This window comes from Henckelia pumila, chromosome 1, assembly GCF_033568475.1.
Source record: "Henckelia pumila isolate YLH828 chromosome 1, ASM3356847v2, whole genome shotgun sequence".
NCBI classification, from domain to species: Eukaryota; Viridiplantae; Streptophyta; class Magnoliopsida; order Lamiales; family Gesneriaceae; genus Henckelia; species Henckelia pumila.
This window is the reverse complement of record NC_133120.1, coordinates 136,569,523-136,641,611: the sequence shown is the minus strand read 5'-3', so window position 1 is coordinate 136,641,611 and position 72,089 is coordinate 136,569,523. Positions and strand designations below refer to the sequence as shown.

Here is a 72,089-nt window from a genome sequence, read left to right as displayed (position 1 = left end):
TACAATGACATGAAATCCACATTGGAAGGAGATAAAGGATCAAATACTACCTGGACAACAACCTCAAGATCATCCAGATGTAATAACAAGGGTATTCAGAGCAAAATTTGAAGAATTTAAAAAATATATCGTGGAGAGAGGGTGTGGGGACCTCGGGTGCTAATCTCATCTTAAAGGGTGATTAATAACAAGAAATATTCAATTAGAATATTAATCTGCTTAAAAATCAAATAAATAATACAGGACAATTGGCGACGCAAAAACTTACATTTGGCGACGTAAAAACGCGTCGTGAAAAGATCGACAAATTTTTTTTTTTTTTTTTTTAGAGAACCCTTGACGCACGGGCGCGCCTAGGGCTCGGACCAAGGCACCCAAAGTGCCTTGGTTAGGCGCGGCCGCGCCTCTGGGCTGGGCGGGCACGCCTGGCCCTCTGATTTGCCTTCCAAACAGCTGAAAAAAAATGTCTTTGTCCCTGTTTTGATCCTCAAACATTGACAAACATATATAGCATGAATTTAACATCAAAATCTAGATGAAAACATGCAAATCCATGAACTAATCAAGTAACTAAACATGGAACTTGACATACAACCCACAAGATCTTACATACTCTTGTTCTTGACAAACATACATATCTATATGTTCAAATGTTCTTATTCTTGCCATACATACAAGTCTTTATGTGCAAATGTTTATAACAAAACATACACAAGATCTAGATACAAAGGTTGACAACAACTCTACTTCTTATACCCGAAAGCACCACATGCTAATCTTGATCTCGTTCTTCTTACAACCTTCTTTGTCCTGTGCTCGCCCCATCTATTCCCATGCACACATACAAACATAGAAATAACCGGATATTTTCGGTGAGAATTGAATCCCAGTATAAAACAACTAGATCATGCATAACATATAGTTCAAAGAAATACTCATATAAACATCTCAACAAGCATTAAACCAATCTATTGCAATGCATGATTTTAAAAATCTGCTATCAAGTTTTATATCGGTTCTTGGGATCCCGGGGAATAAGAACACAACAAATCTCCCACCTACTCTCCCTTTCGGGGTGGCGTTGAGCTTTTTTCCCGGACTTTAGCATACGATATCCAGTTTCTAACAATAGGAGTTGATCTATCTCCTAAAGTCCTTGATATATATCCAAACGTCCATATTCTTTTGGCGAATCTTCCATTTCAAATCTCAAAGGGTTGTTGGCTCAAGATGAATGCATCAAAATCTAGAAGCATAAGAGTAAAATCCAACTAATAACAAGCTAAGTCAAACAAGCAAGTAAATGTGCAAATACAAGATATATAAACACATAGTATGTGGTTTTGGAAGGACATTCAAGCAAAGTCTCTTGAATGTACAAGCCCTTATTCTAAGGTTGTCTTATACCTTTCAAACTTGGTTTCAAAGCTCTTCAAATCTGATCTAGCTGCACAACAAAACCTCAATCAAAATCTGCTCAACAAACTAAGTCTTGGAAGCTAATCTTCAAAGCAAACCTTGAACTATGCTATTCCGGTTTCGCCGTTGAATTCCCGAGTTCGATGACCTTCAAAACCAATCTGAAAATAGAGCATAGCAAGCTAATTATATCAGCAAGAACTTACATAATACTCAACTCAAACAATCTAGACTCAACTTGATCATTTTTCAAACCGACGGCGTAACGGTATGGAATCGGTAACCAAAACTAAAATCTAACCAATCTATCAATCAAACCAACTTCATATACATGATATACCAGCAAACATACATCAATATACCAGCATATCAACAGCTATAGTTTCGAAATACATGCTGTAAAATTCACAAGAAATACAAACGGCATCCAATCTTCGACCCGATTGCGATAATACAACACATAGAAGCTCAAGAACACATATCTAACATCAAATTCTGAGTTCTGTATCATCTCAATTTCGAAATATGCTGGATCATAAAGATACTTACACCAAATCGAAGCTCATCTTTCAAGGATCATGGAACTATGCCCGGAATTTAATTCGATCGGACGGATCTTGAGATATTGAAGATTTAAGATGAAATTTCAAAGAATAAAATGGAAGCTCTCGGTTCTTGGCTGAAGAAAATTGTTGAAATCTGATATGTGTAAGTATATACACGTACAAGCTCAATTAAAAGCCAAGTGTCCCACTCAAAATCTGAAAATTGCACTTTGGCCCCTCATGTAGTAGCCCGTAACCAAATCAATAATTAAGGAATTAATCATAATTACTTGGGTAGATTTCGGAAGCTCCGAAGGTGAGTTCGGAAGCTCCGATCAGGATCGGAAGCTCCGAACAGGATCGGAAGCTCCGATCGATATTACGTCAGGCATGACGTGTAGCAAGATCGGAAGCTCCGATTCGGACCGGAAGCTCCGATTACCCCTATCCGGAGTCAACAAGTGATATTTTGACACGTGGCAGATCAGGATCTTCGGAAGCTCCGATGGCAGGATCGGACGTTCCGATCGAGGTTCGGACATTCCGATCAAGGATCGGACGTTCCGATCGTTGTCTATAAATAGAAGGCCGAGACTTCACTTTCATTTGCCAATTCCGAGTTCTCCTTTCCTTTCTAGTCCTTTTGGAGCTGTTTTAGTCTTCTTAGGCTTGGTCCGGAGGTCGGCGAGGCGTTCGGTAGTCGTAGCGGAGTTGTGCCCAAGTTCTGGAGGCATCGACATCAAAGGGCTAACGACGGACGAAGGTATAGCTTTTGCTTCCTATAAATATTTAGGAGTATGCAATAGCTTAGTTAAGGCTTTTAGAGCAATTTAATGATAGTAGTATCATTTGGCAGTGTAGAGCAGACTATAGGCGTGGACCTAGAGTTGGTAGAGCTTGCACTGTTTTGAGGTACGAAAGTACTGTTCGAGATATCCTGACTGAGTATGCATGTATTATGTGACTGCATGATTTATATGCCATGATATTATGCTGCATTCATTTGCATTTTGCTGTATCTCTTTCGAGATGTCTGTTAGTAGGGTTGTACTCTATCCTGTTAGTGGATGGACTTCCATCGATTTGGGTCCGGCGTATCCACGGTTATCTCGGTATGGGAGCCACCTCCTGAAGCGACGGCACAACATGCTACATATCAGGGCCCGGTCTGTCTCTGTTATCTGATTCTTGACCTCGAGTCTATAGGGAGTTCACTTTGCATGCATGTATACTCATACTCTCGTACTGAGCGTTTTATGCTCACGTCTCGTACTCTGTATTTTTTTCTGGACACCCTATTCCATGGGGCAGGTTTGCGATTGGACGAGGAGGGTGGATCCAGGAGGGGCTAGTCAGTGGTTGGCCAGCTGGAGCTTCGTCTAGGTTTTATTTCTGTTGTTTTGGGTTTATACAGCTATTCGATTTGGTTGTATATTATTGGATAAATTACAGATTCCTTTACTTGGGATTGTATATTGTATATGGTTTCCGCAGTTTTATTCTGATATCTGTTTGATTAAGTTAATTGCATGCATAAGTTTTGTTTAGTAGGTGATCCGGGTAAGGGTCACTACATTTATGGTATCAGAGCATGCAAAAGAATTCTTGGGATTTAGTCTCATCTTGAGATATTTTTTGTAGATGTCAAATCGTGACGACCGGAGTTCTCATGGCAGTGTTGGTGGGCGTTGGGGTGATGCCGACCGGGAGCCTCGTCGAGAACGGCGTCATCGTCATCATGACGACGAGCGTTTCACTGTGCGTCGATTCTTAGCTATAGGTCCTAAGCTATTAGTAGGAGGTGAGTCTCCGGAGGATGCGGAGAACTGGTTAGACCGCATGGAGACGACTTTTCAGACTTTCCAATGCACCGAGGAGCAGAAGGTGGAGACCCTTGGCTATCTTCTGGATGGGCGTGCGCGCAGGTGGTGGAGGTTTACTTCTACACCTTTTGTTGCGGCGAGAGGAGTGGCCACCTGGGCCGAGTTCCGCACAGCTTTCCAAAAGCGGTATTTTCCTCCTGCACTCCGTCAGTCGAAGGCAGGCGAGCTACTGAGTTTGCAACAGGGAGCCATGTCTATCGATGAGTATCAGCAGAGGTTCTTTGATCTGCTATCCTATTGCCCCGAGATTGCTGATAGCTCAGAGATAAAGTATAATCTGTTTCTTCAGGGCCTTAACCCTGAGATCCATGACCGTGTGGCGGTTGGCGACGACATGTCCTATGAGGGTTTGGTGAGCCGTTGTCACCAGGCAGAAGACAGCATTCGGCGGAACAAGTCTTTCTCTCAGTCGAGACCTGCTAGTTCTTTGGGTCCCCGTGCCCAAACTTTCAAGAAGTCTGGATCTTCTTCTTCCTCTGGTTCTGGAGGTGTTGTTCGTTACGGTAAGAAGGACAAGTGTGATCACTGTGGGAAGAACCATCCATCCGACAAGTGCCGCAGAGCTTCTGGAGCTTGTTTTCATTGTGGAGAGACTGGTCATATCCGGAGGGATTGTCCACTGTCTGGGGAAGGCGGTTCTGGATCTGGTTCAGGATCGGGTTCTCAGGCCACCGTACAGCAGAGGTGTAACACACGGAAATTTTAAAACGTAAATTCGCATGCATAATTAGGAGAAATTAATTTTAAATTAAGGGTTAAATGAATTTATGTGTTATTATGTGATTTATATGCATGATTTAAATTTATTTTAGCATTTAACCCGCAATTATTGTATTTTTAGATTTTTGAGAATGTTATTGATTTGATCGCGTATACGGGACCGTGGACGGACGAGATACCAAAATTCTTAGCCAAAAATATTTTATGAGTTTTATGAGCCTTAAAATAATATTTTAAGGTATTTTGTCAATAAAATTTAGTATTTAATTATATATTTATTTAAGGGTTGATTTTTAGCCAAAATGAGTCATTTTATTGACTTTTATTAATTTTTAAAAATACTCTAAATTAGTATTTCGGGATTTTTGATTAGTTATCAGATGAGTAGGTATTTTTAAAAGTTTAAAATCTTATATTTATGTTATATTATCTACCTAATTATTTTATATTAGTTATTATCCTAAATCTACCCCAAACTTAAACCCCAAAATCACTCCCTACCCTACGACTAGTCTCCATTCAGCCACCTCCATCATCTCCCTCACCCCCATTCTCACGATCCAACAGCAGAAAGTTCACTCCATGGCCGTGTTCTTCAAGGAAAAATATTTAGAGTTGTCTGTTGGTTCGTCGTCCGGGTGCCGTACACGCGATAATCTTCTTTAAAATTATCAAGGCATGTTTAAATCTTTCAATTGGCCACCATATAAGCTATTACTCATGCATGATGTTTTTATTTCAGAATTATTCATGAATATTTCGAGTTTTATGTAAGATTTGATGTTTGTTGCATGATTTTGGTGATTCATGGTCATGCTCATATTTTAACCAACATGGCTCGGTCCAGAGGCTGGGGCTCGATCAAGGGGTGTCCTAGGGTGCCTTAGGGCCAAGTGGTTCGAGTGGTTTGAGCCAAGTTTGGTCTGAACCGAAACAATATCTTTTGGTTGCATAGAAGGTCGCAGTTTGAGCGGTTTTAGGAGAATGGTTCGTGTGCACTGTATAGGACGGGTTTGAGGGTGATTCCAATTGGGTTAGAACCCCAAGACATAGAGGAAGTTATCTCAGGTAGTTATCTAGCCAGTGATGGTCGGATTTGTGCGGCCGAACGGCCGGAAGTCCGGCATTGCGCGCAGCGCGCGATCAGAAATTAGGCAGATTTTGTTTTGGTTCGTTCTCCTTCGTTAGGACTCCGTTTGGGCTGGTTTTTATCTTTCTGGAAACGTCTTGAAGTCTTCTAGGTGTAGGTGGTGGTGCTCCGGCAATTTGGTGGCCGGAGTAAGGCGGCCGACGCCGCTAAAAGAGGAGTGGTCTGCGCAGGTTTTTGGGGAGCAAGGGAAACGGGCTGTGCATGTTGGTTTTGGGCTGGGCCGGGCTTGGTTCCGGGTCAGATTGGGTCTTGGGTCGGGTTAGGTAGTCATGGGTCGGGTCAGGTCGGTCCGGGCCCAGGTTAGGTGGGCCGGGCTCGAGTATTTTAATTTTAAAGTAATTTAGGATTTAATTGGTTTTTGGGCCAATTAAATAGAAATAAAATTATTTGGGCTTCCAAATAATTTTATTTGGGCTTTCAAAATTATTTTTAAATTAGCCCAATGGTTTTTTATGGGCTCGTGGGCCCATAGGAATTTTTGGGCCAGTCAGTGATTTTATTGGGCCAGTCCAAGAATTTTTATGAATTAATAAGTAAATGAGCCTAAATATTTTTATTTAAGCCCAATAATATTTAAGTATTTTATTTTAGTAAAAATTATAATTTTTTTAAAATTATTTATTAATTATGGGTTGAGTTAGATAATGGGCTTTAAGTCAGTTAAGGGGCTTAGTAGTGAGACCAGCAGCTTGGACCAAACCATGAAAAATCCTTAAGTCCGGAATATATATTTAATTATTCTGATGCATGAAGTTTATATTTTAAGTTTTAGTATATTTATTATGAAAATCAATTAAATATATATTACGAACATATTTTCAGTGCATGCATACATGAAATATTTTATGATGTATTTATTTTTGAGAATGTAGCATGAAAAATATTTTATGGAAGTTGAAGTGATATGACAGCATAGAAGTGGTTTTACCACTGACTCAGAGGTAGTTTTACTACCAGCATAGAAGTGGTTTTACCACTGACTCAGAGGTAGTTTACTACCAGCATAGAGGTGGATTTATCCATCGCCACGTACGTTGGTTTAAGAGACTGATCAGTCGGCACGGATTTTAGTCACATTATGGATATGACCATCACTCAGTTTTTATGATTAGTACATGCTCAATTATGTTATGTATATGATTATGTATATAAGTCAGCAGTTAAATTATGTTATGAAATTATTTCTCATGCATGCTTATGTATCATGTATATGTATTTAGTATATTTATGTGATGCATTATTTTTACCCTTGTTATAAAAGATTTAGACATGTTGAGCCCTTAGGCTCACTACGCTTATATGGTGCAGGTGAGGATGTTGATTATGTAGCTCCTACCGGTGGAGAGGACGTATGAGTTCACGGACCAGTGGCCCCGTGACCGTCGCAGCTCTTAGTCATTGTTTTTTTTTGATATAGTATTTTCAGTATGATGAGTTTTGAAACATAGTTATTTTATTATGTGTTCCGCACTTGAGTTTTCAACAGTATATTATTATTTTATTTTAATTGATTTACTTCTTGGTTAGTATTTCAGTAGTAAGTTATTTTAATATACATATATGTATGGACATGTATGTATAGTAGAGCTAGCTCAATGGTACCAGGATTAAGGAAACATTGCATTTATGACCTGGAGTGCAAGGTTCGAATCCTGGGGAGGGCAAAAACTCCCCACCAGGGGGGAGAAGATCATGAGTTCAAGAATGAACTGGGCCAGCCCAGTTCATTACAAGAGGTCGCAGGGACAGTCTGCTGGGAGTTCTCATTTGAAGCCACGAGCTTCTGGCCAGGTGTTTGCCCTGAGACATGATCAGGCTGTGGAGGAGAATGAGAAAGTCATCGCAGGTACATTTCTGCTTTATGGTATACCTGCTCTTGTACTTATTGACACTGGTGCATCTCATTCCTTCATTTCTGCACGTTTTGTTAAGAGGCATAAGTTACCATGCATTGCACTAGACGTAGTGATGTCTGTTTCTACTCCGACGGCCCAATCTGCTTTGGCTAAGCGTCTAGTGATGGGTTTCCCTTTAGAGTTCGAAGGGAACATTCTGTTAGCGAATCTCATGGTCCTGGCGATGGATGACTTTGATTGCATTCTGGGAATAGATATGTTGACTACCTATCGAGCTTCAGTGGACTGCTATCAGAGATTAGTACGCTTTTATCCGGAAGGGAGTGAGAGTTGGTTTTTCTATGGTGAGGGAGCGCGACCCCCGATGCCTTTGGTATCAGCTTTGAGAGCCTGTCGAGCTCTAGAGTCTGGCGGGGAAGGCTACCTTATCTATGCAGTTGATTTGTCCGCTGAGAATATTGGGATAGAGAGCATTCCTGTTGTGGATGAATTTCCAGATGTGTTTCCTGATGAGATTCTGGGTTTTCCTCCTGCTAGGGAAGTCGAGTTTGGCATAGAGTTGATGCCGGGTACTTCACCTATTTCTAGAGCACCATATCATCTGGCTCCGTCAGAGATGCGTGAGTTGAAGAATCAGCTACAGGATCTTTTGGACAAGGGGTACATTCGTCCTAGTGTATCTCCTTGGGGAGCTCCTGTTCTCTTCGTAAAGAAGAAGGACGGGTCGATGCGGCTGTGCATTGACTATCGGCAGCTGAATCGAGTCACTGTGAAGAACAAGTATCCGTTGCCTCGTATTGATGACTTGTTTGACCAGCTGCAGGGCACATCAGTTTACTCCAAGATTGACTTGAGATCTGGGTATCATCAGTTGAGAGTCCGTGATCAGGACGTAGCCAAGACGGCATTCCGTACTCGCTATGGGCATTACGAGTTTCTAGTGATGCCATTTGGTTTGACTAATGCGCCGGCTATATTCATGGATCTGATGAACCGTGTCTTCAGGGAGTATTTGGACAAGTTTGTCGTGGTCTTCATTGACGACATCTTGGTTTATTCGCGTAATACGGAAGAGCATGTTTCTCACTTGCGATTGGTACTGCAGACTCTTCGAGATGAGCAGTTGTACGCTAAGCTGAGTAAGTGTGAGTTCTGGATGGATAGAGTGGTCTTTCTTGGCCATATCATATCCAGGGAGGGGATTTCTGTTGATCTAAGCAAGATTGAAGCGGTACTTAATTGGTCGCGTCCGACGACAGTTGCTGAGATCCGTAGTTTTCTGGGTCTAGCAGGGTATTATCGTCGCTTCATTCTGAACTTCTCTCAGTTAGCTCGACCGTTGACGCAGCTTACCTGCAAGGGTGTGGATTTTGAGTGGTCCTCCGAGTGTGAGGAGAATTTCCGTGAGCTTCGACGGCGGTTGACTTCTGCTCCGGTGTTGTCATTACCGTCAGGATCTGGGGGGTATGTGGTATACACGGATGCTTCTCTTCAGGGGTTAGGTTGTGTCCTGACTCAGAATGGGCATGTGATCGCATACGCTTCTAGACAGCTGAAGCTTCACGAGGACAACTACCCAGTCCATGATTTAGAATTGGCAGCCATTGTGTTCGCTTTGAAGATCTGGCGTCATTATCTGTATGGCAAGAAATTTGAGATCTTCACCGACCATAAGAGTCTCAAGTATTTTTTCACTCAGGCGGAGTTGAACATGAGGCAGAGACGTTGGATGGACTTGCTTAAGGACTATGATTGCGAGATTAAGTACCATCCGGGAGCTGCTAATCTCACCGCTGATGCTTTGAGTCGCAAGGTGCGACTATCCGCACTTCAGACTTGTTCGATGTCTAGTGCGATCAGTGACTGTTGTACTTCAGGTTATACCTTCAAGCATAAGAAAGGTATGCAGAGTATCCAGATGTTTGCGATATTATCTGAGCCAGCCTTGTATTCGCGGATCCGAGATGCTCAGATGTCTGATACGTAGACCCAGCGTTTAGCTCATCTAGCTAACGAGGGTAGCTCGTCTGGATTTCATTATCAGTCAGATGGCTTTCTGTGTTTGTCTGGTAGGCTTGTGATTCCGCAGGATGAAGAGTTGCTAGAGGAGATTTTGTCTCAGGCGCATCGCACTAAGTTGAGTATTCATCCTGGGAGCAACAAGATGTATAAGGATCTATGTACTCGTTTCTAGTGGAAGGGAATGAAACGCAATGTTTATCAGTTTGTTTCGAGATGTTTGGTGTGTCAACAGGTCAAGGCAGAGCACCGACGACCTGGAGGATTGCTTCACAGTCTGCCTATTCCTGAATGGAAATGGAAGTTTATCACTATGGACTTTGTGACCCATTTGTCGGTATCCCCGAGGAACTGTGATGCTATCTGGGTTGTGGTGGACCGACTCACCAAGTCAGCGCATTTCATTGCCTATAGCCGAGAGTACTCTGTGGATCGCATGGCACAGATGTACATTCAGGAGATCATTCGACTTCATGGAGTGCGTGTGAGCATTGTCAGCGATCGGGACCCCAGGTTTACTTCTAGATTCTGGGGGAGTGTTCAGCGTGCGATGGGTACTACTCTCAGTTTGAGCACAGCCTATCATCCGGAGACTGATGGTCAGTCAGAGCGCACTATCCGTACTTTGGAGGATATGCTTAGAGCGTGCGTCATGGATTTTGGTTCAGCCTGGCAGGATCATTTGCCGTTGATCGAGTTCGCTTACAACAACAGCTATCACACTAGTATTGGGATGACACCTTTTGAGGCGTTGTATGGGCGAAGTTGTCGTACTCCACTCTTCTGGGAAGAAGTGGGGGAGAGACAGGCTGAGGGACCGGAGTTTATCCAGCAAGCGATAGACATTGTTGATCAAATCAAGAAACGGATTAAGACTGCACAGGATCGTCAGGCCAGCTATGCTAATATCAAGCGTAGGCCTTTGCAGTTCGAGGTCGGGGAGAAAGTGTTTATGAGAGTGTCACCTTTCCGCAAGATTCTCAGATTTGGCCTTAAGGGCAAGTTGTCTCCCAGATTTATCGGTCTGTTTGAGATCTTGGAGAGCATTGGCGATTTGGCTTATCGACTAGCTTTGCCACCGCATCTATCCAGTATTCACGACGTGTTCCACGTATCTCTGTTGCGACGGTATGTGACGGATGAATCTCATATTCTGCAGTGGTCTGAGGTTCAGGTAGACAAGGATTTGACTTATGTTGAGAAACCTCTTCGTATCCTGGATTATAAGGATAAGGTTTTACGGAACAAAGTCATTCCTTTGGTTTTAGTTCAGTGGCAGCGCCGAGGCACTGAGGAAGCTACTTGGGAGCTTGAGGACAGGATGCGTAAAGACCATCCTGAGTTGTTTTGATTTCATTCTTTGAGTTGTATTCAGTTGCAAACTCTGTAAACGTTTGATTTGATTAAAGAATGTTTCTGATTTCTGTATTTGCATTCGGTACTTAAGATCTGATTTCGAGGGCGAAATATCTTAAGTGGGGGAGAATGTAGTAGCCCGTAACCAAATCAGTAATTAAGGAATTAATCATAATTACTTGGGTAGATTTCGGAAGCTCCGAAGGTGAGTTCGGAAGCTCCGATCAGGATCAGAAGCTCCGAACAGGATCGGAAGCTCCGATCGATATTACGTCAGGCATGACGTGTAGCAAGATCGGAAGCTCCGATCAGGACCGGAAGCTCCGATCACCCCTATCCGGAGTCAACAAGTGATATTTTGACACATGGCAGATCAGGATCTTCGGAAGCTCCGATGGCAGGATCAGACGTTCCGATCGAGGTTCGGACGTTCCGATCAAGGATCGGACGTTCCGATCGTTGTCTATAAATAGAAGGCCGAGACTTCACTTTCATTTGCCAATTCCGAGTTCTCCTTTCCTTTCTAGTCCTTTTGGAGCTGTTTTAGTCTTCTTAGGCTTGGTCCGGAGGTCGGCGAGGCGTTCGGTAGTCGTAGCGGAGTTGTGCCCAAGTTCTGGAGGCATCGACATCAAAGGGCTAACGACGGACGAAGGTATAGCTTTTGCTTCCTATAAATATTTAGGAGTATGCAATAGCTTAGTTAAGGCTTTTAGAGCAATTTAATGATAGTAGTATCATTTGGCAGTGTAGAGCAGACTATAGGCGTGGACCTAGAGTTGGTAGAGCTTGCACTGTTTTGAGGTACGAAAGTACTGTTCGAGATATCCTGACTGAGTATGCATGTATTATGTGACTGCATGATTTATATGCCATGATATTATGCTGCATTCATTTGCATTTTGCTGTATCTCTTTCGAGATGTCTGTTAGTAGGGTTGTACCCTATCCTTTTAGTGGATGGACTTCCATCGATTTGGGTTCGGCGTATCCACGGTTATCTCGGTATGGGAGCCACCTCCTGAAGCGACGGCACAGCGTGCTACATACCAGGGCCCGGTCTGTCTCTGTTATCTGATTCTTGACCTCGAGTCTATAGGGAGTTCACTTTGCATGCATGTATACTCATACTCTCGTACTGAGCGTTTTATGCTCATGTCTCGTACTCTGTATTTTTTTCTGGACACCCTATTCCATGGGGCAGGTTTGCGATTGGACGAGGAGGGTGGATCCAAGAGGGGCTAGTCAGTGGTTGGCCAGCTGGAAATTCGTCTAGGTTTTATTTCTGTTGTTTTGGGTTTATACAGCTATTCGATTTGGTTGTATATTATTGGATAAATTACAGATTCCTTTACTTGGGATTGTATATTGTATATGGTTTCCGCAGTTTTATTCTGATATCTGTTTGATTAAGTTAATTGCATGCATAAGTTTTGTTTAGTAGGTGATCCGGGTAAGGGTCACTACATTTATGGTATCAGAGCATGCAAAAGAATTCTTGGGATTTAGTCTCATCTTGAGGTATTTTTTGTAGATGTCAAATCGTGACGACCGGAGTTCTCATGGCAGTGTTGGTGGGCGTTGGGGTGATGCCGATCGGGAGCCTCGTCGAGAACGGCGTCATCGTCATCATGACGACGAGCGTTTCACTGTGCGTCGATTCTTAGCTATGGGTCCTAAGCCCTTAGTTGGAGGTGAGTCTCCGGAGGATGCGGAGAACTGGTTAGACCGCATGATGACGACTTTTCAGACTTTCCAATGCACCGAGGAGCAGAAGGTGGAGACCCTTGGCTATCTTCTGGATGGGCATTCGCGCAGGTGGTGGAGGTTTACTTCTGCACCTTTTGTTGCGGGAGAGGAGTGGCCACCTGGGCCGAGTTCCGTACAGCTTTCCAAAAGCGGTATTTTCCTCCTGCACTCCGTCAGTCGAAGGCAGACGAGCTACTGAGTCTGCGACAGGGAGCCATGTCTATCGATGAGTATCAACAGAGGTTCTTTGATCTGCTATCCTATTGCCCCGAGATTGCTGATAGCTCAAAGATGAAGTATAATCTGTTTCTTCAGGGCCTTAACCCTGAGATCCATGACCGTGTGGCGGTTGGAGACGACATGTCCTACAAGGGTTTGGTGAGCCGTTGTCACCAGGCAGAAGACAACATTCGGCGGAACAAGTCTTTCTCTCAGTCAAGACCTGCTAGTTCTTTGGGTCCCCGTGCCCAAACTTTCAAGAAGTTTGGATCTTCTTCTTCCTCTGGTTCTGGAGGTGTTGTTTGTTACGGTAAGAAGGACAAGTGTGATCACTGTGGGAAGAACCATCCATCCGACAAGTGCCGCAGAGCTTCTGGAGCTTGTTTCCGTTGTGGAGAGACTGGTCATATCCGGAGGGATTGTCCACTGTCTGGGGGAGGTGGTTCTGGATCTGGTTCAGGATCGGGTTCTCAGGCCACCGTACAGCAGAGGTCGCAGGGACAGTCTGCTGGGAGTTCTCATTTGAAGCCACGAGCTTCTGGCCAGGTGTTTGCCCTGAGACATGATCAGGCTGTGGAGGAGAATGAGAAAGTCATCGCAGGTACATTTCTGCTTTATGGTATACCTGCTCTTGTACTTATTGACACTGGTGCATCTCATTCCTTCATTTCTGCATGTTTTGTTAAGAGGCATAAGTTACCATGCATTGCACTAGACGTAGTAATGTCTGTTTCTACTCCGACGGCCCAATCTGCTTTGGCTAAGCGTCTAGTGATGGGTTGCCCTTTAGAGTTCGAAGGGAACATTCTGTTAGCGAATCTCATGGTCCTGGAGATGGACGACTTTGATTGCATTCTGGGAATAGATATGTTGACTACCTATCGAGCTTCAGTGGACTGCTATCAGAGATTAGTACGCCTTCATCCGGAAGGGAGTGAGAGTTGGTTTTTCTATGGTGAGGGAGCGCGACCCCCGATGCCTTTGGTATCAGCTTTGAGAGCCTGTCGAGTTCTAGAGTCTGGCGGGGAAGGCTACCTTATCTATGCAGTTGATTTGTCCGCTGAGAATATTGGGATAGAGAGCATTCCTGTTGTGGATGAATTTCCAGATGTGTTTCCTGATGAGATTCCGGGTTTTCCTCCTGCTAGGGAAGTCGAGTTTGGCATAGAGTTGATGCCGGGTACTTCACCTATTTCTAGAGCACCGTATCGTCTGGCTCCGTCAGAGATGCGTGAGTTGAAGAATCAGCTACAGGATCTTTTGGACAAAGGGTACATTCGTCCTAGTGTATCTCCTTGGGGAGCTCCTGTTCTCTTCGTGAAGAAGAAGGACGGGTCGATGCGGCTGTGCATTGACTATCGGCAGCTGAATCGAGTCACTGTGAAGAACAAGTATCCGTTGCCTCGTATTGATGACTTGTTTGACCAGCTGCAGGGCACATCAGTTTACTCCAAGATTGACTTGAGATCTGGGTATCATCAGTTGAGAGTCCGTGATCAGGACGTAGCCAAGATGGCATTCCGTACTCGCTATGGGCATTACGAGTTTCTAGTGATGCCATTTGGTTTGACTAATGCGCCGGCTATATTCATGGATCTGATGAACCGTGTTTTCAGGGAGTATTTGGACAATTTTGTCGTGGTCTTCATTGACGACATCTTGGTTTATTCGCGTAATATGGAAGAGCATGTTTCTCACTTGCGGTTGGTACTGCAAACTCTTCGAGATGAGCATTTGTATGCTAAGCTGAGTAAGTGTGAGTTCTGGATGGATAGAGTGGTCTTTCTTGGCCATATCATATCCAGGGAGGGGATTTCTGTTGATCCAAGCAAGATTGAAGCGGTACTTAATTGGTCGCATCCGACAACAGTTGCTGAGATCCGTAGTTTTCTGGGTCTAGCAGGGTATTATCGTCGCTTCATTCTGAACTTCTCTCAGTTAGCTCGACCGTTGACGCAGCTTACCTGCAAGGGTGTGGATTTTGAGTGGTCCTCCGAGTGTGAGGAGAATTTCCGTGAGCTTCGACGGCGGTTGACTTCTGCTCCGGTGTTGTCATTACCGTCAGGATTTGGGGGGTATGTGGTATACACGGATGCTTCTCTTCAGGGGTTAGGTTGTGTCCTGACTCAGAATGGGCATGTGATCGCATACGCTTCTAGACAGCTGAAGCTTTACGAGGACAACTACCCAGTCCATGATTTAGAATTGGCAGCCATTGTGTTCGCTTTGAAGATCTGGCGTCATTATCTGTATGGCGAGAAATTTGAGATCTTCACCGACCATAAGAGTCTCAAGTATTTGTTCACTCAGGCGGAGTTGAACATGAGGCAGAGACGTTGGATGGACTTGCTTAAGGACTATGATTGCGAGATTAAGTACCATCCGGGAGCTGCTAATCTCACCGCTGATGCTTTGAGTCGCAAGGTGCGACTATCCGCACTTCAGACTTGTTCGATGTCTAGTGCGATCAGTGACTGTTGTACTTCAGGTTATACCTTCAAGCATAAGAAAGGTATGCAGAGTATCCATATGTTTGCGATATTATCTGAGCCAGCCTTGTATTCGCGGATCCGAGATGCTCAGATGTCTGATACGTAGACCCAGCGTTTAGCTCGTCTAGCTAACGAGGGTAGCTCGTCTGGATTTCATTATCAGTCAGATGGCTTTTTGTGTTTGTCTGGTAGGCTTGTGATTCCGCAGGATGAAGAGTTGCGAGAGGAGATTTTGTCTCAGGCGCATCGCACTAAGTTGAGTATTCATCCTGGGAGCAACAAGATGTATAAGGATCTACGTACTCGTTTCTGGTGGAAGGGAATGAAACGCAGTGTTTATCAGTTTGTTTCGAGATGTTTGGTGTGTCAACAGGTCAAGGCAGAGCACCGACGACCTGGAGGATTGCTTCACAGTCTGCCTATTCCTGAATGGAAATGGGAGTTTATCACTATGGACTTTGTGACCCATTTGCCGGTATCCCCGAGGAACTGTGATGCTATCTGGGTTGTGGTGGACCGAATCACCAAGTCAGCGCATTTCATTGCCTATAGCCGAGAGTACTCTGTGGATCGCATGGCACAGATGTACATTCAGGAGATCGTTCGACTTCATGGAGTGCCTGTGAGCATTGTCAGCGATCGGGACCCCAGGTTTACTTCTAGATTCTGGGGGAGTGTTCAGCGTGCGATGGGTACTACTCTCAGTTTGAGCACAGCCTATCATCCGGAGACTGATGGTCAGTCAGAGCGCACTATCCGTACTTTGGAAGATATGCTTAGAGCGTGCGTCATGGATTTTGGTTCAACCTGGCAGGATCATTTGCCGTTGATCGAGTTCGCTTACAACAACAGCTATCACACTAGTATTGGGATGGCACCTTTTGAGGCGTTGTATGGGCGACGTTGTCGTACTCCACTCTTCTGGGAAGAAGTGGGGGAGAGACAGGCTGAGGGACCGGAGTTTATCCAGCAAGCGATAGACATTGTTGATCAAATCAAGAAACGGATTAAGACTGCACAGGATCGTCAGGCCAGCTATGCTAATATCAAGCGTAGGCCTTTGCAGTTCGAGGTCGGGGAGAAAGTGTTTATGAGAGTGTCACCTTTCCGCAAGATTCTCAGATTTGGCCTTAAGGGCAAGTTGTCTCCCAGATTTATCGGTCCGTTTGAGATCTTGGAGAGCATTGGCGATTTGGCTTATCGACTAGCTTTGCCACCGCATCTATCCAGTATTCACGACGTGTTCCACGTATCTCTGTTGCGACGGTATGTGGCGGATGAATCTCATATTCTGCAGCGGTCTGAGGTTCAGGTAGACAAGGATTTGACTTATGTTGAGAAACCTCTTCGTATCCTGGATTATAAGGATAAGGTTTTACGGAACAAAGTCATTCCTTTGGTTTTAGTTCAGTGGCAGCGCCGAGGCACTGAGGAAGCTACTTGGGAGCTTGAGGACAGGATGCGTAAAGACCATCCTGAGTTGTTTTGATTTCATTCTTTGAGTTGTATTCAGTTGCAAACTCTGTAAACGTTTGATTTGAATAAAGAATGTTTTTGATTTCTGTATTTGCATTCGGTACTTAAGATCTGATTTCGAGGACGAAATATCTTAAGTGGGGGAGAATGTAGTAGCCCGTAACCAAATCAGTAATTAAGGAATTAATCATAATTACTAGGGTAGAGTTCGGAAGCTCCGAAGGTGAGTTCGGAAGCTCCGATCAGGATCGGAAGCTCCGAACAGGATCGGAAGCTCCGATCGATATTACGTCAGGCATGACGTGTAGCAAGATCGGAAGCTCCGATCAGGACCGGAAGCTCCGATCACCCCTATCCGGAGTCAACAAGTGATATTTTTACACGTGGCAGATCAGGATCTTCGGAAGCTCCGATGGCAGGATCGAACGTTCCGATCGAGGTTCGGACGTTCCGATCAAGGATCGGACGTTCCGATCGTTGTTTATAAATAGAAGGCCGAGACTTCACTTTCATTTGCCAATTCCGAGTTCTCCTTTCCTTTCTAGTCCTTTTGGAGCTGTTTTAGTCTTCTTAGGCTTGGTTCGGAGGTCGGCGAGGCGTTCAGTAGTCGTAGCGGAGTTGTGCCCAAGTTCTGGAGGCATCGACATCAAAGGGCTAACGACGGACGAAGGTATAGCTTTTGCTTCCTATAAATATTTAGGAGTATGCAATAGCTTAGTTAAGGCTTTTAGAGCAATTTAATGATAGTAGTATCATTTGGCAGTATAGAGCAGACTATAGGCGTGGACCTAGAGTTGGTAGAGCTTGCACTGTTTTGAGGTGTGAAAGTACTGTTCGAGATATCCTGACTGAGTATGCATGTATTATGTGACTGCATGATTTATATGCCATGATATTATGCTGCATTCATTTGCATTTTGCTGTATCTCTTTCGAGATGTCTGTTAGTAGGGTTGTACCCTATCCTGTTAGTTGATGGACTTTCATCGATTTGGGTCCGGCGTATCCATGGTTATCTCGGTATGGGAGCCACCTCCTGAAGCGACGGCACAGCGTGCTACATACCAGGGCCCGGTCTGTCTTTGTTATCTGATTCTTGACCTCGAGTCTATAGGGAGTTCACTTTGCATTCATGTATACTCATACTCTCGTACTGAGCGTTTTATGCTCACGTCTCGTACTCTGTATTTTTTTTTGGACACCCTATTCCATGGGGCAGGTTTGCGATTGGACGAGGAGGGTGGATCCAGGAGGGGCTAGTCAGTGGTTGGCCAGCAGGAGCTTCGTCTAGGTTTTATTTCTGTTGTTTTGGGTTTATACAGCTATTCGATTTGGTTGTATATTATTGGATAAATTACAGATTCCTTTACTTGGGATTATATATTGTATATGGTTTTCGCAGTTTTATTCTGATATCTGTTTGATTAAGTTAATTGCATGCATAAGTTTTGTTTAGTAGGTGATCCGGGTAAGGGTCTCTACACCTCACTTCTTCACTAGTTGCAATTTGACCCTTGAAACTTTTTTTTAATTCAATTTCAATCCTAAATAATTTAAGAATATTAGAATTTAAATCTAAACTCCAAAAATTCTCAAATTAAATATTCTCGGATTAAAATTAAATAATCTCGGGCCTTACAATTCTCCCCCTCTAAGATATGATTTCGTCCTCGAAATCTTATGCAATCTGTACGCATAAAAGATAAAGAAATAACAGAAATACTGAAGAAGACTCACATCAGTGAAATAGGTCTGGAAAGCGTTGTTTCATATCTGATTCGACTTCCCAAGTTGCTTCTTCAACTCCATGTCTACTCCACTGAACTTTCACGAGAGGAATAGTCTTGTTTCTGAGTTGTTTTTCTTTCTGATCAAGTATCCGTATCGGCTTCTCAAAGTAACTCAGATTCTCATCTAATTCTGCGTCATCTGGCTGGAGAACATGAGAAATATCAGGCTGATACTTCCGCAGCATAGAAACATGAAAGACATCATGTATTCCAGAAAGATCTGGAGGAAGAGCAAGTCTATAGGCAAGATTGCCTATCTTCTCGAGAATTTCGTAAGGACCGATAAATCGTGGAGATAACTTCCCTCTCTTGCCGAATCTGACAGTGCCTCTGAAAGGTGAGATCTTCAAGAACACTCTGTCCCCCTGTTCAAAACACAAAGGCCTGCGTCTGAAATTTGCATACTTGGCTTGTCGATCTTGTGCTATCTTCATTCTTTTCTGAATCAGTCTTACTTTCTCGGTCATCTCTCGGATCATATCTGGCCCAATATCAGGTGTCTCTGAAATATCATCCCAATAAATAAGAGATCTGCATTTCTTTCCGTACAATACTTCAAATGGAGCCATCTCGATACTAGACTGGTAACTGTTATTGTACGAGAATTCCACAAGTGGTAGTGAATCTTGCCAACTAGTGCCAAAATCTAGCACTACAGCTCTAAGCATATCCTCGTGTGTCTGGATAGTCCGCTCTGACTGTCCGTCAGTCTAAGGATGATACGCAGTACTCAAGTGCAATCGAGTACCAAGAGCTTGTTGCAAGCTGTGCCAAAAGTGCGATGTAAATCTAGGGTCTCGATCTGAAACGATAGATTTAGGCACACCATGTAATCTTACCACTTCTCTGACATAAATCTCTGCCATCTGGTCGTGTCTGTATGTCATTCTGTACGGAATAAAACAGGCTGATTTCGTCAATCTGTCGATAACTACCCAAACAGCATCACAACCTCTGGATGAACGCGGTAGCTTCGTTACAAAATCCATAGAAATATGATCCCACTTCCATTCTGGAATAGGTAAGCTATGCAATAAACCACCTGGTTTCTTTCTTTCGGCCTTTACCTGCTGACAATTCAGACAACGAGATACAAACTCTGTAACATCAGATTTCATCTGTTTCCACCAATACTGAGTTTTCAAATCATTGTACATTTTTCTGCCACCAGGATGAACACTGTATCTGCTGCAATGAGCCTCTTTCAATATCTGCTGTTTCAAATCTGAAATATCTGGAACAACAAGTCTGTTATTCACATATAAAACACCATTTACACTAACCTTGTATTCAGACTGATGCCCTGATCTGACCATGTCAACGGACTTCTGAATACTCTGATCATTTCTCTGTGCTTCTTTAATTCTAACCAACAATTCTGGCTCAGCTTGAAGTGCACAAATTCTGATAAACTTCATATCTGTTTTAAATATCAATCCAGAAACACAGCAATCTTCTACCAATTTAGTGATACCTATCGTAGATAAGGATAAGGCACATACCTTTCTACTCAAGGCATCTGCAGCTGAATTGGACTTTCCCGGATAATATTTAATCTCACAATCAAAATCTTTCAGTAAATCTAGCCATCTTCGTTGCCTCATATTCAGCTCAGACAGTGAAAATAGGTATTTTTAACTTTTATGGTCAGAATAAATTTCAAATTTCTCACCGTATAGATAATGTCGCCATATCTTCAATGCAAATACGATGGCTGCAAGTTCCAGGTCATGGATAGGATATCTGGTTTCGTGCGGTTTCAGCTGTCTCGAGGCATAAGCAATGACATGTCCTCGCTGCATAAGCACACAACCTAATCCCCTGTGAGAAGCATCACAATATACAATAAAATCACCAGTACCTGAAGGAATAGTCAAAACTGGTGCACTCGTCAATTTCTTCTTCAACTCAAGGAAACTGGCTTCACATGCTTCAGTCCAGACATACGCTGCATTCTTCTGAGTCAACTGAGTAATAGGCTTGGCAATACTGGAGAAACCTTTAATAAATCTGCGATAATAACCTGCTAAGCCCATAAATCTCCGTATCTCTGATACAGATGTCGGTCTAGGCCAACTAATCACAGCTTCAATTTTGCTAGGATCAACAGAAATCCTATCTCCGGATATAATATGCCCAAGGAAGACCACTTTCTTCAACCAGAATTCACACTTTGACAGTTTGGCATACAACTTTTCTGTTCTCAAAGTCTTTAAAATAATTCTGAGATGCTCGGCATGGTCACACAGATTCTTAGAATAAATCAGAATATCGTCAATAAAGATAATAACAAAGTCATTGAGATATTTCTGAAATACTCTATTCATAAGACCCATAAATACTGCTGGAGCATTCGTCAGACCAAACGGCATAACAATGAACTCAAAATGACCATACCTCGTTCTGAATGCGGTCTTTGATATATCTTCATCCCAAACTCTTAACTGATGATATCCGGACCTTAAATCAATCTTGGAATATACTGAGGAACCCTGCAACTGGTCAAACAAATCATCTATTCTAGGCAATGGATATTTATTCTTTACCGTCGCCTTGTTCAATTGCCGGTAGTTAATGCAAAGTCTCATTGAACCGTCTTTCATTCGTACAAATAGAACCGGAGCGCCCCAGGGTGAAACACTCGGTCTAATGTACCCTTTTGCTAAAAGATCTTCAAGTTGGTCTTTTAACTCTTTCAACTCTATTGGTGCCATTCTGTAAGGTGCTTTAGAAATCGGTAACGTACCTGACATCAATTCAATACTGAAGTCTATCTCCCGAGCTGGAGGTAATCCTGGAATTCTCATCTGGAAAGACATCAGCAAACTCACTAACCACTGGCAGATCTGCCAATTCTGGGCTAGTTTTCAACACATCTACTGCATAAACAAGGAATCCCTCTGCCCCTTTCTGCAATAAACTAGTCATAGATAGAACTGATATCAAAGGTATTCGAGATCTCGAACCTTTACCATAGAATTTCCATTCCCCTGCCATTTCTGATCTGAATCTCACAACTTTCTGAAAACAGTCTACGGTAGCCCTGTACTTGGTTAACATATCGATTCCGATAATGCAATCAAAGTCTGACAACCCAAGCACAATACAATCTATTTCTATCATATTACCTTCAAACTGTAGTATACAATTTCTGACAGATTTCACTGATACTATACCGCTCCCCAAAGGTGAAGATATAGATACTACAGCAGATAATGACTCAACAGGAAATGCATGTAATATAGCAAATTGTTCAGATATAAACGTATGGGATGCACCTGTATCTATGAGCACATATGCAGGATAACCACAGAGAGTACAGTTACCTGCTATAACGTCGTCAGGTGCTACTTGAGCCTGCTCTTCAGTCAAGGCAAAGACTCGAGCTTGTTGTCTTGGAGGTTGATTCGTTGATTGACTACCTCCTGCTCTATTCTATTGCTGAGGCTGTGGTTGGAAGGAGTGTACAGTAGATGCTTGCCTTTCAGGCTGAGCCACTGATCGTGATGACCCCGCACCTTGAGACCTCACAAAACCACGCTGTGGACACACCTTGGCAAAATGTCCTGGCTGATGGCATATGTTGCAATTCCCAGACACACCTCTGCACTGATCACTAGGATGTCTTCCTCCGCATTTGTTGCAATACATTCCTTTGTAGCCTGAACCCTGTCCAGCACTGCTCTGTCTTGGCCCACTAGATCTAGATGAACCACTGCCTGACTTCTTAAACTGCTTTCCTTTTGCTTTCAGATAATCTTTATTACCACCGCTGCTGCTACCTCCCTCGAATCTAGGAAATGATTGTTGAAACTGAGCTTGGGGTTGTGATTGTCGTTGAGACTGTGCAACAAATGATGCTCCTCGCTGTTTAATCAAACCAGCCTCCGCTCCCTTTGCTCTATCAAGTGCATCAGCAAAGTTATTCGGACTCCCAGAGTTCACAAGGGTAAAGACATATGGATTCAGTCCATTGATGAACTGATCAGCTTTGGCCTCTTCACTTCCGGCTACATGTGGAGCAAACTTTAGCAACGTAGAGAACTTGGCAATGTACTCTTCTATATTCAGATTCCCCTGTTTCAGATTTGCAAACTCTGCACCCTTGTCCTTTCTGTACGACACTGGAAAGAAACGTTGATAAAATTCTTTTGTAAATACTTTCCAAGTGATAGGTGTACCTTGATTTTCAAGAGCTCTCTTGGTTGTTATCCACCAACTCTTGGCAACCTCGTGTAGTTGGTGCCCAATCAATCTGACTCTTCTGTCATCTGTATAATCTAGGGAATCAAAAAACATTTCCATATCCTCTAACCAGCCTTCACATTCAACTGAGTTCTCGGTTCCTTTCAAAGTAGGCGGCTTGAAGGATTGAAATATTTTCAGTAAAGTCTCCATAGGTGTTGCTGTAACATCCATTGGATCATTTGATGTACTGCCCTGTTCTGGTATAGGAGCTTCTGCGGCCTGTGGAACATCTGCCTGTTCTGGTGGAGGAACGGCCAATGTCTGTCTCGTAACCGGCGCTTGACGAGGAGGCATATCTGATATTCAAAAGGATTAGCACACAATTGTATCAATATATCAGACTCACCCATTCTGTTTCAGTCCTTCTCTAATTAGCATTTTCATGCCTTCTCTAGAGATCAAGTTCTGATCCAAAACCGGTTCTAATTCATTCTCAAATAATACATACTTGATAAAGCAATAAGGCATGATTATAAAATCAATACACATAATCATGTGATCAATTTAATCTAAAACATTAAATCATGCAAGCAAAATCAATCAATCAAGAGGACTCGATCTACCCCGCTCGCTTCTCTCTAATCAGTCCAGAACTTACGCTCTGATACCACCTATTGTGGGGACCTCGGGTGCTAATCTCATCTTAAAGGGTGATTAATAACAAGAAATATTCAATTAGAATATTAATCTGCTTAAAAATCAAATAAATAATACAGGACAATTGGCGACGCAAAACCTTACATTTGGCGACGCAAAAACGCGTCGCGAAAAGATCGACAATTTTTTTTTTTTTTTTTAGAGAACCCTTGACGCGCGGGTGCGCCTAGGGCTCGGACCAAGGCACCCAAAGTGCCTTGGTTAGGCGCGGCCGCGCCTCTGGGCTGGGCGGGCGCGCCTGGCCCTCTGATTTGCCTTCCAAACAGCTGAAAAAAAATGTCTTTGTCCCTGTTTTGATCCTCAAACATTGACAAACATATATAGCATGAATTTAACATCAAAATCTAGATGAAAACATGCAAATCCATGAACTAATCAAGTAACTAAACATGGAACTTGACATACAACCCACAAGATCTTACATACTCTTGTTCTTGACAAACATACATATCTATATGTTCAAATGTTCTTATTCTTGCCATACATACAAGTCTTTATGTGCAAATGTTTATAACAAAACATACACAAGATCTAGATACAAAGGTTGACAACAACTCTACTTCTTATACCCGAAATCACCACATGCTAATCTTGATCTCGTTCTTCTTACAACCTTCTTTGTCATGTGCTCGCCCCATCTATTCCCATGCACACATACAAACATAAAAATAGCCGGATATTTCCGGTGAGAATTGAATCCCAGTATAAAACAACTAGATCATGCATAACATATAGTTCAAAGAAATACTCATATAAACATCTCAACAAGCATTAAACCAATCTATTGCAATGCATGATTTTAAAAATCTTCTATCAAGTTCTATATCGGTTCTTGGGATCCCGGGGAATAAGAACACAACAAATCTCCCACCTACTCTCCCTTTCGGGGTGGCGTTGAGCTCTTTTCCCGGACTTTAGCATACTATATCCAGTTTCTAACAATAGGAGTTGATCTATCTCCTAAAGTCCTTGATATATATCCAAACGTCCATATTCTTTTGGCGAATCTTCCATTTCAAATCTCAAAGGGTTGTTGGCTCAAGATGAATGCATCAAAATCTAGAAGCATAAGAGTAAAATCCAACTAATAACAAGCTAAGTCAAACAAGCAAGTAAATGTGCAAATACAAGATATATAAACACATAGTATGTGGTTTTGGAAGGGCATTCAAGCAAAGTCTCTTGAATGTACAAGCCTTATTCTAAGGTTGTCTTATACCTTTCAAACTTGGTTTCAAAGCTCTTCAAATCTGATCTAGCTGCACAACAAAACCTCAATCAAAATGTGCTCAACAAACTAAGTCTTGGAAGCTAATCTTCAAAGCAAACCTTGAACTATGCTATTCCGGTTTCGCAGTTGAATTCCCGAGTTCGATGACCTTCAAAACCAATCTGAAAATAGAGCATAGCAAGCTAATTATATCAACAAGAACTTACATAATACTCAACTCAAACAATCTAGACTCAACTTGATCATTTTTCAAACCGACGGCGTAACGGTACGGAATCGGTAACCAAAACTAAAATCTAACCAATCTATCAATCAAACCAACTTCATATACATGATATACCAGCAAACATACATCAATATACCAGCATATCAACAGCTATAGTTTCAAAATACATGCTGTAAAATTCACAAGAAATACAAACGGCATCCAATCTTCGACCCGATTGCGATAATACAACACATAGAAGCTCAAGAACACATATCTAACATCAAATTCTGAGTTCTGTATCATCTCAATTTCGAAATATTCTGGATCATAAAGATACTTACACCAAATCGAAGCTCGTCTTTCAAGGATCACGGAACTATGCCCGGAATTTAATTCGATCGGACGGATCTTGAGATATTGAAGATTTAAGATGAAATTTCAAAGAATAAAATGGAAGCTCTCGGTTCTTGGCTGAAGAAAATTGTTGAAATCTGATATGTGTAAGTATATACACGTACAAGCTCAATTAAAAGCCAAGTGTCCCACTCAAAATCTGAAAATTGCACTTTGGCCCCTCACTTCTTCACTAGTTGCAATTTGACCCTTGAAACTTCTTTTTAATTCAATTTCAATCCTAAATAATTTAAGAATATTAGAATTTAAATCTAAACTTCAAAAATTCTCAAATTAAATATTCTCGGATTAAAATTAAATAATCTCGGGCCTTACAGAGGGGTTTTAGGGAAGGCTCTTTCATATTCATATGTCACCGAGTTCCAAAAGAGAGGGTTACCACATGTCCACATGTTGGTTATTTTTCAAAACATTGATAAATTGCGTACTCTAGATGATTTTGATTATGTTGTTCGTGCTGAAATACCATCAAGAAATGAGGAACCCAAACATTATGAATCAGTTCTCCATCACATGATACATGGACCTTGTGGATCATACAATCATAAGAGTCCATGTATGGTAGATGGTATCTGTAAAAAGAAATTTTTAAAACCATTTTCATCGTGCACTACTCGGGGAAATGATTCATACCCTGTTTACCAGAGACGTGAAGCTATTCCAGTGCCGATAACCGGTAATGGTCATGTTATGGTTGATAATGGTTGGGTTATCCCATATAACCCATTGCTTTTGATGAAGTATGATTGTCATATAAATGTTGAAGTATGCGGTGGGACAAAATGTGTCAAATATATATACAAATATATTCATAAAGGATCCGATAGAGTGGCAATGGAGTTACGTAATCAACAAAACTCTATGTAGATGGAAGGTGGATTTGTGCACTCGATGCATTATGGCGACTGTATTCTTTTGAACTTAGCCGAATGTATCCTTCTGTAATCAGATTGCAAGTAAATTTACCAAATCACCAGTCAATTATTTTCAACTCACGTGAACATGTAAGTGATATACTTGCAGTTGATGACAACTCTAAGACCATGCTCACGGAATTTTTCAAAGCCAATTGTGAGCCTACCTTGAGAAGAAAATATTTGTATCGTGAATTTCCACAATATTACCGATGGGTAAAAAATCAAAAGAAATGGCTCCACGAACAGGGTCGAGTAAAGTTGTAGTGCGAATATATGTTGTTTCACCGTCCAAAGGTGAAAGATTTTATCTTCGTATCCTTCTAAACCATATCAGAGGGCCTAAGTCTTTTGAAAAATTGAAGACTACAGATGAAATCATATTTCCTACATTTAAAGAGGGGCTGAAAGGAGAGGATTACTTCAGCGTGACAATTATGTTTGTAACACCCCACATTTATCTTACTTGAGTTTATTTGAGATAATCGGAGATTATAGAATTCAAGATCCGATTTGATTTTGATCAGGGTCTATTTTCCAATTTTTGAAAATTTCAGGGACTAAAGTGCTAAGGGATTTGTTATAATATCTTGACTCTATTGACTTGGTCTACTTACTCTTCTCCTTCTCCATGTCGGTTTCCTCCATTAAATCTTGGGAAACGTTTCTTCAAGCTTTTCTTTTCCGGTTTCAGGGCGATCCGTCCATTAGAATTTAATTTCGAAGGCAGATTTGCGATCCCGGCAGCGAGAGCTTCGTTCTATGGTAAGTTTTTATCCGATCAGTTATATTTCTATTTTTGGATGTTGTTAGAATCGACTGAGTTTCAGTTATGATGTTCTTGAGCTAGTTCTTATCGTGTATTCTCAGTCAGCTTTAAATTAGAGTGTCGTTCGGAATTGTTATGAATTTTGGAAGCACAATTCGAAAATGGGGATTTTGAGATGTGTTGGATTTGAATTTTTATTAATGTTTTAGCATTGGTTTGAGTTGTTTGCGATGCTATACTGCTTTCTGTGTTTCCGGTTTGATCAGAATATAGCCGTTATGCCGCCGGTTTGAGTTTTGGGATTTTGAACCGTTTGAATTGTTGAACTTTTGGCTATTGGGTTTGTTCGTTGTTGTTGATCTTCTTTTGCCTCCGTACAGATTCGTTTGAAGTCTGTTGAGCCCAAAGTTAGAAGAATTCGATCGTCGAAGAGTTGGACGAAGAGCGGTATAGAGTTTACCTTAAGCATTTGTTGTTGTTTTAGGTTGTATAGATTTTGATATAACCTCTTATTGTAGCTTATCCAGAGTTGGAGCTATTCGAATCGAGAAAGGTACAAGCAGAAGTTGTTATAGCGGGATAGCACACTCAAGACAGTTGGTTCTTGAGTTTCCCTTACAAATCACATACTTGCATCAATACTTGTTCTAGAATGGGGAACTTGTATTTTGTTTGATTAACTCTTGTTATTATTTGATTTATGGTTAATGCTTTGTGTTTTCTATATGCATTCATATTGAGCCTAAATCATTGATTTCATCGGGCAGAACGTCCCTTTTTGTTAGACGATTTGGGGGCTATAATCGAGTGGTCTGGGTGTAGAAGTTCACCTAGTGTCAGCATACTACTTGTAGTCGCACCAAAGTCTAGAGGATGAAGATATGTGGCACCACCTCGATTGGCAGAGTCGGTAAGTTGTTATGTGATCTCATCCTCGGGATCCCAAAGCATAGCAGCAATTTCTTGTTTATCAGAGTTGATATCCCAGTTTTAAAGAAATGCATTTCATTCGTATTAACATTGAATATGCTGTCTTTATATCATGTTATTGATATATTAATTGTTATTGCATGTTATGTTGCTTTTACTGGGAATATCATTCTCACTGGAGTTATCCGACTATTGCTTTGTTTTTTTATGTGTACTTGGCAACAGGTGGGGCAGGATCGAGTCAGAGAAGACTGGGTTAGCTTCGAGATCAAGGAATAGAAGTGAGACTCGGTTTAGTATTCGAATTAGCATGTCAATCTAGTTTATGTTTTGAAGCATTTTTAGAACTCGAACTTGTTGATGTTTGTAGTAACTAATATTTGACTATTGAGGATTGAATGTTGTCGTTGCATGTATTATATTCATCGTTATGTATTGAATGGATATTGGAGTTGAGTTGGTAAGCGTATTTTTTGGAAAATTGGTTCAAGGTTGCCCTCGCTCGATCGGTAGAGTTTGACCGATTGAGCGAGATGTCTGTAGCCTATTCTCTGTTTTTCAAAAAGCTTACCCACTCGATAGGTTGAGTTTTACCGATCGAGCGGAGTTTCTCCTTGAGGCGGACAACAGGGTGTAAAAACTTGCTCGCTCGCTCGAGCGAGGCACTGTTCACTTTAAATTTTTTTTATTTTATTGGTTTTAATCTTGGATCTTGTATGCTTAGTTATTGTTTAACCTGAGATTAGATGAATAGAACCGAGGCCTCACAATGTTCATCAGTGCTTACAAGAAGCATGTTTTGTAAAAATGTCATCCTCGCTACACAGATTGTTTGTTTCAATATTGGTGTTTTTTCAGCCGACACAAGTTCGAGAACTTTGGGATGAATTCCACCCATTCATGTCTGAGGATTATGGTCGCTCAATAAAAAATTATCATTTCATTACAAATAAATTGTTGCTTGAGTTAAGAAGATTGTTGCATCAATATAAAAGAACACTTGAAGAGTTTGACTTGCCCTCAATAAGTGTAGAGTTTCTTGGAACCTTGCCACTCCCAAGGATTATTGAGGATGAACTATCTATTGAAATTACAGATGAAAAATTGAGATCAGTTCAACGTTTGAATTCTCAACAACGGATGGCGTTTGACTCGATCATTGAAAGTATTCTGAGCAATCATTCAAAACTATATTTTATTGACGGTCCGGGGAGAACTGGGAAAACTTTCTTATACCGCTCAATATTAGCTCATTTAAGAAAGAATGGTAAAATTGTAATTGCAGTGGAAACTTCTGGGATAGCTGCAACATTGTTACCAGGCGGAAGAACAGCAGATTCACGTCTCAAAATCCCACTTAGTCCAACAGCAGAAACCCTTATGATTTTGAATCTGTCAATAAAACTTTTCAAGATATTATGGAAAATTCATTACCATTCGGAGGAAAAACTATGGTCTTTGGTGGAGACTTCCGTCAAGTGCTACCAGTTGTTAAACGAGGATCGATACGGGAACAAATTAATGCAAGCATTTCTAGATAGACATTTTGGAATTCTGTCCATATTATACACCTTCAACAAAATATGAGATATGCGCAAGATATTGAGTTCTGGCAATTGCTTCTGCGCATAGGCGATGTCTTGCAATCTACTATAAATGGTGATTTCATAAAATTACCAGATTCGATGGTCATTCCTTGGGAAGGTGAACAATCAATTCGCCAGTTGATTAATTCCATTTAATCAAATATAATATAACATGTGTGTAAGGCCCTGAAATTAATTATTTCATGATTAGCAGAGTCGATTATTATGTATTTTGGAATTAGTGGAGATTAATTGAGCCGGGATTGAATTGATTTAATTTGGAGTTTCAGGGACTGAATTGCAATTGGTCAGTTTACTAGTCTTTGGGGAGATATTAATATTATTATCTATCCTATCATCACATCACCCTCCTCTCCTTCCTCCCTACTCCCACACGCCAACCGAGACCAAGAGAAAGCCATGGCCAACGATTCTCCAAGCTTTTCTTCCTTTTGATTCGCACGATCCGACCGTCAGATTTTTGTTTTGAGTTGAGATTCACGATCACCGCAACGAGGGCGTCGTTTTGACGTAAGTTTTGCTATGATCCATGAACTTTGATTTTTGTCGGGTTGTCAGAATTTGATAATTTTCGAGTATGTTGTTCTTGAGCTAGCATAGACCGTGTATTCGAAGTCGGTTTGGAAAAAAATCGAAGTTTGGATTTTATTTGATTTTTGGAGATTAATTTCGAAAATAGGTCTTGTGATTTTGGTAGGATTTGGTTGTTTTTGATGGATTGAAAGTTGGGTTGAGTTGTATTGTTGATGATTGTTGATTGGAGATTTTTGGTTTGACCGTTTATAGCCGTTATGCCGTCGAAATCGAGTTTTGGATTATTGGTTGTATTGCTTCGGTTTGATTTCCGGGTTTGTATGAATTAGTAGATTGATATCTAATCCGTATGTTCAATATTTTCAGATTTGGGTTGACGATTCGGGTTTGGAACGAACTGGGGAGTTTGAACCAATTCGAGAATTGAAGACGGTATATATAGTATTGAACTTCTTGTATTGATTCATTTTGATTCGATTCGATATTGATTGAGTTCGTTGTTATTTTCAAATTTGAATCCTCGACGAACTTGAAAAGGTAAAAGACAACAACGAATTGATTGGGGATGAATACTCGAGTCCGATTGATTCTCGAGTCCCCCAAAATCACATACTGCATATTAATTTGTTGGTGTGAACTTGATTGATTTACTTTGTTTACACTTTCATTCATATTAAGCTGAATATTTGATTCATTTTGAAATTAGACGATTTAGGGAGCTATATTGAAGTGGCCTTGGATTTTGAGTTTTTCCAAGTGCTAGAATACTTCATATAGTTGCTCTGAAGTCTAAGGGTTTGAGTTGTGCGACATCCACCCCGAATGGGAGTGTAGGTGGGTTGTTTGTAATGACTTGACCCTGGGATCCCAACCGATTACCGATTGATATTTCGATTATCTGACTTGATAATCCCGAGTTTTGAAGTCATGCATACATCCACTCTCATTTTGAATTATTGATGATTGTTACATTTCAATATAGGATGTTTAATTGTTATTGTATGTCTGTCTCTTTTACTTGGAAATTATATTTCTAACCGGGCTATCCGGCTATTTTCTTGTCTTTGTATGTGTGCTTGGCATCAGGTGGGGCAGGACCGAGTCAGAGATCGCATGGCTAGGTGGTTGAGTTGATAGGAGTGAGGACTTGGTGTTTTGAGAAGTCGATTATTGTATTTCGAACTTGTATGGTATTTTGGATTTTATAACTAAATCGAAGCATGTTCTACTAGATCGATGGAGTGTACAACCCTAGAACTTCATGTATTTTGAGGAGATTGTATTTGTAATGCATGATTTATGTTTTGGTTGAGTTTGGGAGTTGTATTGCATGATTTCGGTTCTGTTATTGCCTTGATTTTCTGGTTTTGCAGCAGGGCACGGACCCTGGACATGCCCCCGTGCATGGGTTCGGATGTCCTCTGTCTCGCGTTCTTGTTTTTTTTTCCAATTTGCATAGGCACGGACCTTCGCATGGAGGTTTGCACGGGGTCCGTTCAAAGGTCCGTGTAAGGGTCCGTGGGCTTCTGTTTTATTTTTGTAAGTTGTCGAGTGTCCGGACCCTTATCCAGAGGTTGTCCGGGGTCCGTGCATTTTTCAAAAAAAAAAAAAATTGCGTTTAATTCACTTGGCTTATTCTATGCCTTTTGGTTTATCCATTGATGATTAGAATCAAGGTCCTCACAATGTGAATGATGCAAACTATGGTTGACAGAGTCATTATTACCCCTAAGAATTTTGATGTCGATGAAATCAATGAGATCCTCCTTTCAATATTTCCAGGAGAAAAGATTGAGTACATATATTGGGATACTGTCGAAGAAGATACCAACAACCTTTTGAAAGAGTGGGTGCCCGGTTAGCCAACTTGTGGCTAAGGGATTTTATGACTCTATGTAAAACAATCTTTTGTTTAATATAATTTACACTTTTATAATGGCATTGACTTTATCTTTCTTCTTAATGTTATATTATGATATACTATTGTTGTTTTGATAAAGACCTTGAATATACTATAGTGTATGTAAGATGTGGTAGCACATGGGGATGGCTATCATGAAACACATCTTATAGTCACTGTATATTCTAAACTGTTCTTAGTCAATTGAGCCGTCCGCAAATAAGGATAAGGATCGCTCGAGATTGAGACTAGCATTTGCGATGCCGAGTACCACGTTTCATTGGTATGGAACATAGAGATGTTCAAAGCATGCAAATGGATATTCATATGATGAATGATCGAACTACCCTATTCGGACATTCCAAGTGGTTATCACTTATCGAGTGGATAAAGTCCGCGGTTTTGGTTGTACACCATTAGTCCTTATTACTTGAAATATCATTGAGACTCTATATGCTAGTACTGTACTTTGACTCATTTACCGACTCTATTGGGGTCATCAGGTGTCGGAATTGGGTACAGTTACGACACATATAGGAGTCGATGCTTTGTTGTCAAGGATTCACCACATACTTGCGAGTGTGGATATCCTATGCGATCTGAGAAGATATTAGTGTGACGAATCTCTGGCCTGAGTACATGATGTGTTTTAGGTTACTTGGTGTTCCTAGTAACACATGCGATGTCACTAATAGATCTCCAAGATGTTGTGCATAGTTATTGAATCTCGAACGACTCTCGATGCACCAATGGTTGTTGATTCGATCGGAATATTTGGTTGAAGGGACCGTACTGTACGCTAACCAAAATCTACTGGTTCTTGCAGGCACTATCAGTAATACCTAGGGAATCATGGGGCGATGTTGCTAGGCGCTCTTACCATGATTCGATGGGTAAGTCGGAAATTGTTGTTCCGAGTCACAAGGAGTTGTGAGCCCACGGCTAGCTGTATTCCTGAACCATTGAGGGTTACACAAGTAATGGATTACTAAAACCCCGTAGAGATATTTAAATTTAAAGAGTTAAATTTAATGAAAGAGAAGTTGGACTTCTTAACTAAAGGGAGTGAAATTTCCTAAAATGACATAGGGATGGACATTTTTGGAAATCACTGAATTCGGATTCAGAAAAATTGTCTTGATTCTAAAAGATGTAGAAATGATTTCTGTGCACATTGGTGAAGTCAGTTTATCAATTGGAGTCACGATGAATTTTATATTAATTTCTATAACAACGGGCTTGGCTTGTTGGGTTTAAGTTATGGATTATGGGCCCTAAGAAGTTAGAGTCCAAATATAATTATAACTTAATCCAGTCTAGAAATTATCTATAAATAGGACTGCAGTGTTCGAAAATTTGGTGTGAATTCAGTCTTGCAATTTTCGAATTTCAGCCTATATTATTCAAGGGGATTTTCGAAATCCTCTGTCCCTTTTGGAGAAAATTCGGGTTGTGTTTTTGTGAAAAATTACAATCTGAATTAACAGATCATATCTGTTTATTCTCTACGCAAACTTCTGATTGATTTCTAGTGCAGTAAATCAGAGGGTTTTGTTTTCTATTCGTGGACCTGATTGAAGAAACGTTCATTCATCAGTTCCTGGGATATACAACAAGAGCAGATTAAATTCTGTTGGTGTCCATAATCTCGCTTCGAGATTTCAAGGTAAAATATTTAATAGTGATTATTTGTTTTACTTACACAAATTTAATCGTAAAGTTTTGATACCCAGATATGGAATCGTTCCATATTAATAAAATAAATTTTTTAAACTTTCGCTGCACCGGGTATCAATTCTAATTGAGTATCAAAGCCAAGTTGCTCAGATCAAACGATTAAATTAATCGATTGTACAAAATTTTTAAGCCTCGGTTTTTTGAAACAAAACTAAAATTTAAAATTAAATTTTAATGGGCAAATCGGGCAGCGAGCGTCGCTGCCCAAGGGGCAGCGACGGGTTGCCCAGCCCGGGCCCCTTTTTGGGCGCGGGCTGCCCGGGATTGTCCCGGGCAGCCCGGAAAAATTATTTTTAATTTTTAATTAAAATTTTAATTTTTGAAATTCTAGTTTTTGATCCGATCAAAAATTGTTTTGATTGGTTCACGAGGCATCGGATCGAATTGTTCGAGTCCGAAAATTTTAAAATTGATTTTTGGATAAATTTGAATTTTTGGAAAATTTATAAATTTTATCCGTTAAATTAAATTTTATAAAATTAATTATTTTGATACAATTGATGATAAGATATGATCTTATGGATGGATAAGATAAAATATAATTTTATCTTTTAAATTATGATGCCTTTGCATGTTTATCCAATTATTTAATTATTGAATTAATTAATGGATAAAGGATGATCGATTGCCATGACCAATGTTTTAGGTGTATGTTATGTGATTTACATTTGTCTTATTGTTGTTGGTGTTGATTAATGGGCTTGGTTTATAGCCCAATATGATTGTCATATGTAATAAAAGTGGGTCTGATTTATGGCCCGTTCCCACCCCTAAAATGTATCCCATATTTGTCATCGAAATTTATTGTAAATTTATTACACTTAGTTGGAGACAAAGATTTGAAGAAATGGTGGGCCCAACAGACAATGAAGACCGAAGAAATGTAAATTGGAAGCACAATGTAATAGGATTGCATTGCATACTTGCATATCACCTAGGATTGGACTTAGACTCATGATTGGCAACCACGGGTCGATTAGTTAATGAGATCGATCATCCTTAAATAATATATGATATTATTGATGTATGCATGTTTAGACTAAATTGTATGAATCCCGCAAGCATACATAAATTGCATGATGAGACAAATTTTCAAAATTAAAAATTCCTCATTTTAAATATGATTTAAAATTGATATCAAGATTAATAAAAAGGGAATTTAAATATTGTTTAAATGTTCCTACCTTCCATCAACGATCAATGTATGAGATGCTACCCGTGGATACGGTCCGGCTCATATTATTGGGGGGGCCCATTCGTCGGAAAGCTGTACATTGGATCGACACATGTTGTAAGTTGGGTGGAACTCCCATGAGATTGGCTCATATTATTGGGGGATCCACATGGCGACCGTCCATCACAGCTTAATATTGATGGGTTATCTTGACATGTCACAATAAACGGCGTCATATTATTGGGCCCTTATTGGACATGAGGTAAAAACATGGGGGTTACTCTGGAAGTAATTGGGCTCTACCTTTTGAAAATTATGGTTGGCTGATATTATTCGGGATCATGATTTGTCAATTGGACTCCATGTTCTCACTAAGGAAAATAGTTTCCCGTTTTCACTAGAGGGTAGTGAAATCGTTAAAATAGTGGGAGTGTAATTCATAAAATAAAATTCGCCATATTTTATGTCTTAGTAAATTAATTAAACAAATCACTGATTATTGTATGGTTCCTTTTCAGTATTATATTACGATGAATCCACGCAATCCACTGTTTTCAATTCTCGAACAAAACAAATTGACTGGCGTAAACTATACGGAATGGTTTCGTAAGTTGAAAATTATTCTTACTTCGGAAAAAGCTTTCTACGTATTAGAGAAGCCGCCTCCGAAGGAAGCCCCGGCTAATACAAGTCCGGAAGAGTTGGCCAAACTTGATTTATGGTGGGACCATGATATCAAGGCCAAATGCTACATGCAGGCTTCGATGTCTGATGAGCTTCAAAGGAGATTCGAGGATGCCGTGAATGCTGCTGACATTCACAAGAACCTCAAGGAACTCTTTGGAGCTCAGTCAAGGTTGGAGAGGTATGCCACCATCAGAGAGCTCATGACGAGCTGCATGCGAGATGGGACTTCGGTCCATGAGCATGGGGTGCGCATGATTGGGCTCATTGAAAAGTTGGTAACACTCGACTTGACTTTGGAGCATGAACTTAGCGCGGACTTGTTGCTTCTATCACTTCCTTCATCGTTTGACGGTTTTTTGATGAACTTCAATATGAATAAGATAGAGGCCACCCTTGAAGAGATGGTCAATATGTTTGTCACATATGAAGCCACACTAAAGAAAGATAAACCGGTACTCTTGGTTGGCTCCTCTTCTAACTCTAAGAAAGGACCAAGTGGAAAGGGTAAGAAATGTTCTGCCCCGCCCAAGAAGATTGTACCAAATAAGAAGGGAAAGGTCAAGACTTCAATTGGGATAAAAGATGAAAACGTTTGCCATTACTGCAAGAAACCCGGTCATTGGAAACGTAACTGCAAGGAATACCTCGAACAGTTGCGAACTGCAAAGGGTATGTTTTACATTGAAATAAATGTTTCGCTTAATACTTCTTCTTGGGTATTGGATACCGGATGTGGATCTCACATTTGCAATGATTTGCAGATGATGACAAGAAGTCGTAAGTTAAGGATGGGTGAGACCCAGCTAAAACTCGGGAATGGTTCTAGAGTCGAAGCCAAAGCTATAGGAGACATTTATTTAGTTTTGCAGAACAATTTTAAGTTATTTTTTAGAGATGTTTTATATGTTCCGGATTTGGTCAAAAACATTATATCTATTTCTATGCTTGATAGAGATAGTTTTTCTTGCAATTTTGTGAATGAGATTTGCAATATTTACAAGAATAAATGTTTGATTGGAAATGGACAACTTGAAAATGATCTATATAGCTTAAAATTAAAAGACGTTCAAATTAATTATGTTGATAAACCGGTAACAACAATTAAAAGGAAGGACGATAGTCAAAACCCGGAAAACCTTTGGCATGCTAGGCTAGGTCATATTTCCTCAAGGAGGATGAACAAGCTAGTGGGAGAGGGCATGTTTGATATGTCTGATATTAACTCTCTACCTACTTGTGAGTCCTGCCTAAAGGGAAAAATGACTAAATCTCCTTTCAAAGGGAAACCTGAGCGTAGTCAAAATCTGTTGGATTTGATCCATACAGATGTTTGCGGTCCATTTAGGATTGGTACTAAATGTGGCAACACCTACTTCATTATCTTTACTGATGATCATTCTAGGTATGGGTATTTATATTTAATGAAATATAAGTCTGAAGCATTTGAAAGGTTCAAAGAATTCAAGTCTGAAGTAGAAAACAAACTAGGTAAAAGTATTAAGGCACTTCGATCGGATCGAGGTGGAGAATACTTAAGTACCGAGTTTTTGGACTATCTAAAAGAGAATGGGATTCTCTCTCAGTGGACTCCTCCTATGACACCTCAGCTTAATGGTGTTTCGGAGCGTCGCAATCGAACTTTGTTGGACATGGTTCGATCCATGATGAGCTTCACTGAGCTCCCACCTTCGTTTTGGGGCTACGCGCTTGAAACGGCGGTATTGTTGTTAAACAACATCCACACTAAAGCAGTAAATAAAACACCATACGAGTTATGGAATGGCAAAGCTCCTAAGTATTTGTACTTGAGGATTTGGAGATGTCCTGCTTACGTGAATCAGACAGTGGGAGATAAGTTGGATAGTCGATCCACCTTATGTTATTTTGTAGGGTATCCAAAGAATTCAATCGGATATTATTTCTATTATCCTGTTGAAACAAAAGTGTTTGTTTCAAGGAATGCTACCTTCTTGGAGAAGGAGTTCTTATTGGATAAGAAAGGCAAGATGATGGAACTCGAAGAAATTCGAGAAGAACCCGAGATACAAAATAGCGATCCTACACCTCAAGAATCATCACAAGACACGCCTATTACTAGGAGATCCGAGAGGACTTCTAGGCCTCCTATTAGATATGGTCTTCTTCTTGAAGGGGATCAAGGTGAACCCGTCATTGGATGTGATCCAAGAAACTTCAAGGAAGCAATTTCTGATGCGGATTCGAATTTATGGCTTGAAGCTATGCAATCGGAAATAGACTCGATGCATTCAAACCAAGTTTGGTCTTTAGTAGATCCTCCCGATGGAATTGTTCCAATTGGGTGCATATGGATCTACAAGAAAAAGCTTGAGCCTGATGGAAAGGTATTGACCTACAAGGCACGATTGGTGGCAAAAGGTTATACTCAAAGACAAGGAGTTGACTATGATGAAACCTTTTCACCAGTCGCAATGTTCAAGTCCATAAGAATCCTTATTGCCATAGCAGCATGGTATGACTATGAGATATGGCAAATGGATGTAAAGACTGCATATCTTAATGGAAACATTAAGGAAGAGATCTATATGATGCAGCCTGAGGGATACACATCCATGGGAAGCGAGCATAAGGTATGCAAGCTTCAGAGATCAATCTATGGTCTCAAACAAGCATCAAGAAGTTGGAACCAAAAATTTGATGAAACGATAAAGGATTTTGGTTTTATCAAGAACCCGGAGGAACCATGCGTGTACAAGAAAGTAGTTAAGAATGCGGTAAAATTCTTAGTACTTTATGTTGATGACATCCTACTCATGGGGAATGATGTAAGGATGTTGCAGTCAACAAAGATATGGTTATCAGGTAGATTCTCGATGAAGGATTTAGGTGAGGCATCCTATATTCTAGGAATTCAGATCTATAGAGATAGATCTAAAAGAATGATAGGACTCACTCAATCAACCTACATCGACACCATATTGAAAAGGTTTTTTATGGATGAGTCCAAGAGAGGACATCTACCTAGGTGTCATGGAGTTTCTCTATCCAAGCCTATGTGTCCCAAGACTGACGAAGAGATAGAGAAGATGACACACGTGCCATATGCGTCAGCCATAGGTAGTATCATGTATGGGATGATATCTACCAGATCGGATGTGGCCTATGCTCTGAGCGTCACGAGCAGATACCAAGCCAATCCCGGTCAAATGCATTGGAAAGCCGTGAAGGATATTCTTAAGTACTTGCGAAGGACTAAGAATTTATTCATAGTTTATAGAGGGAGAGAATTGAAGTTGGAAGGCTATACCGACTCTAGCTTCCAATGTGACGTGGATGACTCGAAATCAACCTCTGGATTTGTATTCGTGCTCAATGGCGGTGCTGTCTCTTGGAAGAGTTCCAAGCAGGACACCACAGCGGATTCCACCACTGAGGCAGAATACATTGCAGCATCAGCTGCTGCTAAAGAGGCGGTTTGGATAAGGAAATTCATCCAAGAGTTGGGTGTAATTCCTGAAGCTGTTGGTCCAGTCCCGGTGTACTGTGACAACACGGGTGCCGTTGCTCAGGCAAAGGAGCCAAGGTCTCATCAGAAGTCCAAACACGTACTGAGGAAATACCACATCATCCGGGAGATCGTGGAAAGAGGAGACATCAGTGTCGAGAGAGTGGCCTCTACAGACAATATCGTTGATCCGCTTACTAAGCCCTTGCCAGGACCATTGTTTGACAAACATCGCGAAGCAATGGGATTACGTAGTATGACTAGTTGGCTTTAGGGCAAAAGTGGGAGATTGAAAGAGTGGGTGCCCGGTTAGCCAACTTGTGGCTAAGGGCTTTTATGACTCTATGTAAAACAATCTTTTGTTTAATATAATTTACACTTTTATAATGGCATTGACTTTATCTTTCTTCATAATGTTATATTATGATATACTATTGTTGTTTTGATAAAGACCTTGAATATACTATAGTGTATGTAAGATGTGGTAGCACATGGGGATGGCTATCATGAAACACATCTTATAGTCACTGTATATTCTAAACTGTTCCTAGTCAATTGAGCCGTCCGCAAATAAGGATAAGGATCGCTCGAGATTGAGACTAGCATTTGCGATGCCGAGTACCACGTTTCATTGTTATGGAACATAGAGATGTTCAAAGCATGCAAATGAATATTCATATGATGAATGATCGAACTACCCTATTCGGACTTTCCAAGTGGTTATCACTTATCGAGTGGATAAAGTCCGCGGTTTTGGTTGTACACCATTAGTCCTTATTACTTGAAACATCATTGAGACTCTATATGCTAGTACTGTACTTTGACTCGTTTACCGACTCTATTGGGGTCATCAGGTGTCGCGATTGGGTACAGTTACGACACATATAGGAGTCGATGCTTTGTTGTCAAGGATTCACCACATACTTGCGAGTGTGGATATCCTATGCGATCTGAGAAGATATTAGTGTGACGAATCTCTGGACAGAGTACATGATGTGTTTTAGGTTACTTGGTGTTCCTAGTAACACATGCGATGTCACTAATAAATCTCCAAGATGTTGTGCATAGTTATCGAATCTCGAACGACTCTCGATGCACCAATGGTTGTTGATTCGATCGGGATATTTGGTTGAAGGGACCGTACTGTATGCTAACCAAAATCTACTGGTTCTTGCAGGCACTATCAGTAATACCTAGGAAATCATGGGGCGATGTTGCTAGGCACTCTTACCATGATTCGATGGGTAAGTCGGAAATTCTTGTTCCGAGTCACAAGGAGTTGTGAGCCCACGGCTAGCTGTATTCCCGAACCATTGAGGGTTACACAAGTAATGGATTACTAAAACCCCGTAGAGATAGTTAAATTTAAAGAGTTAAATTTAATGAAAGAGAAGTTGGACTTCTTAACTAAAGGGAGTGGAATTTCCTAAAATGACATAGGGATGGACATTTTTGGAAATCACTGAATTCGGATTCAGAAAAATTATCTTGACTCTAAAAGACGCAGAAATGGTTTCTGTGCACATTGGTGAAGTCAGTTTATCAATTGGAGTCACGATGAATTTTATATTAATTTCTATAACAACGGGCTTGGCTTGTTGGGCTTAAGTTATGGATTATGGGCCCTAAGGAGTTAGAGTCCAAATATAATTATAATTTAATTCAGTCTAGAAATTATCTATAAATAGGACTGCAGTGTTCGAAAATTTGGTGTGAATTCAGTCTTGCAATTTTCGAATTTCAGCCTATATTATTCAAGGGGATTTTCGAAATCCTCTGTCCCTTTTGGAGAAAATTCGGGTTGTATTTTTGTGAAAAATTACAATCTGAATTAACAGATCATATCTGTTTATTCTCTACGCAAACTTCTGATTGATTTCTAGTGCAGTCAATCAGAGGGTTTTGTTTTCTATTCATGGACCTGATTGAAGAAACGTTCATTCATCAGTTCTTGGGATATACAATAAGAGCAGATTAAATTCTGTTGGTGTCCATAATCTCGCTTCGAGATTTCAAGGTAAAATATTTAATAGTGATTATTTGTTTTACTTACACAAATTTAATCGTAAAGTTTTGATACCCAGATATGGAATCGTTCCATATTAATAAAATAAATTTTTTAAACTTTTGCTGCACCGGGTATCAATTTTAATTGATCTGAACACAGTTTTCAACACCTTTTCCAAGAAGAGTTCTCAAATTCTCTTAATCCAAGCGGTTTGCCACCACATAAAATTATATTGAAGCCTGGTTGCCCTATTTTGCTGTTGAGAAATATAGCACCCGAACTAGGACTATGTAATGAGACAAGGTTAATATGCCGCAATCTAGAAAAAAATTTCATAGATGCCGAGATCATAACAGGGCCTCACAAGGGTACACGATATTTCCTACATCGAATGCCTTTGAAAAGTGAAGAGAATTCTGGATTGCCTTTTGAGTTGACACGCAAACAGTTCCCAATACGATTGAGTTTTGCTCTCACAATAAACAAAGCACAGGGTCAAACAATACCTTTTGTTGGCATCTTTCTATGCAATCATGTCTTTAGTCATGGCCAATTATATGTCGCACTTTCAAGAGGAGTTTTCCAACATTGCACAAAAATCTTGGTAAAAGATAGAAAATTAGAGAGACGTTCTGGTGTATATACTAAAAATGTCGTCTAAAAGGATGTTCTACTACCAAATAATGAACCTTAAACAGTGAGATTTTGTTATTTTCTCTTTATTATAACACAAATTTTATACAATCTATTTTTTAAAATAAAAAAATTGTATCATGTAAATTTTTTTCATATGCAGATGGCCGCCTACCGATATCCACGATCTTTGAAGATGATATAACGTTTGCTACTCAAGATGTAAAAACTACTAACTCAGAAGATCGAAAAACTGGATGGCAAAGAGTATATTTTGTCATACATATAAGTTATTTCAAAATTTTAAATTGATTTTTTGGTGTTACTTATATTTTAATCTAATTTTACATGTGACTAATAAAATTGAAAGGCTAGAAGGCTGCAACTAATTTGTCTGGGATGGAAAACTACTATAGGAATAAACGCTATTGACTTTGGTCGATGGATTTTAAGATTTGTGCGGAAACAAAAGAGACATATGTAAGTCATGCCATGTATTTTTCTAATTTTGATGAAAAATTATATCTAATTTATTTTTTGTTATCAAAATATAGTGCGAAAAGAATTGCTTGGATTGAAGGATAAGATTTGACAGAGGTATGATAATAAGTGTTTTTTGTGATCATTTTATATGCTCATGTAAATATCTCTTATAATATGGTTAATAATCATTATTTCACAATGGTATAGAAGGGAATATCAACAAGAAGGAATATGGAAGAAAGTACATTATTCAGGTACAAAAATCTATTCCTATTTAGGATTAATAATTAGAACAATAAAATATCATGTTTTATAATAATTACATCGTGTATTTTACATTGGCTAACTAACATTTTTCCTTATGCTCACAGAAAAAATAAAAGAAGTACCAACGACCTTGATATAAAAGTGGTACCAAATAACAAATATTTTAACTACTTTCATATATTTAGCATTACATTTTTTATGTATTTTTCTAATTCATTGTATATTGTGTTTTCAGTTCTATGACAACTATACATCGAAACAAAGAGCTCAATAAACACATAAATTTGGTCGATCGATATTTGTGAAGCTTTGCATTGATCGTTTGTGGAATTCTTAGTGAAAGTAGTAAATTTTTTAAAAACGTAAATTAGGTACTTTTAATGCATTAGATTTTTTTGTTTCCTTGATATGTTTTATGCGTTAGTATAACATTAAGGCTTAGGTAGTAGTATTTGTAACATATCTTATTGTTGTCAATCATCATTTTCTTACGTATTTCTTTTCGTGATTCATTATGTACTTGATTAGGCTTATGGCTAGGTTCACTGGTCGATTTTTCTATTTATATGATATATGACAAGTTTTTAATTTATTAATTACTAGTAAATGTGGCACACGCATTGCGTGTGTAACGGAAAAATATGATAAACGCGTTTGTGTGTGTAACTTAATGTATATTTCATAAATATAACTTAATGCATATTTCATATATATGTTCCAAAAATAAATTTAATACAGTAAAATAAGATAACTAAAATACTTAAAATATATATGCACGTATCACGTACCTTCTAAAAAGGCATACAATTAAACGAAGTTGAAAATACATTCCTAATATATACATGTTCCACATAATAAGTTGATTTTGTAGTTAAATTTCAAGGATATTCTTGCATTTCAATACGTGAAATTAAACTTCTTGTAATCATTCACATGGATTTATGTCATGTGAACTTAAAATAGTTGTAGGAACTGAATCATCGTTGCTGCATAAAATTAAATTCAAATATAAACTTGAGAATAAAATTTTAGGCTACCGAAAAGAAGATGACATAAATATAGTCATTAGTCATATTCGAAAACTTGGAATTAAGACACTATAAAAAGGCAGCAAACAAAAAACATTAAAATTTGTAGATGTAGTCAAATTCATGCAAAACTACAAATTAATAAGAATTTCATTATAAACTAAATAATATTTACAGTATTTACCAATTTGGAAACATACGAATAAAATTTTTATTTATACGCTAGCTTAAACTTTGATTCATCAGGCATCACATTTATAGGTTTGCATAGCTAGACATATGAATATACATCACTTTAATCGTTAATTTACCTAGTAAAATTTCCAAAGCTATAACTCAATTTTAGACAAAATCTTTGACCTTGCAGAAACTTTAAAGAAAGAAACATGAACCCAAAAAAAAATTTCTTCTTCAAGAACAATGTACTGCAAACAGCCCCATAAAAACGACGTCCACAAACAATCTATGCGATATTTATCTCTACATTTTGGTTTTCTCCTTATCATAAAAATGTAATGAAAGCATAAGAATGGTAGCTTGACAAATATAAGAATAATTTATATCAAACTGAAAAAGTATGCTGCAATGTTTACGGGGTTAGAACATTTGATTGTGTAAAAATATTGCATTACGCACATCTATCTTATTAGAGATGAGAGTATCACAAATACATCTTCAACAACCATTCTAATGCAATAAATAATTTGTAATCAACATAATATAACTAAAATGAAAAAAAACAAAGACAACGAAAAAAAGTAAAGAAATCGAAACAGAAACCTTGAAGAAATGGAGAGACCAAATTAAGGGTGTTTGAAAGTTTCTTCTATGAATAATCAAACTTCCAATTCCGTTGCTGGATAAATCTATCAGTTTCGAATGAGCAACAACCGAACTCTCAATTATGTCAATGTCGAGATTTATCAGCTTTGAATGAGAAACCAGTGAGATCTGAAATTAAGGATTTGGAGCAAATATCAGTAGTTCTATTGAAGGAGGTGAAAAATGTTTGGTGGTTATGGTTATTGTATATGAGCCTACATATATGGTGAAGAAGCAGAAATTTGTACCGTATAAAGTTCGTCCCCTGTTTCTGATTTTCACCTGCAGCGAAACAAAATTAGACCAAATTTAATTAAATGATTATGATTCCAATTCGATATGAACCATGGCGATCCAAGAGCAGAAACCATTGTCTTCTACTGATTCATGTATTTTTACACGCCATAAATTAAAATACACAAATTTTATATCTACGTATTTAAAAAAACTGAATTCAACAAATTCTTACCTTTCTAACAAACCAAACTCACATACTACCACAAATAGTCACATAAATATTCAAAGTTTTAGACGAAAGTGAGAAGAAAATCTAAATGCAATACCTTGGATACATTGACACATATGAATATAAGGATTTTTTATAATTGAGATATAAAGTGAACTTTTAAATTTTTAAAATGAAATTTAAAATAGTCGTCCCAAAAGCAGAAAACGTTATCTTCTACTGTTTCATGTGCAGAATGCAATAAAAATTTATAGATTTCAGATCTATGTTCTAAAAAATACAAATTCTCACTTTTCTAACAAATCGAACTCACATACTACAACAAATATCACATAAATATTTAAATTTTTAGATGAAAGGTTTGAGAAAATAAAATTAAAATACCTTGGATATATTGACACATATGAATATAGTGTTTTAATTTGTTAATTGAAATAGAAAGTGAACTTTTAAACTTTTCAAATGAAAATTTAAAAGGAAGGAAAAAAAAATCCAACCTACTGATTTAGACGACAACAACAAAACTTCAATACCTAAAGACAAATTTTATCTTCAAAATTATAGTCCATGAATACTGTATGGAAAAGAAGTTATCTATTTATGAAATTGAAACAGAAGTCAAACCTCATTTTGGTAGGAAAACTCAAGAAGATATTAAAATTCTAAGAAAATAAATTTGACATCCAAAAACCTGGATTGTTTTTAATATTTTGCAATATTAATTAGTATAATATGATTACCATAAACTTAAAGGAATAAAAAATATATAAATAAAACAGAAATTATAAACTTTAACCTTTGAGGAGTAAATTAAAATTTTAAATCTCCAATAAATTTTTACTAAATATAATTTTTACAGTTGCCAAAGTATCATATTATTATAACAAAATATTAAATTATTCTTATAATAGTATGTTTTACACTTGGTAAAAAAAATTGCTGAAAAAAAACCGAAGAATCATATTTACACAAATCAAACCAGTCCATTTAGCAAAAACTTATTCAAGTAGAGAAGATCCAAGGCATTGTCAAAGTCATAAACATAATAATTCGACTTCATCATAAATCCGAAGACTGGAAAAATCATCTGGTTAAGGAAAACAAAACTAAAGAAAAAAAAAAAACTGTGTCATGTCATCGAATATTCAAGAAACCTAGTTTGAAATTTGCTCTAAAATAGAATTTTGAGATTTGCTCTAAAATAGAATGTACCACGTCCACCACAAAATATGAACTTTATGGATCAAAATAAGTAAAAAAATACATCATGTTTCAAGTACAAAAAAATATACAGGTAAACAATATTGGTCAATAAATTCTATGATACACAATATTGCACACAAATTAAAATTAAAATTACGTAAAAAAAAATATGATGAAGAACCATATGTAGGGAGGAATAACACAAAATTTTTTACTACTAATTTCATCGATATTTAGTGTTTATCAAATAATAAAGCAGGGTTGAAGAATTAAGGCAATAGCTCGGCCCTTGTTCGAGAAGGTGAAGAATGAAAAAAATGAAATAGATCGAGGTAAACTGTAGAGTAAGAATGAAATAACATGTGAGCAAAAAATTAAAAATATAAACAAACAATATACAACCAATTCTTACTGCGTAATTTCTTCCAACATACAACCAATTCTCACTGCGTAATTTCTTCGAACACTTATCAAGCGTTTAATTTAACATTATAAGTATTATAAACATAAGTGATGATGCAGATACAGAGATAGAGTGAGCAATGAAGACGACAAATTTGCAAAAAGAAGACGACAATGAACTCGAGAAAAAAATTAATTCCACTAACAAAAGTTTGAACAAATTTATTCAGTGATTAATTTATTATCCTTCATCAACCTGGATGCTTTGTAAGAAATAATACAAAAACTTTTGAATTGAGAAGGGGTAGAGGGAAAAACCTGACGTGTGAAGGCTTAGAGTGTCAAGACTCCGAATTGAGAGCCCAACAAAATAATTATATTCCTGGCCTTAAAAAAATTTAATATATACAAATTCGAAAATCTAAAAAACAACCATCGGTGAGATTGAGTTAGATACTAAAACAAATTCGAAAAAAAGTTATAAATCCTTGCATCTCTTCACATTATCACTTGTTTCCATGTTGGTCATTGAAGTATCTAACGTTGAGTTGGAACATTATAGTATCCCTATTTGACAATTATACAAACAGTTGGTGTGCAAATTGTTAAACATCCAAACCTTAACATCAAACAGCAGGGAACCATTTTGGTTAATGAAAAAGATAAAATAACATAAATATACCCAAACATGGGAGAAATATAGTCAAGATTCACCTGTATTTTGCAATTCCCTACAGCTATAACTCAATTGCGAAGATTTTTCATGAACTGGGTAGCAAATTCAAACGATAAGACTTAACTCAGAGACTATAATTAAGAACATTACAAATTTACAAACCTCTAAAGTTGAATTCTACGTGTGTTTACTTCAATTGCTTACAGAGAGGCTTTGAAAAGATGAGAACGTGGGAAGTGCAAGTACAAAATGAGAAGTTTTTTTTTTAATTACAGAACGTATGCATGTATCTACGCTGGGCAAAGAGCCAAAGAGTGAGAAAAGGGCAAAGAAGAATTAGAGAAGTGGGATGGATCGTGGGTAGAGGGGTATTTTAGGTAATTGAAAAATAGACCAAGACACCGTGTCGGTTTCTATATGATGCTTAGCTTTAATAAATAGTAATAGATATCAATTTAAAAACCTAAGTTTTATAATTATCATATTGGATAGGATATTAACATATATGAAACAAATGTAGAAAATATAAAAAAACTAACATATAGAAATATAATATATATTTTTGTTTATTATGGGATAATACACTATTCACATGCGATTCACACGCATCGCGTGTGCATCAATCGCTAGTTATATATAAACCAAGAGCATCTTAGTGATATCTTGGTATGCTCACTTTTAATTTTTTTTTTTTTTTAAAAAAATCCACAAAATTATCAAATTGAAAAAAAAGTTTAAAATCAAATACTTGAAAAAAAATTTATATTATAAACACTAAAAACATAATATTTGCATATAACATTACACATAATGCGACTAGTATATATAGATGTAGATATCTTCTTAAATGAATTATTATTTAATTACATAAAAATTTACGGTGTGAAGTTAAAAAAACAAACTGACACTGCCGCAATACGGATTTATGTTTGAAATCTAATAATCTATCATCACATGGTCCTATCCTACTATTTATTTTTTTAATAGATTAATCATACATAAAAAGGTACTGTTTTCCATCCTAGGGCATGGTCGACGACGCCGACTTCGCTTTCAGCCTGCAGGTCGAAGAGGCCCTCACCGCCTCCTTGATCGACGGCGGCGCTGCACCCTCCGCCACCGACGACGCCGTTTTCGGTCCCGATCTCGCACAACTCCTCGTGTACGATAATCTCTCCAACTACGAGCAGGAACTCCTCGACCAGTACGAAACGCAAGCGGTGGCGAAAAGGACGAAGCTCGATCTCAAACGCCAATTTCATGATCGAGCTTTTGCTTCCCAGATTTCAACCATTCCAGAGGCGGATTGGGAAAAAAATGGAGATAATTTCAACATACCGTACGGCGAGGGCTCCTCCTCGTCGTCATACAGTGCGAAGAAAATTGATTATGTGGTCCATGTCAAGGGTTTGGTTGAGCCGATGGCGAGTGGAATTGGGGTGGCGATATGTGATTGTAATGGTGTTTTGGTGTTTGAGGTGAGTAAGGGTTTGAGTAGATGCGAGCGCCAAGTGAGTGGAGAGCTTGTCGAAGTAAAAGCTTTGGTTGAAGGGCTCGATGCTGCCGTAATGCTGGGATTGAATAACATTGAACTTGTATGTGATAATACTCTGCTACGTCAATATGTGAGTATGGCGGCAGCATTGCAAACTTTTGGTCCGGTTGTTTGAACTGTTTGTTTTTCTCGTCTCTATTTTGCACTTACTTTCGAAATTTGAACGAGTCTAATGAGCCTATCTTGAGTAGGTATTAGGTATTGGGTGTCAGTATCAAAGTTGGACTTTGGATAGAGATTTTTAATGCTTCCATAAGTTTTCATGGTTCGATTTTTAGTTTTTCTTTTATTTAGCGATTTATTTTCGTTGTTTTAGTTTGAGCTAAGCAATGCTATGTCTCTTTCCAATAAACTTGTACTTTCAAATAAATTAAACATGAAACTCTTAACATATTCTCAGTGATTATTTTTATTTTGGGTTAGCTAGTTGGTTTACTGAAAGGACGAGAATTCTACTTTGAGTAGAAGAGAGTTTCACTTTTTTGCCCATTCCTCACGTGAGGCTCATCTTCTTGGATAAATTTCCTCTGAAGGTAATGATAAGTGGCAGTCAGTTTAGCTACCTATTGGAAGGCAGTTGTGCAGGACTTGTGTAAGGAATAGATTTGACTTTTTACAGAATTCCACGAATCTTATTTTGCTTATACATTGAGAATTCCATGTTTTTAGCTACAGTATTTATTGTTTTGGTCTTTTGGATCTTAAATCCCAATCACATACCTTAAGGCTTAAGTTTTGTGCTGCCTCTACTTACACAATGGATAGGATAGAAAAGTTCTTTTTGCATGTGCTGGATTTTAAATTTCCGAGTAATGAAATGTAGCCACAACCATGTACATCTATAATAAAACAACTGAACAGTGTCATCAGTGACCAGTGAGTAAGTTTGTATATGCGTTGGACATTGGACCAAACAAGCTGCGAATGAGTAACATTGAATGAGTTAATAAACGTTAAGGAGCCAACATTAGGAAGCTTCCACTTGCTTCATATGTCACTGAAGATGCTTAATCAAATGCACCACCCACGTGCTTGTTGTGCTGAATGTTGATTTGATCTTCCAAGTGCAGATCACTGGGAAAAAAGTACCGAAACAGGCAAATATTGCTGCTTTAGTTGAACAAATGAATCTTCTTCTCAGAAAATTTAATCACGTCCGCTCATCTCTCGTGTCAACAAAGGACTTGAAGTTCGCATTTGAACTTGCAAGGAAAGCTGTGTCTTGTCAGGTCAATCGAACTGCAAGCAACAGAGAAGGGAAGAGTACGACTGAGACATGTGCAATTTGTTTTGAAGTTACTCGTGTGGACCAAATGTTCCAAATTACTGATTGCCTTCATAGCTACTGCTTTTCATGTATGTCAAAACATGTTGAAGTGAAGCTACAGAACGGAACTCTTCCCAAGTGCCCTTCTGAGAATTGTAGGTCCGAGCTAAAACTAGGCAGCTGCAAAAAGTTTTTGACTCCTAAGTTATTTGAGATAATGAGTGAACGCATGAAAGAAGCTCGCATTCCCGCAGATGAAAAGATTTATTGTCCTTATCCTAGGTGTTCTACATTGTTATCAAAGACTGATTTTCAAGGATCTTCAAAGCATTTGACGGTTGTGATATGCCCCAAATGCAGTGGCAATTTTTGCATCAATTGCAAAGTCCCCTGGCACAGAGGTATGACCTGTCATGCTTATCAATCTAAAAATCCGTCTGCATCTAGAGAAGATGAGAAACTAAAATCTTTGGCATCCAAGAAGCTCTGGCGTCAATGTCCTAAATGCAACCACATGGTCTCACTGGCTGAAGGTTGCTACCACATTTATTGCAGGTATTTTACATTTGCACTGTTGTAATGTTTAACATGTTAGTATTCTTGAATGATTATATTCATAGGAGAGTTTTCCTTGGTTTGGTGTGTATCAGTTAGCTAGATATATTGCTGGCTGCATCTCACTGGTACAGTCACAAGTAGCTCTATACCTTGTTTTCTTTTTTTTTTTTCCCACCTATTTGTTCCCAGTTACATTCTTAAATGCCTATAAGGAGTCCTGTGTTTTAGTAGTGGTTTTAGTCCAAACTAGGAAATTCTATGGCGTGGAATTTTATACTTTTTTTTTACATCTCATTAATCTCTTCCTGCGTCTTCTATATATTGAAATATCGAACTGAGCATGTGTTGTGATCGAAATAAGTGGTATTCTTTTAGATAAAATAATTTGTTTGCATATTATTTTTCTACTTGGAAAAGACTACAGTAAATATTTTTATTTAGTAATGCAGTTTTTGTTATTTTTATTGTTCGATATAATAAATATTTTAGTTTGCATTATACCACAGAGGAAAACTGGTATAGTACTTTTGGAGTGGATATCTCCACATCAGGAGGACATTCTTATAGACTAGTTTATTTCGACTAAAATGATTCCCTCCATTGTCTAATTAGTTTTTGACACTCACCATGAAATTTGCTTGGTAGATCAAGAATTATATTTACTGGACAATGAATTGTTATCTCCTAGGGAATATTTAAATATGGCCTTCAACCAATCACCGTATTTTACCCATTTTTGGAAAATCTTGGCTCTCTAACAAAATCTCATGAAAATGTATGTCCACATATTTTGTGATGTAGATTCAAAAAGATTAAATTATTTCATCCAGTTCCATTTATCATCTTGTACGTTGTGTCCGAAGCCTCTTTTTTCATAAAAGCATAAACGGAAGAAATACTAGATCAACGAAAGAAACCTTATACCGATACTTCATTATCCACTTATCTTTTCAATTTTTTTGTTTTTTTTTAAACTTTTGGTTCAAAGATCGACAGTACTTACCCCTCTGTCTCCGTCCCGTGTTTTTTTTTAAAATTTTCAAAATCATCAAAATTTTTAAACAGTGACAAGAAAATAGACCAGGAGAAATTTTGTCTGATTACCACCTTAGGTTTTAGTTTAGTATGTTTTGAAAGTCGTGCGTTTCAAGAAGTCGAATCGCAATGTTGTTGTTTGCTTCATTAAATTCCATCTGTTGCCCAGAATGTTTTTGTTATCTTTGTTTTGGTATTTTTATACGATTATATCCATCTATTCAATCACTGTTCATGTTAGCGGAAAGTTTTATGCTTTCACCTCATCAACCTCAAAGTAGAGACTAACAGGGGCAACTCTGGGAAATCTATATTTGTAGGTTTACCTTGATTTATTTTATTTTCATTTTTGTATACCTTCATTGATACCTGCCCTGTTTAAGGAATTAATTATTTTTTCCACATTAAAAGTGTGTGCCAACTCTCAATTCTGAAACTCGTAACAAATGACTTTCCCAGATGTAGACATGAGTTTTGTTATACGTGTGGAGCAGAATGGAGAGAGAAGAAACCAACCTGCAAGTGTCCAATCTGGGATGTACGTAATATCATACATGATGAGCGCAACAGATGAGGATGCTGTGGTTCGTTAATGGAGCCTAGTTCTTTGCAGGACTCTAGAACGAGTAGGACAGGTTTCTTGCACAGTTTAGATTTCATGGTATAGTTTTTGGGTTTCGATGATTATATTTTTGGGCAGTACTAAAAAGCTTATGCTATATATAATTTCAGCTTTTAACCGGTTCAGTACACACCGTTTGCCAAACAACGGAAGCATTAATTATTACATTTTTTGGGTAGTGTTTCGAATTGTTTTTATGATTGTTAGTCCGAAAAACTCAAATACGTTTCTTAAAAGCAGCTCCAAACACTTGGTATATTTTTCCACTATGAATTTGAGATGTTTGATTTTTTGAATCTTTTGAAGCAGCCAAAGGGAGTGCATGTTGACGTAGCTAATAGTGTGGTTTGGCCGTTTGGGAGAGGTTGGTTTGCACGCAAATCAAAATTTTTAAGCCGAGTAAACTGGTGCATTCCACCACGCCCCTAAACATTTAATTATATATATATTTTTTTAAAAAAAACTTTATTTTTAAAGCTCTTTGTGAATTGGTAAGGATAATAAGCCCACATTTGACCTAATCCCCGTTTATGTGTTGTAATTTAACTTCTTTTTTTAATTTTTTTTTTCAGTAAACAGGTGGAGGTTCTTCAAAATCCTCGCCTGCCCCTTTATGTGTTATTAAAAAAAAAAAAAAACTTTATTTTTAAAGCTCTTTGTGGATTGGTAAGGATCGATAATATGCCCACATTTGACCTAATCCCTGTTTATGTGTTGTAATTTAACTTCATTTTTTTAAAAAAAAAAATTCAGTAAACAGGTGGAGGTTCTTCAAAATCCTCGCCTGCCCCTTTGTGTTATATACACACACACATACACACATATATATATATATATATGTATATATATATATATAAAAATTTTCAATAAATAGGTACATACATGTTCTACAAAATCCTCGCGACAATGTTGACTTGAAAAAAAAGCGTTTACCCCACTGTCCATTTATAGTCGATCGAAATTTTGAGAGAAATGATTAATAAATTTACGTCGATGACGTGTAGTTTATCTGATATCAAAGTTCAAAATGTGGAACGAGATCTCGGATTCGAGATTCAATTATAACAAAAATTTTCTTTCAACTCAAAAAAAAAACAGAATTAATAAATTTCTAGATATGGAAGGTTAGACCCTCACTATATTCCTTTACGTGTTCGGGGAATCGTCTGGCCGTTTAGCTCCTAGTTCTACCAACCTAACTACATGCAGGTGAAAATAGTTGCATGATCAATATGAGCTCCTTCTGTTTTTGCAGTGATATATAGTGTGGGCTTCTTGTACACTTCCTCATTCCTACAATAATATGATGGAGTTCCAACTCAAATTGATCCCACACGGAGCTTATTCTTCACACAAAATTATCCTTGGTGCAATATCTTTAGAGCTTTGTTTGACTATTGATAAGCTAATCGTCGGTCAAGCCATCACTACACAACTCTTACCGTAATACCATAAAAGTTCACACAACAATGGACAATTATCAATTCATGTGAGGTTCATCAATTTTTTTATTGGACACTATTGAATATCCACTTATTGATACAGCATTAAGATATTACCTTAAAAGTAGCTTAATATTTCCGGCAATTTTCTACATATATATTTATTAATTAAGAGAGATGAGTGAATACTAACTGAATTTTGGTGAGATTTTTTTTAATATACCAATAATGCTCTTAGTTAGTTTATTTTTCAAACTTTGATTTACCTTTTTTTTTTGGTACAAATCTTTTTATTTTATAATTTAATTATAAAATTTATGAAAAATAAATAAATTTAAACAAAATCATGATTGTATAAGCACGCAATGTGTGTTCCGAGACACTAATCACGTAAAAAAAACTAGAGACTAGAGTGTTGTTTTAGCGGCCGAAGGCGTAGCGGGTTTGAAAAAAATCTGAAACGAAAGAGTGAGGGATCGGAGATTGGAGAGAGGATTAATAAGTTTCCATGTGGGCGAAACAAAATTTTTAATTTTAAAAAATAATGACATGGTTTACCACATGGCAGGTGGGCACAAAAATACTGTCCAACAAGCTGGCATTATATACAGATAGCGGTGATGATAAGTTATACAATCCCCAAGTATTTGAAGACCAAACCAAAAATTGGGATGAAATTCACATCAATAGATGATGCATTTTCGTTTTATAACCAATATGCACGACAAGCTGGATTTAGCGCGAGAATAAGTAATAGCAAGAAACATAAGCGGACAAATGAAGTTGTTTGGAAACAATTTGCATGCTTTAAAGAAGGGCGTACAGATGAAAGACGGGGGAATAAGCAGACAAAAGGTGATCAATCGGAAATGGAAAGAGCCGTGGTGAAGTTAGAACTGGTTGTAAGTCGAGAATTTTAATTGTCAATGAAAAAACTGGATCTAATTGGGTTGTCAGTACCTTCACGGAAAGTCACAATCACCCACTCTCGACTCCTTCAAAAGTGCATTTGTTACGCTCATACCATAATGTTTCGGCAGCAAAGAAATCATTGATTCAACAGTTTTCCCAAGCCAATGTGCCAACTTGTCAACAAATACGGCTATTGGAGATAGAGTATGGAGGGCCTGAGCATGTAGGTTGCACAGAAAAAGATATTAGTAACTCTGAGAAAGATCTAAGGGATGAACATAAGGGTATCGATGCTGAAACGCTGATTGAGTTCTTTGCATGTGAGAAAGAGAAAAAATCAGCATTTTTCTTTGATTTTGAAATTGATTCGGATAACAGATTTAAGAGGCACTACAAGAAAAAAAGTCATTAACAACAGTTAAAAGACAACGCTTTTTACAAAAAGCGTTGTTAAAAATAGAAACACAACGCTTTTATGAGAAAGCGTTGTCTTTGTTTTTTTAAAATAGATTGAAGACAACATTGTTTTGTCATCCACAACGCTTTTTAAAAAGTGTTGTGGATGATCGTTTTTTTTTACATGTACTACAATGTTTTTTTTTTAAAAAAAAACATGTGAAAAAAAAACCTAAAGAAATAAATCTAATTAAACGACCAAGAGCTATCCGCACAAAATCTGAAGAATTGAGGTGAAGCTAGGGTTTTGAATCTAAAGGCTCGCGAGTCGAACTTGAGAGCTGAGGCGCTGGGATCGGGGGCCGAGTCCAAAATCAATCCAAGAACAGAAATAGAGAGAGATATATCAATTGTGAATGTAAAATCCAGAGCGAAATCCAGACACGAGATCGATTGATGAGAAAAAGAATAGCAGGAGACGAATCTCTGTAAATCTTCCTTATTTCTTTATTTTCTTTTCTTTTCTTCGGGAGTGCTGCCACCATTGTTACTCTGGTTCTGTTTTATTTATTATCACTTCTGGATTTAACAAGCTGCGATTACTTTGACTACGGTGGATTTTGATTTCCACTACATTAGCTATTTTTTCCATCTGTTCCTGGGCTTAGTCGCTGTGGGCTACCATTTTGCAGGATCTGTGCAGGCGCGATTTGTTTTGCTTTGATTCTGCGATTTTCTGCTTCAGCGTGGGTTTTGACAAATCACGTTTCATTTAGTCATCAGATTGTTATGCTTAACAAAGATATTTCAGTCCAATACGATAATCACATATAACATAGTGTTATTTATTAGAGATAATATTTTTTTTATCAAGAAAAATGTGTCAAACAGGAAAAATCTTTAATTGGGCTTGTGTACGTTAAAATGAATATTGTTGTGACCTTAAATCTGAAAAGTATATATAGGAATGATTGAAAAAGTCATCAAATGAAATATATTTATTTATGAATAGTAGATGGATCAAACCTTCAAAGTGGCTTGATTGCGGTGGGCTACCATTTTGCAGGAGCACAAATCTGTGCAGGGCGATTTTTTTTGTTGCTTTTCTTCTGCGATTTTCTGCTTGAGCATGGGTTTTGGTGGTATGTTATAGTTTTGTGGTGGTGTTTTTACATTTTTTGCGGTAGATTTCTCCCTTACGCTGCTGTTGCACCGGTCACTTGCTTCTGCCCGCAAGGTGTTTGGTTTTCTGCTTCTTACAGTGTACTCGACATCTCCATTGCTGCTTAGAGGTATTTTGGCTTGAAACTCTAGTAAGAATGAAATTTGGGATCGACCTAATACAATGTCACGTGTTAAGGTGCAATCTGATAGTTTAGGACGTCTCATAGGTACAAAAAATAAATGTTCTGAATTTATGGGTATTGTGACAAGAAATGGAAAATATTGTCCAATTGACACAGAAGATTGGCATAAAATGCTACGGATAAAAAGAAAGCTATGTTGGATGTGGTAAATGTAATTGAACTAGTATTCCACAAATTCATTATTCCAAGTATCTTATTTATAATATAATGATACATTGATTTAAATGCAATTTATAGGATGGATACGAACTTTCTCCTGGAATATATGACATCAACATGCAACCCCTTAATTCCACCTTGTTCATTTTTACGGGTAAACCTTCTTGACAACCACTTAAAAACATGTTCTTCGTATTCTCATTTTTAATGAAAGAAAACACCTTAGATTATTTTTGAGTCGAGCAGGAGAAAAATAAGAAAAGAAAGAAGTGTATTGTTTTGTCTCTAGTTCAATGGTCATGTAGCTAGGTGTTTTTGGGCGGATTCTGTATCAAGGAGCGCATATGGTGTATTTGGTGATGTAGTTGTATTTGATACAACGTATAAGACCAACAAATATAGGATGATCTTTGAACCATTTGTGGGAGTAAATCATTATCAGACAATTGTTTTTGGTTGCGGATTTCTAAGTGACGAGAAAATTGAGTTTTTGTTTGGTTGCTTAACAAGTTCATAGAAGCGATGCTTAAAGGTGCAGCAAATGTAATTATTACTGACAAGGATCCTACTATGACGAAAATCATTGCACAAGTTTTTCCTCAAACAGTGCATCGATATTGTTTATGACACATACGGAAAAAAATCCCAGATAAACTTGACCCTGTGACTTTTCGTGACAACTATCGAAGCATAAAGAATGTCATTACAAATTCTACAACACCTGATGAGTTTGAAAAGTCATGGAAAGAGGTTATCAAGTGTGCTAAATTGGAACAAAATGAATGGTTGTCAATGATGTATGAAATGCGACACAAATGGGTGCCGGCATATTTTAACCATAATTTTTTAGCTGGAATGTCAAGTAGTCAAAGATCTAAAAGCTCACATTCATTTTTTAAGAAGTATGTTTCAAATAAGAATTCATTGATGTATTTTATTACTCGCTTCAATAGGGCACTCAAACACCAAAGACATAACGAGTGAGTTGCTGACCATATTGATATGAATGAGCATCCCAAGATCAATTCAAAATTACCAATGGAAACTCAAATGGTTAAGGTGTACACAAAAAAGAAATAGGTTGAGTTTCAAACAGAAATCAATGAGAGTCATGCTTATCATGTGCAGCAAGCTTCTTCTATAGGAGTTGATTTAGTGATTTACAATGTGATGAATTTTCAAAGTTGTTCTTCCTCCAAACCAAGAGTGATCACACATGACAAACTAAGGGACTATGTATAATGTAGTTGTATTAAATTTGATTTCGGAGGAATTCCATGCAGACATATGTTGGCTTTTTTCGTTTTAACCAAGTGTTTCAATTGCCAGATAAGTATATACTCAAACGATGGACACGATATGCAAAGGATGGAGCAACATATGCTATTTTTGAGGAAAATATGTGATGATCCAAAAAGGTTTTTGATGTTAAGGCTCGAGGTTATCCTACAAGGCTTCAATATTAATTGATGATGCATCTTTGACTGATGAGGTAACAAAATACTTAGAGGAACAATTTGATTATATATCTATCAAAATTAAATATATGAATATAAGTAAAAAATTCAGCAATGAGAATCAAAGGAAGAAAATCATTGATGAGAACCTTGGTATTATTGATCCTTCTGAAGTCAGAACAAAGGGATGTGGAAAGAGATTGAAATCATCAAAGGAGAAGTCAACCTCAAAGGACAGGGTATGTGTAGTAACCCGGAACCAATTAAAAAGATTAAGGAACTAATCGCATTTGCTAAACTTGAGTTCGGACGATCCGAAGTGGAGGATCGGAGGCTCCGAACTGGATCGGACGATCCGAAGGCAAGTTCGGACGCTCCGATCGTGCTGCCGACAGACTTCATGGATGATGTCATTGTGCTGACATTAGAAATGACTCATTATTGGGTTCGAACGACCCAAAGTCAAGATTGGACAGTTCGATCATGTTCGGACGCTTCGAAGCGTGGTTCGGACAGCCCGAACTCCGTCTATAAATAGGAGGGCCGAGATTCATTTTCAGTTGCACCATTCACCTCTCTTCTCTCGATTCCTTGGTCTTCCAACTTAGATCTAGGACATTCTGTTGGAACACGGTCGTTCTCCGGATCGAAAAAGAAAGTGATACCCGGTGCAGCGGAAGTTTTAAAATTTTATATGGAACGATTCCATATGGGTATCAAATTCCTACGATTAAAATTAATAACATAAAATTTAAACAATATAAATTTTACCTTAAAATCTCGAAGCGAGATTATGGACACCAACAGATTAATCTGCTCTTGTTGTATATCCCAGGAACTGATGAAGGAACGTTTCTTCAATCAGGTCCACGAACGGAAATTTAATCCCTCTGATAGACTACACTAGAAAGTTTATTAGAAGTTTCTACGAAGAGAAAATTAACAGATTTGATCCGTTAAACCAGACTGCAAATTCGAAATTCACAGGCTGGATTTTTCGAATAGAGAGAGGAGAGGGGGCGGCCACACCTAGAGAGAAAAACTAGGGTTTTCGAAAATTTTGTGACCAGTTGTTGTGTAATTTCTGCACTGCAATAACTTATTTATAATGTGGGCTGCTAACAGCTTAGGGCCCATTAGTCATAAGTTCAAGCCTGACAAGCAAAGCCCGCATGTTCAGAAATTAATATAAAATTTATCGTGACTCAGATTGATAAACCAATTTCACCAATGTGCACAGAAACCATTTCTGCATCTTTTAAAGTCAAGACAAATTTTCTGAATCCGAATTCAGTGGTTTCCAAAAATGTCCATCAATATGTCATTTTAGGAAATCTTACTCCCTCTACTTTTAAATAATAAGTCCAACTTCTTTATCCACTAAATTTAACTATTTAAATTTAATTATCTCAACGGGGATTAGAAATCCATTACTTGTGTGGCCCTCAATGGTTCAGGGATACAGCTAGCCGTGGGCTCACAACTCCTTGTGACTCGGAACAACAATTTCCGACTTGCCCATCGAATCATGGTAAGAGCGTCTAGCAACATCGCCCCATGATTCCCTAGGTATCACTGATAGTGCCTGCAAGAACCAGTAGATTTTGGTTAGCGTACAATACGGTCCCTTCATCCATATATCCCGATTGAATCAACAACCATTGGTAAATCGAGAGTCGTTCGAGATTCGATAACTATGCAATGCATCTTGAAGATCAAATAGTGACATCGCATGTGCTACTAAGAAACCATTTCTTAAAACACATCATGTACTCTGGCCAGAGATTCGTCACACTAATATCTCCTCAGATTGCATAGAATATCCACACTCGCAAGTGTGTGGTGAATCCTTGACAACAAAACATCGACTCCTATATGCGTCGTAACTGCACCCAATCCCGATACCTAATGACCCTAATAGATTCGGTAAACGAGTCAAAGCACAGTACTAGCATATAGAGTCTCAATGATTTTTCAAGTAATAAAGACTAATGGTGTACAACCAAAACCGCGGACTATATCCACTCGATAAGTGATAACCACTTGGAAAGTCCGGATAGGGTAGTTCGATCATTCATCATATGAATATCCATTTGCATGCTTTGAACATCTCTATGTTCCATACCAATGAAACGTGTTACTCGGCATCGCAAATGCTAGTCTCAATCTCGAGCGATCCTTATCCTTATTTGTGGATGGCTCAATTGACTAGGAACTGTTTAGAATATACATTGAACATAAGATGTGTTTCATGACAGTGATCTCTCTATATTCACTATCTCATCTTACTTTAGTATATTCAAGGTCTTTATCAAAATAACAATAGTATATCATTATATAATAATAAGATAAAGTGAACGCCATTAATGAATGTAAATTATATTAAACAAAGATTGTTTATACATAGAGTCATAAAAGCCCTTAGCCACAAGTTAGCTAACCGGGCACCCACTCTTTCAATCTCCCACTTGCCCTAAAGCCAACTAGTCATACTACGTAGTCCCATTGCTTCGCGATGTTTGTCAAATAATGGTCATGGCAAGGGCTTAGTAAGTGGATCAGCGATATTGTCTGCAGAGGCCACTCTCTCGACAGTGATGTCTCCTCTTTCCACGATCTCCCGGATGATGTGGTATTTCCTTAGTACGTGTTTGGATCTTTGATGAGACCTTGGTTCCTTTGCCTGAGCAACGGCACCCGTGTTGTCACAGTACACCGGGACTGGACCAACAGCTTCAGGAATAACGCCCAACTCTTGGACGAAATTCCTCATCCAAACGGCCTCTTTAGCAGCAGCTGATGCCGCAATGCATTCTGCCTCAGTGGTGGAATCCGCTGTGGTGTCCTGCTTGGAACTCTTCCAAGAGACAGCACCGCCATTGAGCATGAACACAAATCCAGAGGTTGACTTCGAGTCATCCACGTCACTTTGGAAGCTAGAGTCGGTATAGCCTTCCAATTTCAGTTCTCTTCCTCCATAAACCATGAATACATTCTTAGTTCTTCTCAAATAATTAAGAATATCCTTCACGGCTTTCCAATGCATTTGACCGGGATTGGCTTGATATCTGCTTGTGACACTCAAAGCAAATGCCACATCCGGTCTGGTAGATATCATCCCATACATGATACTCCCTATGGCTGATGCATATGGTATGTGTGTCATTTTCTCTATCTCTTCGTCAGTCTTGGGACACATAGACTTGGATAGAGAGACTCCATGACATATAGGTAGATGTCCTCTCTTGGACTCATCCATTGAAAACCTTTTCAATATAGTGTCGATGTAGGTAGCTTGAGTAAGTCCTATCATTCTCTTAGATCTATCTCTATAGATCTGTATCCCTAGAATATAGGACGCCTCACCCAAATCCTTCATCGAGTATCTACCTGACAACCATATCTTTGTTGACTACAACATCCCTACATCATTCCCAATGAGTAAGATGTCATCAACATAAAGTACTAAGAATGTCACAGCATCCTTAACTACTTTCTTGTACACGCACGATTCCTCCGGGTTCTTGATGAAACCAAAATCCTTTATTGTTTCATCAAATTTCTGGTTTCAACTTCTTGATGCTTGTTTGAGACCATAAATTGATCTATGAAGCTTACATACCTTATGCTCGCTTCCCATGGATGTGAATCCCTCGGCTGCATCATATAGATCTCTTTCTTAATGTTTCCATTAAGGAATGCAACATACATTTGCCATATCTCATAGTCATACCATGCAGCAATGGCAATAAGGATTCTTATGGACTTGAACATTGCGACTGGTGAAAAAGTTTCATCATAGTCAACTCCTTGTCTTTGAGTATAACCTTTTGCCACCAATCGTGCCTTGTAGGTCAGTACCTTTCCATCAGGCCCAAGTTTTCTCTTGTAGATCCATTTACACCCTATTGGAACAATTTCATCGGGAGATCTACTAAAGACCAAACTTGGTTTGTATGCATCGAATCTATTTTCGACTGCATAGCTTCAAGCCATAAATTTGAATCCGCATCAGAAATTGCTTCCTTGAAGTTTCTTGGATCACATCCAATGTCGGGTTCACTTTGATCCCCTTCAAGAAGGAGACCATATCTAATAGGGGGCCTAGAAGTCCTCTCGGATCTTCTAGTAATAGGCGTGTCTTGTGATGATTCTTGAGGTATAGGATCGTTATTTTGTATCTCGGGTTCTTCTCGAATTTCTTCGAGTTACATCATCTTGCCTTTCTTATCCAATAAGAACTCCTTCTCCAAGAAGGTGACATTCCTTGAAACAAACACTTTTGTTTCAGTAGAATAATAGAAATAATATCCGATTGAATTCTTCGGATACCCTACAAAATAACATAAGGTGGATCGACTATGCAACTTATCTTCCACTGTCTGCTTCACGTAAGCAGGACATCCCCAAATCCTCAAGTACGAATACTTAGGAGCTTTGCCATTCCATAACTCGTATGGTGTTTTTTCCACTGCTTTAGTGTGGACGTTGTTCAACAACAATACCGCCGTTTCAAGAGCATAGCCCCAAAACGAAGGTGGGAGCTCAGTGAAGCTCATCATAGATCGAACCATGTACAACAAGGTTCGATTGCGACGCTCCGAAACACCATTCAGCTGAGGTGTCATAGGAGGAGTCCGCTGAGAGAGAATCCCATTCTCTTTTAGATAATCCAAGAACTCGGTACTTAAGTATTCTCTACCTCGATCTGATCGAAGTGCTTTAATACTCTTACCTAGTTTGTTTTCTACTTCAGCCTTGAATTCTTTGAACTTTCAAATGATTCAGACTTATATTTCATCAAATATAAGTACCCATACCTAGAATAATCATCAGTAAAGGTAATAAAGTAGGTGTGACCAAATTTTGTACCAATACTAAATGGTCCGCAAACATCTGTATGGATCAAATCCAATAGATTTTGACTACGCTCTGGCTTCCCTTTGAAAGGAGATTTAGTCATTTTTCCTTTGAGGCAGGACTCACAAGTAGGTAGAGAGTTAATATCAGACATATCAAACATGCCCTCTCCCACTAACTTGTTCATCCTCCTTGAAGAAATATGACCTAGCCTAGCATGCCAAAGGTTTGCCGGGTTTTGATTATCAATTTTCCTTTTATTTGTTGTTACCGATTTATCAACATAATTAATTTGAACGTCTTTTAATTTTAAGTTATATAGATCGTTTTTAAATTGTCCATTTCAAATCAGACATTCATTCTTGTAAATATTGCAAATCTCATTCGCAAATTTTCAAGAAATATCTTCTCTATCAAGCATAGAAATAAAAATAATGTTTTAATCGAATCTGGCACAAATAAAACGTCTCTAAAAAATAACTTAAAATCGTTCTGCAAAACTAAATAAATGTCTCCATAGCTTGGGCTTCAACTCTATAACCATTTTCGAGTCTTAGCTGGGTTTCACCATTCCTAAGCTTATTACTTCTTGTCATCATTTGCAACTCTTTGCAAATGTGAGATCTACATCTGGTATCCAATACCCAAGAAGTAGTATTAAGTAAAACATTTATTTCAATGTATAACATACCCTTTGCAGTTACGTTTTCAATGAACGGGTTTCTTGCAGTGATGGCAAACTTGTTTAGACTTGTCCAATTTTGCATGTAACATGTAGTCTTGAGATCATGGTCCAACCATTTCTCTAGTTCGGCCAACCTTTCGGCAGTTACATCAGCCGGAGCTGTTTTCGGAGAAGCCTTTTCTAACACTTAGAAAATTTTTTCCGAACTCTGGACAATCTTAACTTATTGAACCATTCCGTATAGTTGTGCCAGAAAGTTTGTTTTGTTCGAGAATTGAAACATGTGGATTACGAAGATTCATCATAATGATATACTGAGATGAAACAGACAATAATCGATGATTGTTTAATTAATTTACTAAGACATAAAATATGGCGAATTTTAATTTTATGAATTTCACTCCCACTATTTTAACGATTTCACTACCCTCTAGTGAAAACGGGAAACTCCTTTCCTTAGTGGGAACATGGAGTCCAATTGAAAAATCATAGTCCCGAATAATATCAGCCAACCATAATTTTCAAAAGGTAGAGCCCAATTACTTCCAAAGTAACCCCCATGTTTTTACCTCATGTCCAATAAGGGCCCAATAATATGACGCCGTTTATTGTGACATGTCAAGATAACCCATCAATATTAAGTTGTGATGGACGGTCGCCATGTGGATCCCCCAATAATATGAGCCAATCCCATGGGAGTTCCATCCAACTTACAACATGTGTCGATCCAATGTACAGCTTTCCGACGAACGGGCTCTCCCAATAATATGAGCCGAACCGTATCCGCGGGTAACATCTCATACATTGATCGTTGATGGAAGGTAGGAACATTTAAACAATATTTAAATGCCCTTTTGTTTATCTTGATATCAATTTTAAATCATATTTAAAATGAGGGATTTTAATTTCGAAAATTTGTCTCATTATTTAAAATTTGTATGCTTGCAGGATTCATACAATTTAGTCTAAACATACATACAACAATAATATCATATATTATTTTAGGATGATCGATTCCATTACTAATCGACCCGTGGTTGCCAATCACGAGTCTAAGTCCAATCCTAGGTAATATGCAAGTATGCAATGCAATCCTATTACATTGAGCTTCCAATTTACATTTTTTCGGTCTTTATTGTCTGCTGGGCCCACCTTTGTCTTCAAATCTTCATCTCCCACTAAGTCTAAAATTTACAATAAATTTCGATGACAAGCAGGGGATACATATTTAAGGGGTGGGAACGGGCCATAAACCATGCCCACTTTTATTATATATGACAATTCATATTGGGCCATAAACCAGACCCATTAATAAATCCAACAACAATTAAAACCAAATGTAAACAACCTAACATACACATATAATATTGGTCATGACAATCGATCATCCTTATCCAATAATATTTAATTCAAATTAAATCATTGGATATCATGCAATGGCAATAAATTTAAATAGATAAAATCGTATTTCATATATAAAATCTTATTTTATACATAAAATCATATTTTATCTAGTTTATCCATAAAATCATATTTTACATATAAAATCCAATTTTATACATAAAATCATATTTTATTATCAATTGTACCAAAGTTATTAATTTTATAGATTTAATTTATTGGATTAAATTTATAAATTTCCAAAATTCAAAATTTATCCAAAAATTAATTTTTTTAAAAATTTTGGGCTCAAACAATTTTGACTCATTGCCTCGTGGACCAACTGAAACAATTTTTAATCGGGCCAAAAACTGGGCCCAAAACCATTTTGGGCTAGAATTCATAATTCAAGGAAAAATTTATTTTTAATAAAAAAAAAAAATTCTGGGCAGCCCGGGACAATCCCGGGCTGCCCGCCCGTCGCTGGGCTGCACTCGTCCAGCCCAGCCGCTGGGCCGCTCCATGCGGCCCAGCTGCGCGGGCTAGGGCAACGCTTGCCCTAGCTCGCGCAGGGCTGCTGCGTGCAGCCAAGCTGCGCGCAGCACTGCTCGCTGCCTTCGGGCAGCGGGCAGCCCCGAAAATAATATTTTTTCTTTTTTTTTTCGTTTTATTTTTCTGAAAAATCGAGGCTTTGTACAATCGATAAAATTTTAATCGTAAAATCCGTGAACAACCTGGCTCTGATACCACTGTTGGAACACGATCGTTCTCCGGATCGAAAAAGAAAGTGATACCCGGTGCAGCGGAAGTTTTAAAATTTTATATGGAACGATTCCATATGGGTATCAAATTTCTACGATTAAAATTAATAACATAAAATTTAAACAATATAAATTTTACCTTAAAATCTCGAAGCGAGATTATGGACACCAACATATTAATCTGCTCTTGTTGTATATCCCAGGAACTGATGAACGAACGTTTCTTCAATCAGGTCCACGAACGAAAATTTAATCCCTCTGATAGACTGCACTAGAAAGTCTATCAGAAGTTTCTACGAAGAGAAAATTAATAGATTTGATCCGTTAAACCAGACTGCAAATTCGAAATTCACAGGCTGGATTTTTCGAACAGAGAGAGGAGAGGGGGCGGCCACACCTAGAGAGAAAAACTAGGGTTTTCGAAAATTTTGTGACCAGTTGTTGTGTAATTTCTGCACTGCAATAACTTATTTATAATGTGGGCTGCTAACAGCTTAGGGCCCATTAGTCATAAGTTCAAGCTTGACAAGCAAAGCCCGCATGTTCAGAAATTAATATAAAATTCATCGTGACTCAGATTGATAAACCAATTTCACCAATGTGCACAGAAACCATTTCTGCATCTTTTAAAGTCAAGACAAATTTTCTGAATCCGAATTCAGTGGTTTCCAAAAATGTCCATCAATATGTCATTTTAGGAAATCTTACTCCCTCTACTTTTAAATAAGAAGTCCTACTTCTTTATCCACTAAATTTAACTCTTTAAATTTAATTATCTCAACGGGGATTAGAAATCCATTACTTGTGTGACCCTCAATGGTTCAGGGATACAGCTAGCCGTGGGCTCACAACTCCTTGTGACTTGGAACAACAATTTCCGACTTGCCCATCGAATCATGGTAAGAGCGTCTAGAAACATCGGCCCATGATTCCCTAGGTATCACTGATAGTGCCTGCAAGAACCAGTAGATTTTGGTTAGCGTACAGTACGGTCCCTTCATCCATATATCCCGATCGAATCAACAACCATTGGTAAATCGAGAGTCGTTCGAGATTCGATAACTATGCAATGCATCTTGAAGATCAAATAGTGACATCGCATGTGCTACTAAGAAACCATTTCTTAAAACACATCATGTACTCTGGCCAGAGATTCGTCACACTAATATCTCCTCAGATTGCATAGGATATCCACACTCGCAAGTGTGTGATAAATCCTTGACAACAAAACATCGACTCCTATATGCATCGTAACTGCACCCAATCCCGATACCTGATGACCTTAATAGATTCGGTAAACAAGTCAAAGCACAGTACTAGCATATAGAGTCTCAATGATGTTTCAAGTAATAAAGACTAATGGTGTACAACCAAAACCGCGGACTATATCCACTCGATAAGTGATAACCACTTGGAAAGTCCGGATAGGGTAGTTCGATCATTCATCATATGAATATCCATTTGCATGCTTTGAACATCTCTATGTTCCATACCAATGAAACGTGGTACTCGGCATCGTAAATGCTAGTCTCAATCTCGAGCTATCCTTATCCTTATTTGTGGACGGCTCAATTGACTAGGAACTGTTTAGAATATACATTGAACATAAGATGTGTTTCATGACAGTGATCTCTCTATATTCACAATCTCATCTTACTTTAGTATATTCAAGGTCTTTATCAAAATAACAATAGTATATCATTATATAATAATAAGACAAAGTGAACGCCATTAATGAATGTAAATAATATTAAACAAAGATTGTTTATACATAGAGTCATAAAAGCCTTTAGCCACAAGTTGGCTAACCGGGCACCCACTCTTTCACATTTTAGGCGTCCCGTTGGGAATCCGAAAGTGGCATAGCGATCCAAGCGTCGTAGCGGAGCTGTGACCTAGTTTTGAGGCAATCAACAGCAAAGGGCTGACGACGGACGAAGGTATATCTTTTGCTTCCTAAAAATATTTAGGAGTATGCAATAGCTTAGTTAAGGCTTTTAGAGCACTTTAATGATGTTAGTATCATTTCGCAGTGAAGTACAGAGATAGGCGCGGACTTTTAGCTGGTAGTGCTTTGCCTAGCATTTGAGGTACGAAATTACTGTTCGAGATATCCTGACTGAGTATACATGTATTATGTGACTTCATGATTCATATGCCATGATTATATGCTGCATACATTTGCATCTTGTACTATCTCCTTTGAGATGTCTGTTAGTAGGGTTCTACCCTATCCTGTTAGTGGATGGACTTCCATCGATTTGGGTCCGGCGTATCCATTAGTACTTCGGTATGTGAGCCACCTCCTGAAGCGACGACACATCATGCTACATAACAGGGCCCGGTCTGTCTTTGTTATCTGATTCTTGATCTCTAGTCAGTAGGCGGTTCACTTGCATTCATGTATACTCATACTCTTGTGCTGAGCGTTTTATGCTCACGTCTCGTACTATGTGTTTCTGGACACCCTATTCCATGGGGCAGGTTTGCGATTGGACGAGAAGGGTGAATCCAAGAGGGGCTAGTCAGTGGTTGGCCAGCTGGAGCTTCGTCTAGGTTTATTTTTTTGTATTTGGTTGATACAACTGTTCGATTTGGTTGTATAAATATTTGGGTGTTTACAGATTCCTTGAGATTGTATATTATTTATGGTTTCCGCAGTTTAATTCTGATTACTGTTTTATTAAGTTAATTGCATGCCTAAGTTCTGTTTAGTAAGTGATCTCGGTATGGGTCACTACATTTATGGAATCAGAGCATGCATAGTATTCTTGGGATTTAGATTCTGCATAAGATAACTGTGAGGTACTTTTGTAGATGGCGAACTATGATGACCAGAGTAGCCATGGTAATGGAGGTGGACGCTGGGGAGATGATGGTCGTGAGCATCGTCGGGAACGTCATCATTGCCGTCGTGATGAGGAACATTTCAGTGTGCGCCGATTCTTGCAGATGGGTCCTAAGCCCTTGGTCGGAGGCGAGTCTCCGGAGGATGCGAAGAACTGGTTAGACCGCATGTAGGCGACTTTTCAGACGTTCCATTGTACCGAGCAGCAGAAGATGGAAATGCTTGGTTATCTTCTGGACGGGCGAGCCCGTAAGTGGTGGAGATTCACTTCTGCACCGTTCGTCATGGCGAGAGGAGTTGCCACTTGGGCCGAGTTCCGCACAGCTTTTCAGAAGCTGTATTTTCCTCCTGCACTCCGTCAGATGAAGGCGGATGAGCTACTGAGTCTGGGACAGGTAGTCATGTCTATTGACGAGTACCAGCAGAAGTTCTTTGATCTGTTATCCTATTGCCCCGAGATTGCTGACAGCTCTGAGATGAAGTACAATCTGTTCCTTTAGGGCCTTAACCCTGAGATTCATGACCGGATGGCAGTTGGTGATGACATGACCTACGAGGGTTTGGTGAGCCGTTGTCACCAGGCGGAGGATAGCATTCGGCGGAACAGGTCTTTCTCTCAGTCTAGGCCTGCGAGTTCTTTGGGTCCTCGTGCTCAAACTTTCATGAAGTCCGGATGTACTTCTTCTTCCTCTGGTTCCGCTGGTGTTGTTCATTTTGGGAAGAAGGAGATGTGCGACCATTGCGGGAAGAACCATCCGTCAGACAAGTTCCGTAGAGCTTCTGGAGCTTGTTTTCGTTGTGGAGAGGTGGGTCATCTCCGGAGGGATTGCCCACTATCTGGGGGAGGCGGTTCTGGTTCAGCATCTGGTTCTCAGGCTACCGTTCAGCAGAGGTCGCAGGGACAGTCTGCTGATAGTTCTCACTTGAATCCGCGGGCTTCTGGCCAGGTGTTTGCTTTGAGACATGATCAGGTAGTGGAGGAGAATGAGAAGGTTATCACAGGTACATTTCTGCTTTATGGTATACCTGCTCTTGTACTTATTGACACTGGTGCATCTCATTCTTTCATTTCTGCACGTTTTTTTAAGAGGCATAATTTACCATGCATTGCACTAGACGTAGTAGTTTCTGTTTCTACTCCGACGGGTCAGTCTGCTTTGGCTAAGCGTCTATTGATGGGTTGCCCTCTAGAGTTCGAAGAAAACATTCTGATAGCGAATCTCATGGTTCTTGCGATGGATGACTTCGATTGTATTCTGGGGATAGACATGCTGACTACCTATCGAGCTTCAGTGGACTGCTATCAGAGATTAGTACGCTTTCATCCGGATGGGAGTGATAGCTGGTTTTTCTATGGTGAGGGAGCGCGACCCCCGATGCCTTTGGTATCAGCTTTGAGAGCCTGTCGAGCTCTAGCGTCTGGCGGGGAAGGATACCTTATCTATGTAGTTGATTTGTCCGCTGAGAGTGTTGGGATAGAGAGTATTCCTGTTGTGGATGAATTCCCAGATGTATTTTCAGATGAGATTCCGGGTTTTCCTCCTGCTAGGGAAGTCGAGTTTGGCATAGAATTGATGCCGGGTACTTCGCCTATTTCTCGAGCACCGTATCGTCTGGCTCCGTAAGAGATGCGAGAGTTGAAGAATCAGTTGCAGGATCTTTTGGACAAGGGGTACATTCGTCCTAGTGTATCTCCTTGGGGAGCTGCTGTTCTCTTTGTGAAGAAAAAGGATGGGTCTATGCGGTTGTGCATTGACTATCGGCAGCTGAATCGAGTTACTGTGAAGAACAAGTATTCTTTGCCTCGTATTGATGACTTGTTTGATCAGCTGCAGGGTACTTCGGTTTACTCCAAGATTGACTTGAGATCTCGGTCTCATCAGATGAGAGTCCGAGATCAGGACATAGCCAAGACTGCATTCCGTACTCGCTATGGGTATTACGAGTTTCTAGTGATGCCATTTGGTTTGACTAATGCGCCAGCTATATTTATGGATCTGATGAACCGGGTCTTCAGGGAGTATTTGGACAAGTTTGTCATGGTCTTCATTGACGACATCCTGGTGTATTCGCGTAATGCGGACGAGCATGTTTCACACTTGCGTTTAGTACTGCAAACTCTTCGGGATGAGCAGTTGTATGCCAAGTTGAGTAAGTGTGAGTTCTGGATGGATCGAGTGGTCTTTCTTGGCCATATCATATCCAGGGAGGGGATTTCTGTTTATCCGAGCAAGATTGAGGTTGTGCTTAATTGGTCGCGTCCGACGACGGTTGCTGAGATCCGTAGTTTTCTGGGTCTAGCAGGATATTATCGTCGTTTCATTCTGAACTTCTCTCAGCTAGCTCGACCGTTGACGCAGCTTACCCGCAAGGGTATTGATTTCGAATTGTCCTCAGAGTGTGAGGAGAATTTTTGTGAACTTATACGACGGTTGACTTCTGCGCCGGTATTGGCATTACCGTCAGGATCTGGAGGGTATGTGGTTTACACGGATGCTTCTCTTCAGAGATTAGGTTGTGTCCTGACTCAAAATAAGCATGTGATCGCGTACGCTTCTAGACAGTTGAAGCTGCACGAAGACAATTATCCAGTTCATGACTTGGAATTGGCAGCCATTGTGTTCGCTTTGAAAATCTGGCGTCATTATCTGTATGGCGAGAAATTTGAGATCTTCACCGACCACAAGAGCCTCAAGTATTTGTTCACTCGGGCGGAGTTGAACATGAGGCAGAGACGTTGGATGGATTTGCTTAAGAACTATGATTGCGAGATTAAGTACCATCCGGGGGCTGCTAATCTCACTGCTGATACCTTGAGTCGCAAGGTGCGACTATCCGCACTTCAGACTTGTTCGATGTCTAGTGCGATCAGTGACTGTTGTTCTTCAGGGTATACCTTCAAGAACAAGAAAGGTATGCAGAGTATCCAGATGTTTGCGATATTATCTGAGCCAGCTTTGTATTCGCGGATTTGGGATGCTCAGATGTCTTATCAGAAGACCCAACGTTTGGCTCGTCTAGCCAACGAGGGTAGTACGTCTGGATTTCACTATCAGTCAGATGATTTTATGTGTTTGTCTGGTAGGCTTGTGATTCCGGAGGATGTAGAGTTGCGAGATGAGATATTGTCTCAGGCTCATCGCACTAAGTTGAGTATTCATCCAGGGAGTAACAAGATGTACAAGGATCTACGTACTCAGTTTTGGTGGAAGGGAATAAAATGCAGCGTGTATCAGTATGTTTCGAGATGCTTGGTTTGTCAGCAGGTCAAGGCAGAGCACCGACGACCTGGAGGTTTGCTTCACAGTCTGCCTATTCCTGAGTGGAAATGGGAGTTTATCACGATGGATTTTGTGACCCATTTTCCGGTATCCTCGAGGAACTGTGATGCTATCTGGGTTGTGGTGGATCGACTCACCAAGTCAGCTCATTTCATTTCCTATAGCCGAGAGTACAATGTGGATCGGATGGCTCGGTTGTACATTCAGGAGATCGTTCGACTTCATGGAGTGCCTGTGAGCATATTCAGATATCGAGACCCCAGGTTTACTTCTAGGTTCTGGGGGAGTGTTCAGCGTGCAATGGGCACTACTCTCAGTTTGAGTACTGCCTATCATCCGGAGATAGATGGTCA

At 39.0% G+C, this 72,089-nt stretch overlaps 2 protein-coding genes and 1 long non-coding RNA gene across 4 annotated transcripts; 2 read left to right on the top strand and 1 right to left on the bottom strand.

The window, feature by feature from the left end:
- Window positions 1-44,340: 44,340 nt before the first annotated feature.
- Window positions 44,341-47,444, bottom strand: LOC140876292 (uncharacterized). Its single transcript, XR_012148730.1, has 3 exons — window positions 47,314-47,444; window positions 44,653-44,686; window positions 44,341-44,533 (listed from the first exon to the last, which is right to left on the bottom strand). It is a non-coding gene; the product is annotated as an uncharacterized lncRNA (long non-coding RNA).
- Window positions 47,445-48,122: 678 nt separating this feature from the next.
- LOC140888496 (E3 ubiquitin-protein ligase RSL1-like) lies at window positions 48,123-52,420 on the top strand. Of its 2 annotated transcripts, none has more exons than XM_073296190.1 (3): window positions 48,123-48,746; window positions 49,777-50,528; window positions 52,026-52,420. In XM_073296190.1, exons 1-3 carry the CDS (start codon window positions 48,180-48,182, stop codon window positions 52,138-52,140), a joined length of 1,434 nt encoding a protein of 477 aa, XP_073152291.1. In that variant the 5' UTR covers window positions 48,123-48,179; the 3' UTR covers window positions 52,141-52,420. The 2 variants fall into 2 exon arrangements, with proteins under 2 accessions (XP_073152291.1, XP_073152287.1); XM_073296186.1 differs by having other exon boundaries at window positions 48,124-48,776; window positions 52,026-52,418.
- A 1,830-nt stretch (window positions 52,421-54,250) lies between these two features.
- On the top strand, window positions 54,251-54,954 carry LOC140874062 (uncharacterized). The gene is made up of 2 exons (XM_073277339.1): window positions 54,251-54,485; window positions 54,671-54,954. The coding sequence occupies exons 1-2, from the start codon at window positions 54,251-54,253 to the stop codon at window positions 54,952-54,954; spliced, it is 519 nt and encodes a 172-aa protein (XP_073133440.1).
- The last annotated feature ends 17,135 nt before the right edge of the window (window positions 54,955-72,089 follow it).

Bases quoted from the DNA above. Each gene is read 5' to 3' on its own strand.
- LOC140874062 (XM_073277339.1), top strand. From the start codon at position 54,251: ATGATAAGTTATACAATCCCCAAGTATTTGAAGACCAAACCAAAAATT. The intron at 54,486-54,670 runs GTGATCAATCGG...ATGTTTCGGCAG, and splicing joins GGGGAATAAGCAGACAAAAG to CAAAGAAATCATTGATTCAA.
- LOC140888496 (XM_073296186.1), top strand. From the start codon at position 48,180: ATGGTCGACGACGCCGACTTCGCTTTCAGCCTGCAGGTCGAAGAGGCC. The intron at 48,777-49,776 runs GTGAGTATGGCG...TTCCAAGTGCAG, and splicing joins ATACTCTGCTACGTCAATAT to ATCACTGGGAAAAAAGTACC. The intron at 50,529-52,025 runs GTATTTTACATT...TGACTTTCCCAG, and splicing joins TGCTACCACATTTATTGCAG to ATGTAGACATGAGTTTTGTT.